This window comes from Hevea brasiliensis, chromosome 9 (genome assembly GCF_030052815.1).
Source record: "Hevea brasiliensis isolate MT/VB/25A 57/8 chromosome 9, ASM3005281v1, whole genome shotgun sequence".
Lineage (NCBI taxonomy): Eukaryota > Viridiplantae > Streptophyta > Magnoliopsida > Malpighiales > Euphorbiaceae > Hevea > Hevea brasiliensis.
The window spans coordinates 23,973,451-24,045,539 of record NC_079501.1 but is presented as its reverse complement, the minus strand read 5'-3'; the positions used below and the strand labels follow the sequence as shown (position 1 = coordinate 24,045,539).

Here is a 72,089-nt window from a genome sequence, read left to right as displayed (position 1 = left end):
TTTACCCACAATATTATCCATAGCTGGTTGCTAAAGTTTAAGAATGTGTATTTGATTTCAATTCATTTTGCTTTGCTCTTACAGACACTAGCATATTTTAGTGTGGTTGATTGTAGAAACTGATTTGGATATTAGATTTTGAAAAAATTACTATTTAGTTTCTGTATTTTAATGAAATTAATTATTTAGTTCTTGTATTTTGAAAATTGCACTACTTAATCTCTATGTTTTGATTTCGTTAAAGTATTTAGTATCTTCGTCAAATTTTTTTGTTATTCATACTATTCAAACTACTATTTAGTTCGTCTATTTGAAGGAAACTAATTACTTAATTCCCGTATTTTAGAAAATACTACTATTTAGTCCCTCAATTTTAGTGACACTAATTAGTTAAGTTTATATAGTGTATAAATATATTTTTGGATAAAAATGAAAATTTTATTATGTAGAGATTAAATATGAATTTATATATATTTTTTAAATTTCTAATTTCTTCGATATCATTTTTTTATTTTCTCTATCGTGAAATAATTTTCTTTAATTACTTAGAAATTTAAGAAACTGATTAACTTTTTTGTATAAACAGTTTGTATATGAGAGGGAGAAGGGTATGAGTGTAGAGGAGAAGAAATATGGAGAGAGAGAAATAAGAGGAAGAAAATTAGGGTAGTTTTAAGTATAAAAAATAATTATGGGATTAAATAATTAATGAAGTCAAATTACATGCGTTAATTTTTTTTCTAAAATATAGAAATTAACTATTTCATTTCATTAAAATAGAAGGATTAAATAATATTTTGATCAGTATTGACTAATAGAAAAATTGATGAATGAGTTAAATAGTGTATTTTTTAAAATATAGAGATTAAATAATTAATTTAATTAAAATACAAGAATTAAATAGTTATTTACCTTTAGATTTTTTAAGGATTGAACGTCTTTTGCAGGTGATTCTTTAATTTGGTCTCATGGTGCACTCAAAAAAATCATTGATACCTGCATGATCTACTACAATTGTTTGACGTGCATCTAGTGGCTTACAGTCCGCCTGTGTCTCTGGTGGCTCCCAATCCAAAGTCCTAAAGATGATGTATGCATGGGATTTGAGGCCATAAATTCCCTCATACAGCTTGCCAAGTGAAAATATGCAACTGAGCTTAGGAAATGAAATTAACGGGCAGAGGACCGCAGATGGTCAGTAACTCATGGTTTTTAATTTGTAAATGTTGATAGAAACTTCTAGTGGCACATTTGGAATAAGTAGGCATACTCTGTTGAGGCCTTATTATACGAGGCCAATTCCTCAAATCGTGGTGACTGTTCATCTTAATTTTTGTATTGAAATTTATGATTTTCCAGCCTTGAGTATGCTTGCCGGATCTCGTTGAAGAAGCAGGAGAATGTCATGCGATGAAATGTTTTTTTTTCTCTGATAAAAATAACATCTCACATGCTTACAAGGAGTATCTTCATTGTTTCATTTTATGTTCTTCACTTCTCATACAATTTAGTTGTTCACATAACAAATTAAAATGTACACAGGAATTTTTTTTTTTTTTGAGGGAAATATACAAATGACTATCAGTAGGCCCTGTCATGAACTTTTCTCCTCTAGAGTAATAGGTAGCTCTAAATTATCACCACCCCTCTGAATCTTCAACACTACTGTATCCCCTACATTATAGTCATCCAACACTTTGTATAGCTCTGCTTTGCTTTTGACCTGATTAAAGAAATTAGCATGAAGTCATCAACAAATATGTTGAGTTTGATCACGCCTTTTCAATAAACAAAATATAGCGAAGTGGAGTCTAGGCCTAGTTAAAAAAGTGAAGTTCATTCGGAGAAAAAGCAAGGGTTCAAATCTAGTGGCTGAAAATCCATTCTCCCCCGGTATCCAAAACAAAATTAAGGAGATACCTCTTTATTCCGCATTTTGATTTTATGCAATGCTATCAATCACCTATTTACGTTTTTAAGTCCAGAATCCGGACAATCTATGCAGGTTTACATGTTTAAAATGGGTCAGAAGGCAGCTTGAACAAGCAAATGATTAATCATGCAGCTCAAAATACGAATAGAATTGACAAAAAGGCAAAAGAGTAGTTTCGGCAAGAGGGAGCTTACAGGTTTGTTATCCACTGCAATAATAATATCCCCAAGTACAATATTTCCAGCAAAGCCCCTTGTAGTAGGGAGTAACCCGGCCTTCGCTGCAAGACTATTCCCTGGAACCTATGACACCATAAAGTAAACTTACGAATTATCAATGATCTGAATGATATCTCATACACCAGCTTGTGAGAAGGATATTACAAAGAGAGAAATTAATAACATATAGATGTATGCAAATCCATTAATGCAATACCTGCAGGATGAGAGCTCCATTTCTAATGTTTAGTTGATTTGAAACCAGATCAGGAGCAATTTCCACAGTCAAACCAGCTCGAACAACCTAACAAAGATGAACCTTAATACTTAGATACTTGCAACGTTATCCTCACCTTTGACTGACAATTTTGATTGAACAAACAAGACTACGGTACTCAAATTGTGAGAATTTAGAAGAATACAAATATGAAGGGTTTAGGACTGTACAAACAATAGCAAATTAACTTACTTTACCAAACTGAATTAACTGAGGTACAATCTTGAGCACTGTTGAGGATGGAATGGCAAACCCTACACCAGCTGATGTCCCTGCAGAACAAAACCAATGGTTAGGTTTTGTGCCAAAAGAACCTGCTTGTTATATGCATATTATTCTCTAATAGAGTAACATCAGCTACTTCGTAGTCATTCTAAATGTGTGGACCATTATTGAGCAAATCAATATGCAAACTCATCCAAGAAGAATATTACTGCATCATTTTTGGTCAAATTATCTTCTACAGATAGTATAATGAAAAAGTATCTCAAAATTTACCTGTCTGAGTAAAAATTGCTGTATTAATTCCAATTAGATTTCCTTTAGAATCCAATAGAGGACCTCCGCTGTCATGGCAAGAAGGAAAAAGTGTTATTACTGCAAAAGTCAAGAAGCACACTTTATTCCACTGATGTATCATACATTTGTACACAATTATAGTATATTAAGAACAACAAAAGGGAATATACTCAGGAGAAATGACAATGAAAAAGAAGGTACTGGGATTGGATGACAGCAACGGGATAGTCTTAGCAGGAAGCCAGGGACAAATCCAAGGGGGGCCTCACCCGTTATTGCAGCCAGGGCTGGCAATTTTGGACACGACATGTTTAGACAAGAGTTAAACAAGCTTGGATTGAGCATAAATGGGTTTGGGTCATAAACAGATTTACATGTTTATGACACAGCAAAAAGTGTCTTAAGTTGGTTGACCAGTCTAACCCACGATGACACGTTTAATTAAGTGGATTAACATGTCACACATAACGCTTGACAAGTTTAAACCCATCAAGACCCATTTAATTTACATTTCAATTACCCTACTATCTTTTAAAAAATAATTATTAGTAAATTAGTTACGAAAACTCCAAATCATGTTTAGTTAACTTTACAATAAAATATTACATTAAATGAAATAATCTAGCTTTAATACTCTCATTTTATAATATTACACGTTATAATAACTTTATATCCCTTATTCCATTAATAAAAAAATTATATGATTTCATTATAGCTAATAAGTTATATGTGAATAAATTATATGAGGTGTTCGTATATAAACTATAAAAGAGATAAATATAATAAGTGTTCTTTTTTAAAAAATAACAAGATTTATACAACACATAGAATTATATACTTGCATATAATCTATACAATTACACTTATATATATATATATATATATATATATATAGAGAGAGAGAGAGAGAGAGAGAGAGAGAGAGAGAGAGAGAGAGAGAGACAGATTTTGAGAGATATTTTTCTTTCATTGTGATTTATCTATGATTAAAGTTTCTAATTAGTACATCATAGTAAGTTTGTGACACGATTCATGTATCTTGTTCAGAATGAGTGTAATTGTGTCATTTGAAATGAGACATGATATGTTTAAACATGACATGACACATAATGCCAACCCCAACTGCTGCCCCGTAACCCAGCCCTGCCCAACAACAAAAACAGAAGCCCATTTTTTCAAAAGAATTTATAAGTGTTGGACTCTAAAAAATTAAAGTTGGATCTTTAGTAACTGTGCTCCATAGTTTTTAGGTATTATCTTTCAATAAGAATGAATCTTAAAACCAACCTGTTCCCTGGATTGATGGCCGCATCTGTCTGGATTCCACCACCAATCGTAACTCCAGTTTGACTAAAAATGTCCCGATTCAATCCACTGATTACCCCTACGGTAAGAGTATGATCAAAGCCAAATGGATTTCCAATTGCAAGACACTGCTGCCCAACTCTCAGAGAAGAAGATTGCCCCACCTTAATTGGCCTCAACAAATCTTTAGATGCTTCTACCTAACATGTCAAAGATATTGAGACCTACATTCATGACAAACAGCTCACTAGAAAGTAGGTGTACAATTAAAAATGATGTTCCAGCCACCCATCACATTGACATAGCAAATACTATTATAATGTCTATATTTGAAAATTTAGTTAATGGAAGACAATAATGCACTAGACGGACTTAGCGTGGAAGAAAATGAAGGCAATTGGCATCACTAAGGCTGCCACATATTTGGGTTTGTAGTACACCTATTAAATTTCATTTTTTTTAATTTGAACTACTTCAACATTTTCCTTTTTGTCAACATCCTAACAGGTATTGGCAGTTGGTCAATATTGAAATATAGGGATAAACTATGTGCTGAAAAGTAGGAACATCATTCTCAGACAACTTGATAGCAACTTCACATAAACCATAATTTTTGTGAGGGGGCAAAGATCCTATGGATCTTAGTCTTTGTCCATGAATGTATGCTGGGTTGTTGAAAACATACATGCACTTGCTCAGCAGCCTCAAGGAGAATCTATGCATGTTTGTAGAATGAACTTAAGTTTGTGTATCACACATAAAATAATAACAATTGGTCATAGGAGGGGCAGTGAATGTACCCATAGGAATTAATTTCCCAGAACAGCAAAGAAATCAAATAACTGAACAGTTACAAAAATCACATAGTAGAAACACCACAAAATCTGCATGATGCCGGGTTATGTTCATGAGTCCAGTGCTAATGACTGGAAGTGCGGCAAAACCATTTCTTATCCACAGTATATCATAAAACTAGGCGATGAGTTATGAAAAATTTCTCACACTTTAGAGTATAATTTTGAAAAATAGATAAAAGCATGTAGGGGAAAAGAAATACCTTCAAGACAGCAAGGTCCTTGGTACGATCAGCACCAATCAATTTACCCTCAAAGTTCTTCTGTACCCTTTTGAAGAAACATAGAAATTGATGGCAAACAGCAATAATCATAAATAGTTTTCCCATATGTGAAAACGATTTTGACCAAGTAATGCAGTTCAGTTTACACAGAAATTATAAGGCTTCGCAAATCTCACCCTTCTGATGTAAGAATATTAACTCGTGCAACAACTTGCCCAGAGCTTGGATGCCTTGAAAGTGCATTGCCTATCACTAGCATTACGAAGAAAGAGCATTAGCGTTGAAATTAAGTCCATCCATTGATCTTAAAAGGAGCCACCAGTCACCAGCATCTAATCAAATCAAAATATTTTGCTTAGCACATGCACTTTATGCCAAAAAGCCTGATTTTCATACCCTAAAGGTGAAGTAATATGAAGAAAAAGAAGAAAAAAGGAAAAGAAAGCAGAAGAAGAAAAAGAAGAAGATAATACAGTAAACCAAGAAAGGATGAAGATTTCTATAGACAGGCAGAAAATATCCAACAATAAAATTGAAAAAACCTGACATTATGTCGTTTTACTTGACAGAATAGATCACAGCAAAAGGTACCTATCTACTGTACCAGGACTTCTAGCAAAATAACTCATATGGCAGTATTTGGTTCTCTAAGCTCCTTACGTAGTTCTTACCATGGTAATTTGTCACAATGTGTCCTTGTGCATCCCAAACTACTCCAGAACCATTTCCTTCAGGAATCTGCAAATGGGTTCCCCAGGAATGAAATAGCATTTAAAAGAACAATCACAAGCACAAAGCATGTCAAAACAATAAAATTTTGTGCTCCACTTAATTTGGCAGAAATTTCATGTCCTTGTCAGACTTCTAGCCTTCTATATGAGTTTGTTTTAAACTCCTGAGAATCAACAGTACAAAGAGAACATTTGATTGTGAAAATACCTCAACTACACCAGTTACATTTAGTTGTGGGCGCAATGTCACATCAAAAATGTTGACAACAGAGTATGTATTCTTTTCAAAGAGTTGGACAGTTCTTTCCTGCCAATAGGCATGTATAAGCATGAACATGTAGGCATGTGAAACTCAATAACAAATCACTTACTGTGAAAAATAAGAAATCAACTCAACTCAACTCAACTCAACTCAACTAAACCTTTATTCCAAGAATTTGGGATCGGTTATATGGATTCTCTTTCTCCATTCTAAACAATTAAAAATAAGAACTAGCTGATATAATTGAAAATTAACCTCAGTAGGGAAGAGTGCTCCAGAAGCAAAAACAGGTGGAGTTACTTCTTCAATTGTCACAGATGGATCCCCAAGTGCTTGGGCTATTTGTCAACAAATTATCACATGTGCAGCAGCAAAGCACTGATAAGTACAAATACAATCACAAAACAATGCAAGGTACATGACAAAATCACCCTGCATTAATTCAAATAACACATTATTCATTCAAATGACAACTATTCTACAAGGAACATAATCCTGAATATGGCATCTGAGTACATGGATGTATGTTTTAAAAAATTTCAGATGCATTTTAATAAATTTCGTCCGACCCTGCTACCAAAGTTCACTTACCAGATAATGTTAATGTCATACCAGCTAATTACTTCATTGTTACAGTCACATTGATTTATTTATTCTTCTTTATTATATATTTTTTTGTGGAACTACATTAATTAACTTCAATTACAAGAAAATTACAGGTCATTATGTGAATAAATTTCAAGCAATGAACAAACAATCTGATATATTGCCTTGTAATTTCATTAAGCCAAGCTACCTTGGAGAAATTGATAACTCAATGTCACAATCAAAATACACAAATTTAAGACCTTAAGCAAATTATAAGCTGCAATATAAAGCTGAATTGTGCGGACCTGATAAGTACCTTGTAGGATAATACCATAGATACATAAACAGACTTGTCAGCAACATTCGCCGTGTTGCAATGGGACTATTTTTGCATATTTCTTCATACACACACTTGGTACCATCTCTAACAGCTCTACAGCATCACAGCAACAATGACAAATATGTTTTTAAAAAAGTGCACGATAAAAGCTCTAGGCAGAATGGGGAAAAGAGAAAAAAGAAGGGTGGGGTGGGGTGGGGTGGGGTTGGGGGGGAGGAGGAGGGGAGGGGAGGGGAGTGGGGTATTAGCTCAGATTGATCTCAATTTATGATCCTCAGCAAGAGAAATAATGAGAGTGTATCTTGTTTTGATATCCTGTTCTGATTAGTGGGCATCTAGAGTTATGCTTGTACGTTAGAAAGGGAGTTTTGGGAAGCATATGAGTAATGAACCACGAAGATGGTTCCCAATGTGCCTTATATTCTCATGTTAAACAATGTCAACTGTCAAGATTGATTCCATTGCCTTGGAATAATACATTGCTATTAAATTTTGCAGCAGAGTTTTTGCTTCCTAAAGATTTTTGAACAGGGGGAAAATGAACTAAAAGCATATATTAGACAATGTCAAGATTAGAACAACTACACGGGGATTAGAAGCCGACCAATTAAGACAAACACAGGCCTGTCTTCATGTCTTGTACCATATGATTATAAAGAAACCTAATGCGGCGCATAATTACAACAAATATATATTACACTGTCTTTTGTTCTCTTAATGAAGCTTAATGACCCAAAAATTATCAGTCAGACATTCACATATTTGAGTACTTCCAAATCCCATTTAAGTATTGAGAAGGTAGTTATGTACATTGTCTAAATTCATTCAAACTAAATAAGAAGCATAAACATTAACACTCTTAAGATAACTTAAACAACTACAAACATAGCAAGTTTCAGCGACAGCAGCAATGGTAACAAAGTGGGGGAATAGTTAAAAAAAAATGGTAATAGGCATTGGATAAACACACAGATGCATACCCAATATATATATATATATATATATATATATATATATATATATATATATATATATATAAAATTTAGTTCAGCGGACGACAACTAAAATCTAAATGGCGAAGAGGAAACAAATTGGAAATGGAGAAAAGAATGCAATGGTGACCTGGAAATGGAGATGGAGTGGGAAGAAACGATGTCGTGGGAGGAATCATCAGAGCAAAGACAGACAGAAGACAAAAGCTGTCGGCGACCCAAGAAAAAGCGTCTTGGGACAATAATGGTTCCATGAGGTAGAGGCTTTTGCAGTGACCAAGAATTGCATGCTAACATTTGCATTGGAAAAAAAAAAAATCAGAGAAATTAATGAAGCGGGTTTTAGCTGCCGGATAAGGGTTTTGAAGCACGAGTGCGAGGCAAGAAGATAAGGATTTTGAAGTAGAACTAGAGTTGGGCCATCCATAACTCATTCATTTGTTTCTCTGTTAATCAATCTCGAATGTTTATAACTTGGCCCATTTATTAAAATTGGCTCCATCCATAGCCATACATAACACAAATTGTCCTAACCAACAAAACGTAATAAAGTTTGCTGATGTGTGTGATAAACAGATTAACCTTCAGAGTGGCCGATCAATATTTTAGATCTTTCATACTTAGCTTTATTATTTAGGAATTTATTGCTTACAATGAACACAAAATATTTGAATCACTAATTTTATTAAAGGAATATGTCATATTACAACCACTAAGATAATACTAAAGGCCGAATAATGAATAATTAAGTAACAAGTAATGTATGACTCGAATCAAGTAGTTATTAGATATTTAGACACTCAGGTAAATAATTAACCCGAATTAAGTAGCTATCAATCACAGACTCCTAATTCTAAACAAAAATCTACATCAAAATTTTATACAAGGGACATCAAGTACGTGCATTAATCAGTTTTACTGATCCTATTACAATCTAGTTCTCATCATTATTTAGACATTGGAGTGGAGGTCTAGTAGATTCAATACTTGAACTTGACATCCATCACCCATAACCCACAGAAAAGGAGAACAATATCAAGAAAAAGATCAAATTTATAAAATAACTATTCCACAAAGAATACACTTACCCAAAATAGTTAATTTATCTAATTTTATATTTTTTATAATTAGTTAAATTTTAATTAAATTTAAATTCAAGATTTTATAATAATTTTATATTTAAAACCCTTTTAAGTGGTTAATTTTTTTTAATATAATAATAGCATTTTGCAATAATGAGAAACCAGATTTTGTATGGAAGGATGGGTGTGAATAAGGAATTTTCGTTGAAGCAACAGAGTGATGGTCACATGGTGTCTGGACTCTTGGCTCTTCTTGCTTTTTTTTTTTAAATTTTTTTTTTATTATCATCATTTCATTACATTAATTTTTATTTTTAGTTTTGTTTGGATTTTACGTTGAGATTAAGATTATGTATTATTTTAGGAGTCAGTAGTTATCTTTCTATTATATTATTAACCGACAAAACAGTATATCTCATCAATAATCTAATATACCTTATGTGGCACAATTAATTTTCACTGTTAAACGTCATAATTCTTTTTTCATAATTTACAGTATCTCAGTCTGTTAAATTAGGATTAATCCTGCTCACACTGAATCAACTCCTTAAAAAGTAAAATGTTCTTAAAGAGTATCATCTTCATTCACAAAAGTTAAACATTCAACCTCACTTAAAGAACTTGAGAGATTGAAAGAGTAAAAACTCAAATCTAAGCATATCATGTATACTTTTTAACTACCGGACTAAATGAATTAGATAGTATATGATTTTAACTGTTACATTTATATTAATATAATTTTTTTTTTTTTAATGTCCCCTTTTCATTATTATGCTAATGATTATATATCAATTGCCCCCTATGATTCCATCAATCTGAGTTACTGATTTTAACTGGTTAATTCTGCCAATCACATTCAGTCAGGTGAAGTAGGCCTTTTAATCATGGGCCATACCCTAAATGGGGCCATAAGTAAACTAGACCACCTAAATAATCTAGATTAAATGTTATTAATTGATAATTAGTTAAATGTGATTGAATTGCCATGTAATTTTGTATTACATGGGATTGTGCATTAAAAAAAATTAATGTTGATTTTGTTTTTGTGTTGTCCTTAGCTCTTTGCTTCCAAGGCTTAAACACTTAATTGGAATCTTAAACTTCACAATCAAAGTGATATTACCCAATTCCAATTATATGGTAGCTAAATACAAATCTTCATACAAATTTTGGATTAAATTTACAACTTTTCCCTAATTTTCAATCACAGAAAGGAAAAAAAAAGACAAATTTAATAGTTTCTTTACTTTTTACAAAAAATTTTGCAAAAATATATTATTGTGGTTAGAATTTAAGATGAATTGCCAACTATGATTGACTCATAACATTATTTATATGCTTAAGATGGCTACATTGAACTCTCTAGTGGTGGCCTTCCATGGCTATTACAAAATGATAAGGTTTGAATGGTAACTTATCATGGAGGCAAATATGGTATTATATTTAAATTATAGGTATAATATATTGAAGGAATTAAGGTTGCTTTCAAGGATATTACCTTCAAGTCTCACTAGCTAGCTAACAAAAGAGTCTAATATATCCCATTCAAAAGGAAAAGGGGAAAAAGGGTAAACCCTAATATTATGATGCCTAAAACTTAATATATATATATATATTCTTATGTTATTGTTTGATAAATGCCAATTAATTGCATTGTGGAACTAATTTAATAAGAGAGTTACTATTGTTGACCCCTACCTTGACAACATGATTTTCTAGTTTTGTCTCTTCTGAATCATGTGCTAGAAGCAGTTGGTATTTTGATTGTTAACTTATTGTGCAAACAAGCTCAAAACTTAAGTTAATTAATCTTCCTAGAGAGACAGAGAAAAAAGAAAAAGAAAAAATTTCATAACCCATGATTTATATATGCTTAGACTTTGTTTCATTAGTTTTGTAAAGTGAAATTATTTCTAGTATTATTGAACTAAATTAAAACTACTTTGCCAAATCATAACTAATTACTTAACAAGTAGGCAGGGAACAATTTGTTTAAACTATTAACAACCAGCTAATTAATAATATTGTAGTAATTTAGTGATTAAATGTTTAATTATTTATTTACATCTCATATTTTAGAGAAATTATTCAATATAACTGTTGTACGTATAAATAATTTTATTATAGCCATTAATTATGGTATCATAATCAACCGTCAAATTCCATCTATAATACCTATAACGCTTATATTTTAAAATTTCACCATAATTTAAGAGGTTAAGGGTTTAATTTTTTATTTTTTTAGACAGCATGTGCATATAAGATATAAGACTAGCATGCTTTAATAAAATTATTATGATTTTGCTAAAGAGTATGTGACTTCCCTATTCCGTGCGTGCATTTATTTTTAACCCATTAAAAAAGTTTAAATTTTGTATTTTTTAAGGATTTTTATAAATAAAAAAAGAAAAATAATGTAATAAATTTTCCTTTTTCCTAGTATGGGCAAAGAAGACGTAAATAGAAGGGAAATACATCTAAATCACCTACACTATCAATGACATTAAAATAATTGAAGAATAAAAAAAAATGTTAAAAGCAGATGGTTGGGTGCTTAATTAGATGATGTTACACAGATTTAAAAGTGCAATGAAATAAAAATAAAAATAAAAATAAAATAGTGGAATTAGGAAGATGATTTCAAAAATTAGCCTGCCACTTCACGGGGTTTATGACTTTGAAGTGGATTTTGTACTTTGGAAACCATGATTATGTTGAGGAAGTCGTGAGGATTATAAATAAAAAAGCTTTGGTTACAAGAGTTTGACCCCTTTTTGAATTTGAATTGGATGCCAACCCTAGGTTAAGTATGCCACACAAGACGAAGGATTTCATAGAAACTTTTTATTTATTTATTTATTTAGAGAAGATAATTGTTAAGATTTGAACTATATATTATTTAGGGGTAAGTAGATTTCGGTTTAAATCGAAAAATCGAACTGAATTGAATCAATTCGATTTTAAAATTCAATCAGTTCAGTTCGGTTTTATATTATAAAAATTTCAGTTATTTCGGTTCGATTTGATTTTTAAAGAAAAAAAATAGGTTAAACCGAACAGAACCGAATAGTAATTTTACATATTCAAATCGAATCAAATTAAACAAAATAGATTTTTAAATTGATTTATTTTTATGGGAAATTTATGAATTATATTTAATTATATATATATATAAATTGTTTAATTTCATTGATTAATGGTTATTAGGTTCAAACCAAAGTCAAAATTAGACAAAATAATTTAAAAATAAAGTCTAAATAAAAAAATAATTAAAATTAAAATCGATCGATTTGAACCGAATTGAACAGAAATACAGTAGTTCGGTTTGATTCGATTTTTCATCCATTTTAATTCGGTTCGGTTTCTAAAATATATAATTCAGTTTTCATAATTTAATTCGATTCAGTTTGGTTCGGTTTAAACTGAATGCTCACCCCTAATATCATTCGTTGTGCATAATGAATAAGCAAATATTAATAAGTGAATTACTAATTAAGATAACAAGTGATTTCTAATAATTAAAGGGTGATGAAGAAAAAAAATCCAGAAAATAAAAGATAATAGAGTAGGCCAAATCCAAAAACCGTGTGATGATCATTACACTATATAAGACGAGTTTCAAAGAAGTTTGTTTCTTACTATTTGTTATTATCATTATTGGTTTCTCAGATACTTCCACATGAATTTCATTATACTAACAGAACTGTCTTTCTTTCCCTTTTCTCAGCAACTTCTCTTTTCATATTAACAAGTCTCCCTCTCTATTTATTATTAGGAGCTGACACTGTATGTAATTTGTATATGATGTAATATGGGCATCACTAGTCAAACCAGCAACACCATTGTAGTTGAGCTGCTCCTTTCTTACAGTTTGGTAACCGGTCCCCATTTACCCTTAATAGTTAGTCCAACGTTTCCTTAAACATCTGATGTAAACAGACATGTAAATCTATGTATACATGCAGATGGAATACTTCATGATTAATTAAAAGGCTATCAAGTGAGATTATAATTTTCTTGCTTGAATGAAGGTTTTTCATTGTTTTCCTTTTCTGTTTTAGTGAAAAAAGAAAATAAGAAAAGGAGGATTGATTTTAGTAAACCTGAGAAAGAAGTGGTGGAAATGGGAATGGTTCTATCAAAGTGTGAAATGTTTAATTAATATTTAATGGTTTTACAATTAGGTTTTAAACATCTGAGGAATCTCCGTAAAGTCCAAAAATAGGCGCTCTGACAGGTCACGTGTTCTTATGTGGTAAAGAGAATGGAATAGAAGCAGAAAAGAATAGAATAGAAAGGGCATTTTTGGATCAAAGGAAACCAAAATTGATATTTTTCTCAGTGGGCGAATTTACAAACAATCTTATTTGTTTTTGTTGGAAATTGGTCCAGACAGCCTCCTCATGTAGTAGTTTACAAAAACAATTCAAGCAAAAGATTATTATATAGGAGAAATAAAACTAGTATGACATTGGAAGCTTAGTTTGTCATCTTGTATTTGATTTGTTTGAAAATAAAAGGAATAGTTTTCCAAGAACAATGAAGCTGGGAAGTGTGAAAACAATTGGGTTCACAAATCTCAAAATACTGCTAATTTTTTAGTCTCTTGAGATCCTTAAATTGGATTTCAACATCTCCATATAAGGTTCACCAAAGCAACAGAGCTTCATTGATAACTGCTATTCCCATGGTGTCCTTGGTTGCAGTTTTTAGCTTAGCTTAGCTCAAGTTTCTCTCCAATTCATCTTGATTATCGCATAAACACACTCTCCATTACAGTTTCCCTGAAACGGCGCCCTAAGCTTCGGGGGCAGACTCCTTCTCAGGAAGCAGATACTTGGATTTGCATTAAGTGAAATTGTACTGTGAACTAATTCTCTTTTAGGTTTCCTGTTTAATACCTGCTTCACAGATGGTGATCTTCTGCTGTTTACATTAAATAGTCTTTGAGATTATCATTGACAGGTCTGGTTTAGTTTCCCGAGCAGTTTCTTGCTTTTACAAGAAACTGTACTTGGAGTTTCAGCATTTCAGGTTTCTGAACACAAGAACGGCTACTTCTAAGTTAGATTTCCAGTGTACCCTTCCCCACTTTGATTCTCTCTAGATTAACATAAGGCTTCAAGGAAAGGGATAGAGAGATCGAAGACGATCATGGAAGAAAAGAATGATGTTGGTAAGATTGATGAAGTGATGTTGCCTGGATTTCGTTTTCATCCAACCGATGAGGAACTTGTTGGTTTTTATCTCAAGAGAAAGATACAACAGCGACCTCTGCCTATTGAGTTGATTAAGCAAGTGGATATCTACAAATATGATCCCTGGGATCTTCCAAGTAAGAGAGTTTTTCTCTGCTGTATGGGTTTCTTCATTTGCTTGCTTTAGTAATACTGGTTTTCATGCATGAAAAAGCTTTTCTTGCCCTCTCTGTATTAGCTCAGTTGGAGCGACACAAGAAATTTCCTTGAAGTTTCATTCTGAATAGATGCTGTGTACGTTAATCATAGTTTAAGGTGTTTACATTTAGTGGTCCTCAATGTCTGGTTGATTCTTTTGTTATGATCAAAGAAGCATACAAAAATTTCAACATCATTCCTGTTCTTGATAACCTTCTGAAGCTCCACTCCATTGTTCAACTGCCTTTTCTGTAAATGTTTCTGTCATTCATAGCATACAGCTCTTCCCTTTCTAATCAATTTCTCATTAGCTGCCTTTTTTTTTTTTTTGGTTGGCGAGAAGGGCTAGCGACTTCAGGGGAAAAAGAATGCTATTTCTACTGTCCAAGAGACCGTAAATACAGGAATAGTGCAAGGCCAAATCGAGTCACAAGAGCTGGGTTTTGGAAGGCAACTGGAACAGACCGTCCTATTTGCTCCTCTGATGGGACCAAGTGCATAGGCTTGAAGAAGTCCCTGGTCTTCTACAGAGGTAGAGCTGCCAAAGGGATTAAGACTGATTGGATGATGCATGAGTTTCGACTACCTTCACCAGCAGAACCATCACCTCCAAAGAAGCTCCTAGAAAAAAGCCTTCCTCCAAATGTATTGTTTCTACATTCCAAGCCCCAATGTCTCCAACTATTGTTCATTTTTGTTGTATGATGTTTAACTAAAATCTTGAATATTTCTTTGCACAACAGGATGCGTGGGCTATTTGTAGGATATTCAAGAAAACCAACTCTATGGCACAAAAAGCTCTTAATTACTCGTGGATTTCCCAATTACCAGATGCTACGGCATCTGATATGCTCAACCAAGGACCTCACTGCACTCAGTTCAGTTCAGAGAACATTTCCTGCACCACAGAAATTGGATCACTTTTCCCAATATGCTCTAATGACTTACAACAAGCCTCTTCTGGGAACTTTTCTGCTTTAGATATATCCTCTTACAAACCTATTACTAATACAGTTGACAAGCCATCTCTATTTCCTGTTTCAAATGGAGACCTTCCCAACAACTTCATGTTTTCACCAATTGAGATGTCAGCTCCCACCAAGTGTACTGTTGATGCTCCTTCTATGCTATTGAATCATGCGTTAATTGGTGATGTTAATAAAGATTCTGAAAGTATAGACTATGAAGGGTCACAGCACCAGTTCACTGGATTCTCAATCTGTTTACCCCAAGTTACACAAGTTAATATGGGTGCAGAAGAAGATGAAGCAGGCTTGAGGAATAATCCCAGCGAAATCCATGATAATAGCCAGTGGGGGACCATGCGATCCATTGGATTCCCCTTCGGTTTGCCCTCAAATCTACCAGATGCATGGAAGTCTAATCTGTCATGGGATTCACCACCCTGTCCTAGTGAGATGTCCTCCAATTATTCCACAAACAAATGCTATACTTAAATCCAATTAACTAGAGAGGAAATGGGATTTAGGTATAGCATTTTGCCTGTATATCCTGCTTTGGGTGAATAATTGGAGATAGACTCTAAATTATATCATGTTTGCTATGTTATTGTACAGTTTTGATATATTCCATTCACACGCACTTTCTTATTTATTCACTTTCTTCTTCATTTTCCTTTAATTCCTTTACTTTGCTGCCTAGCTCTTTCTCCTTCCCTCAATCCTTCATTCAGCAGAGGAGCTTGTCATAAATGCTAGCCAATACAACTTGGTAAATGCTGCAGTACTTAACTCCAATTGAAGAAACTAGAGTACAACTTTCTAAAATTATGTTGAAGATCATGAATGCAGGGCTAGCAACTGTGGGCTCACCCTTTTGGACATAACAACATGCAGAGGTAAAACAGCAGCACCCACAAACTTACCCTTTTAGTAGGTGCACCTCTCAACTCAAGCAAAGATTGAGACATGACCATTTAATTCAAGATGCAGGATAGGAGATTTTTTAACAATTAACAAATGCAACAGAGAATAAATTCATCAAAATTTCAAAATAAGGGTATGTAACTATATATTACCAAGACAAAACAAGGGCACACAGTTTGGTTGAAAAAGAAAACTGTAAACTTCATAGAGCAAGCAATGATTAGAACGTCAAATAAAAGGAATAAAGCTCATCCACAATACCATTTTATGGAAGAATGTTCATCAATGGACTTTAAAGCTAATATTTTCCCTTAGTAATCCATGCCAGAACTCCAAGTGATGATCTCTGGTTTCTGTTTCCATGCTTTTGCACGTCTTTCTCTTCTAGCTCTTTGTAGATACAGTTTAGGTCTTCTTGTGATTTATCATCCAGTCAACTTTTTAAGCCAGTCTAATGATTCAAGCCAGAGCGCTCGATTCTAACAAGGATCCGTCATTCCCCTGTTTCCACCTTGATTTAGTAATAGCCATATTATAATATTTCTGAAGGAAAATCCTTGGCGACAAGGTCAAGATGGCCGAGTTGTTCTAAGGCGCCAGTTTCAGGGGCGTGGGTTCGAATCCCATACTTGACAGAGGCATGTAATTCCCTAATTCATTCATCACTGATACGTCAATGCATATTGGTAGAGAAAACGATTTATTTTCATAAAAGTTTATCCATCTTGGGAAATTGTAATTGCAATACGTCCTTTACCGGTAAATTTCATAGACAAAAACCCCATGAAGCACCAGAACTTGATAGGTAAGATTAAAATCTTTAGTCGAAAGACTCCAGCACTTATCCTGCCTCATTTCAATTTGGCATCTAGAATGCACAAGTTAAGCATCTAGAGGGCACCCATATACATATATTTCAAATCATATCAACAATTTTGGTACTGAAACTTGAGAGGGGCTATTTCTTAGAAAGGCAAAACATACCACGCGTTGTGCAACACCACTTAGGGAGACATGATTTTGTGGATTGCAGACATCTTCGAAGACCTGACTGAAGCACTTACAATTCCAAGTTGAAACATACTCGCATGGTATAAAAGCAAATGAGAGAAACATACAGAATTCAGTAATTATACTAGAATTATCAAAAGACAGGATATTCCAAGTGATCAAAAACACAAACTGTCACATTAAACAACTAATCTCCTGTGAAAGTGCACAAAAAAGTATGCAAATAATCAGGTAGCAAACAAACTAAAATTGAAAATCTCCAAATTCAAATTACAGATCTCATTGACCAAAATTTCTCCCCAGCATATCTTCGAACTCACAAGACTTAGCTTTATCATCCTCTCATCTTAGCTCCTTGAGGCTTGTTTCTCCTTTGCCTTCTGAATCTTCAAGACCTTCTTTACAATCTTTTGTTCTTCCACTAAGAAGGCTCGGATGATCCTACAGAAATGTAGAAAAAATGTTTAAAACATGTGTGTCCCTTGAATAGAAAACAATCCAACAATATTGAGTCAAGTATCTACCTTTCCCTGACAGCACCTCCAGACAATACACCACCATAGGCACGATTGACAGTGCGTCGGTTCCTGGACAATCTAGATCTTTTGTACTCAGCAGGTCTCAAGTGAGGAATCTACAATGATGTTAAAAAAACAAATGGTCAGGCTCTGTAAAGATTTCATAGTGTTTATAAACTCTTTGACTGTACATATAATTGTCTACTCAAAAAGTGGAAGCGGCATAAGAAATCCTAAAACGAACACAAAATAATGAAAATGACATAAATTCCAAAACAATCTAAGGGCACAAAATCAACACTCTGCAGAAACACATTTACTAATAACAAAATTCAACATTATATGAGCAATCAAAAAATGTATAGCAGTGAAAATGATTTATCCGAAAAAGAACAATGCACTTTAGATTAATAGAAGTATAATACAACAGTGTATGGGATAAAACTAACTGCAAGCACAACATAGGACAAAAAGGCTTAGAGAGAAGGCTGTCTAAAGTAGGTAAAGTATGGGTATTGGTTGGAACTCATTCCTTTACATTTTAAAGGATGAAAATAATATCATGGTTCAAGTCCTATATTTCTGTGAGATAAAATCCAAACAGTTGAAATTTTTGAAACTTAGAATTGTACACCCATTCCAAAAGGGTTATAAACTGTTTATTTTGTCCACCATTTCGTCCAATACGTATAACATGACAATCTGCAGTGAGTAATGGATATCTAACAGTTTTAAAAAATTATATATAAAAGAAAAAAGTCAAGTAAAAGCATGTGTATAAGCATTTATTATCATAATTACATCTTCAACAGAATCAACACACTAATAGAAAAGATTTCCACTTCACAAAAGACTAAGCAACAATCCAACTTTTAGGATTTGGAACAAAACAAACATGCACTTGCAAATTTTGAAAACCAAGAAAAGATTAGAACTAGTGGAGTAACAGTTGATTGAAATATAGGTCTTCCTCGATCCATTCCCAAAACAAATTAAGAAAAGGCTTGAATGTGATCAAACGAACTAGACTATCCAAGAGCAGCTGACCACTCAAATCCCCAAAACTAAATTTCACTTTAGATGATTATCTAACTGCCTAAAGCAGCAAGGAACACAATAAGTAACACAAAGAGCCCATAAGAAGCCTCTAGCAAACAACCAAAACAAAAAAGTGAAAATATAACAGCATGCATTCTTCATTATTGGAAGTCACAAGCACTCAATAGTTGCAAGAAAAACAAACCAAATTGATGCAATCAATATTAGATGCTCACGATTCAGGTCGATACAGAAATAACCCACAAACAATAAATGAAAAGAAAAAAATTGAAGCAACTAAGCTTAGATTAGATCATTGAAACACATACCCCTTGAATTCTCTTGCCAGTGACGGGACACTTAGGCCCACTTGCCCTCTTCTTGGTGGTCTGATACACCAATTTCCCGCCTTCATTGCAAAAACAACCACTAACCAAATTACTTACCAACTATAAACAAAACAAATTCTACAGCATTTGAGCAGATAAGTACATATAGTAGAAGAATACCAGGGGTCTTGACGATGCGGTGCTGATTAGATTTGGTGGCGTAACTGTGCCTTCCCCGGTAAGTGAGTCGCTGAACCATTTTTCACCTTTTCGGAGCTCTTCCACAGCCTCTCGTTTGGGTATTGGCAATTTGGCACAAGAAAGAGGCCGAGACTAGAGAAAGTATATAAATGGGGTTCCGTGTACGTCGAACCCTAGATCTGAGGACTGTAATTGAGAGGTGTTCCTGATCTACGGTTAGGATTACACGAAGTGTTTCTTCAGGCCAGGTTTCAGAATTTGTAAATTGGCCTCAAATTTTGCTATAATTCAAAAGTGCATATTTGCTAACCGAGTTGAAAGTTGATCATTAGCACGCATAATTATATAAATATAATATCAAAAAATAAAAATATAAGAATTAAAATGATTCCATCATAAAGTTAACGTTTATAAATAATACATGATAGAAAATTCTACTATAATAAAGTTATAATCATTTAAAACACTTCAAAAATTAATCCCGGGAGGCTGGGGCGGATGCACGGCAATGGTAAGGCCCTGGCCCCAAATTTTTTTTAATTAAATAAATTATAATAATTTTTATTTCAATTAAAATTAAAGGCATATATATGACACTTAGCTCCTCAATTTTTTAAATAATTAAATATAAATAATAATAATAATAATAAATAAATAAATAAATAAATTTATGAAATTCATATTAAAAAATATTTTAAAATTGAATGAAATAATAATAATTAAATATTACAAAATGTAAGTATTTATTTATAATACTCTAAAAATTAAAATAATATATATATATATATAAAGTAAAAAAGTATAATGGGAAATAAAAAAAATAAAGCCTCTGAGTTTTTTATTTCTTATTTTGTATTTTGATGTCTTTATACTAGATTTTTTTATCTAACATTTTAAGTGTTAGGTTGAGTATGGAGTGAATATACTAATTTAGGTGTGGAAGTGCCTTTTTTTTTGTTAAGTTTTTTTATTATTTAAAATTAATGAAATGTATTATGCAAAATAAATTAATGCTGATTATTATTTCGTAAAAGTGCAATATATATAAATTTTTATTAATTATATAATTATTTAAATAATTTTCTAACAAGTGCATGTTATTAAATATATTTATCTGTAACTAATATTGTATTGATAATATAAGAAATTATATTTTCTATTGATATTACACTTTTTGATATTAATAATTTTGTATGTAAAATTCGTAATAAATAAATATATTTACAAATTTTAAAAGGCACAATATTGATTCTTAACGCAATACTTTTTTTCACAAAATGTATAATATTATGTTAATTAGAAAAATCGCTATTTAAATTTTGACCCCTCAATATTTATTTTTGTGTTTGCACTCTCACCAGGTTTATTTAAATTCTCATAAAATTTATAATATTTATACTGATTCATACTGTAGGGGCATATCAACTCATGCATTCCACTATCACCAGAGATGAAGCCAATTAAGAGCATTGATATTTTGCCCCTTGATTTTTAAAATTTTTTAGTAGTATAATGATAATTTCTTTAAAAATAATATTTTTTATTATTACATGTTAGATTTTGAAGGAACACTAGATCCTAAATATTTTTAAAAAATTAAGAATTTATTAGTAATTTTATTAAAAAAATAAAATATTTACTACCTTATTAAAAGAAAGGCACCAACAATAACATCTTAAAAAAAAAAAAAAAAAAAAACTCAAGTTGTCATTGCATTTTGCCTCTTCTTCTCCATTAATTCTATTTTACAATTTTTCTCTTCCAACAACTATACAATCACCAACTTTATATCTTGTGAAATTTAACTTATATGATAAGATCATTGAAGAGAATTCTGGTACATTTCACTCATCAATTTTTTCATTAATTTAATTATCTCATTGTTAGTAATTATTAGAATTTTTATATTGCTATAATTTCTTTATACTTAGACTTCATTTGTTTAGAAAAAAATATATATTTTTTAAATATTTTGAATTTCTGTGTACATTACTAGCTTTCACCACAAAACTCATAAAATATTACACTTAAGTCTCATCATCACGGACATTTTAGAGCTGAGTCATAATTTAGACCTATAAAAAAATGTATTCAAAATTTAAATGACATAATAACACATTGTTCAATTAATCTATATTTCCATGAGTAAATTCCATCCATCTTCCTTGAATATTTTGGTGGTTGCAACAACATACGTCATTGAATTTTAATTTATGAAATAAAACTCCTAATATTAATTGAAATAACAGTAAACTCATTCTTATTTTTAATAGCTAGTTTTCAGGTTTTCACTGATGTTGTAATTCCATCATGGCAATAAATCTTCTCTTTTGTCTCTCCTCCACGTTTATTAATCTCTCCCTAATGTACGTGCACTCCCACATGCAAAATCATTTAGTGAAATATTTTGACTGCATTGTTTCCCTTCCTTTATCGCAAGTAGAAAAAAGAAGAAAAATCTGTAGCTCAACTAGATTCGAAGGGGAATCAGTAATCACCAAAGCGCTTACAGGTCCACAATATGAACATTTAAGATAGAAGGAGGAGGGAACACTATGAAACGTAGTAAGAGATTGGATAGTAATGTTTGACTGGGACGTTAAGGTTTATCAATTTATTTGTTAGGGTGCTTGTGCTTTATTATTATTATTATTTTTTAAATCTTTTTATAAGGTTTGTTTGGTATCAATTGGATTTATTTGTATAATCAAAAGTGAAGTACTCCACAATTCGTTTGAATCTGTCTTATGTTTAATTTAACTATTTAATGTAATTGATAGCTGATTTATGTTAAATATTTGATAAAATTATATATGATTATTGTTGTTGTGTAAAATAATTAATAAGATATTTATCATATAATTTATTTTATTATTTTATTATTAAAATAAATATATAATTATTAATTTTGTATATTATGTTGTTTATTTTATTATTAAAATAAATAAATAAAAATTAAATAATTTAAAAAATATAATTATAAAATAATACAATATTTAAATACACTTATATCCTCACGGCCATCTTATATAATTATAAAATAAAAATTATAAAAATACACTTATATAATTATTAAAGAAATTAATGGACACTAGCATCTTCACGGCCAGCAAGTGCTGGTCGTGTACAAAATCCCTTTTGAACACAAAAAATTAATAAAGGTTATTTTTGTCAAGTAAAAATAAATTACACCATATTTCATAAACAGCTCATATTTTAAGATTTTGTTTAGAAATATTAGCTGTTCTAATAACAATTAGCTGTTTTAATAACCGTCAACTATTTTAATAGTAATTAACTATTTATATAATGATTTAAAGTATAAGTGTTTAGTAAAAATAGTTGTTAATAACTCTTAGAGTAACTATTAAATGTAAAAATTGTTATCTCATCTTGTTAACTTTGATCAAAACGCTCCTCCAATCTTTAAAAGTTAACTTTTCATGAATCACTCTCTCAATCTCTAAATATTAATTTAAATATTATGCCACTGAACAGTATAAATAAGATAGGCAGTATTTTGACTAAAAAGTCAAAAGTCAAAAATACTACTTATCTTATTTATATTGTTCGATGGCATAGTATTTACGTTAAGTCAAAATACTAAATGTTATTTTAATGTTATTGCCGAATAGGTCTAAAGTTGATACAAATTGCATTTGATGTGCACTCTATTAGTTATTTTTCATCTATTAGTTACTTTTTAGCTATTAGCTAAATTTACCAAATACCTTAAGACAATTGTCTAGATGCTTAACAACTATTAGCTGAATTCAACAACTGAACCAAACACCGTTTTAGTATGTTAAGTAGGGTTATATTGTTGAGAAAAATGAAAAACTAAAGTCCTACACCAAGTTCTATACTGAGTGTATCTGAATTATTACTTATGCAGTATTGAAAGGCCTATTGGATAAAAAAAAAAAAAAATTTAGGCTTTTCATGATTATAACTAAAACTTTTTTTTTGTGTATCTTATAGATGAAATTGTCACAATTGTAATTAAAGAGACTAAATTGAATTTGAGAATATAATGATAAATTACAATATGGTTCTTGAAAATTTATTTAATCAACAAAATAGTTCATTGGTCTAAATTTTATATTATATAAAATATATTTATAACATAAAATATATTTTATATTTATTTTTAATTAAAATTTTATACTAAAAAATTAATTTTATTGTTTTATATATATTTTAATATAATAAACAATTTTAAAATCACATAATAATAAAATAATCACATTTTATTTTTTTTTTCAATTATCAATTACGCAAAGTAATTGCATTATAATAAAATAATTGTTAAAGTTATAAATGGAGGAAAGTTAATACAATTAATCATAAAAAGGTCCCCAATTTTGTAAATAAAAATAGCAGTTAATTTTTCTAAAATCATATTAATCGCTCATCAATTTGGAAAAATTATTATACCTGATAATAAACTAATGACTGGAAAAATAATTTGCACAATTGCTAACTGAAAAAAAAAATTTACAGTTTAAATCAATCAACTCTATTATTATATAGAAAATTATTGTTTTATTACAATGTGATTCCTCAATATAATTGACAACCGGTAAAAAAATTTTACAGTGTGATTATTTTGTGATTATATAATTTTAAATTATCTATTACATTAAAATACATTTTAATCAATAAAAGTAACTTTTTAGTATAAAATATCAATTAAAAATGAATACAAAATTTATTTTATATTATAAATAAAAATATTAAATATAAAGTTTAAATCAATGGATTATTTTATTAATCAAATACAACTTTAAGGACTATATTGTAATTTATTATTACTTTTTCAAATTTAATTTAGTCTCTTTGACTATAATTTCAGCTATGCGTGAGAAAAGAAGAATAACATTATAGTATGTGATTCAAACCGCATGTGCATTATTCGATCAAAAGGGAAACAAAATCGATTTTTGCTTCTTTGTTGTGTGACGCTCATGAGGTCATAAGAATCTCAATTTAACATCGTTATGACCTTTTATTGTTTCTAAATGATTTTAATTCAATGTTAGCTATCTTGAATCGTTGTCAATGGGGATGGATGACTTGGTCTACAACGGGACATATCTAGATAGCAATTGCTTAGAAATAGAGAGGTTTGAAAAGAAGGAAAAACTATTTCAGTGACATTTAATCGGATTCACTGGTCGACCGATTACGTGGGGGCTTTTTTTTTTTTAATAACAATTTTCATGAAAGCTTCTATGATTATATCTTGCTCATGCAGATGGTTTCTTTCCAATTGCATAGAGTTTTCCAAGATTGATTATAATTGAATCTGAATTTCAAGCAAGTCTAAATCTGTATATGAATCTTGACAAAAATTATTTAAACTATAATTTAACTAGTAATTTAAATCCCTTATCAACATGCATGATGTACTACTTTTTCTTTTCATTTATAAGTAAATTTATAAGAATACTTTAGCTTAAATTGAAGATTAGATTACTCAGAGTAATATTGAAGATTGGAATCAGAATTTCACAGATAATGAAAAATAGCAGAAACTTAGGCCTAAGTTTCTTGAACTTTATATTAAAGGCTAGCAAGTGATTGCAACAGATATCTATTATAATGTGATATTTTTGTATTATCTATTATATTTCTGATCAGTTTAAAACATGGGGATTCTTACAGCCTAAAAATATTCTAAACCGCCCTCTGAAATGTATATATACATTAAGAACAATTTTACAGTGGCTGCAGGGAGATGCTGCAGATACTGTCAGCAAGGAAAAGCAAAAATGATGGTTCAACATGAATCCTCCTGCTAACAAAATTGATCTTGTCCAATTTGTTGCCACACCATATTATTAGAACTGTCGTTATTTTTGACATGTTGAGCACCCTTGACACAAAATTCATATCCACTTGTGAGAAGAAGTAAAGAACTTGCTCTGAACTGTCTTCTTGATGTTTTGGAACTTCCTCAATATGCAGTTTCCACTCCTCAAAATGTCCTTAAGCTTCTTCTCCTTCTGCATTTCAAGAGAAAACAAAGTAACTGTAATAATCATGTCTAGTACTTGAAGCAACAGATGAAGAAAAATAAAAAAGAGAATGAGAAGCGAATTGACCTTTTGCAGACTTGCTCTGACTTCTGTCAAAAGCTGCAGTTCAGTGGGTTCTAGGGGCTCGATTTGAGTTCCCTTCGACACTTTAGAATCACATTGTGTGCATCTTTATCAGCTCGAATAAATTGCCAGAAAATTCTTATTGATTCTTCCATGATCTCTACTAGTTTATCACTTGTAATTGCATCATCAACCTTCACTTTTCTTCTTGCCATTTTATCCTTCAAACCATCCTCTGCAGAACAATTGAGCTTTTATATTAGTCAATGTCTCTTCTTATTTTTGCTGCTAAATCAAGAAATAAGCATAGGTTTGTTTATTGGTATGCAAGGCCCAATTGGCTAAAAGTGTTGTTCATAGGCAGGCACATAGAGTTGGGAGCTTACAAGTTGTAACCATCAAATAGTATGTCAGCTAAAATGGTTATATCAAATAGTATTGATATCCTCTAGTGTTTCTTACCTCTTACGACTGGAACCTGAAGCAGATTACGCAAATCGCAGCGATTCTTGACATAATTTTGTACCCTCGGACCTTCAAAACGTTCATTCTCTATAAATCTCTGCATAAGCACTTGAAACTGTTGAAATTCACCTGCAACTTCATTGTATTGGCGCATCCCATAAGGGTCAGAATCCCATATCTCCAGTACCTTTTCATACTGCCAATGAAGGATTTCCCATGAGAGGCACATTTGACCAACATAAACCATTTCCAAATCACTATGCAATTCTCTAATGAAACTCATCATTGGATCAGAACTGGACTTTTTTCGCTTTCCTAGCAGGAATTTCTGTGAAACAAGAGATGTCAATGCTGGTCCTGAGGCTTTATGGCTTGAAATTGATTTAAGTGGGTCCTTTGATTGAAGAAAGCCTATAGATTGCCATTAAACGCAAAGGATAAGGCATTTAACAAATGATATTAATTTAAGAGACTTAATTAGCCAGCTAATAGTACTTGACCATAGCTCAAAGGTGATTCACTCATGCACATCAGCTTTTCCGTTAAAAGAAGTTTAATCATAACAGCTTAAGAAAAGCATGATTACGTGGAGCATTGGGAGTTGATTCTCTATACAACCCTCTTAATCCAACCTCTGCTAGCGAGTGTCTCTCAAGTCGGACTTTCGCTTAATAAATCAAATGCGGGGTCCCAGCGAGTGTCTCTCAAGCCATATTTACCCCGAACCAACGAGTGTCTTTCAAGCCGTGTTTACCCGTCCTGTCTATATCCAATACCATACCACATGCACACCACGCATACACACTGCTCCAAATTACCACAAACAACATCCATGGCACTTCAACAATTATGAATGCAATATAAAACGTGCCTAGTGTTTAACTACATAGATACATATTTATAAGTGATGCATGGACATGCTTGAACATATAATAATATCGAAATTATAATTAAAATTAATATTTTATTCACAAACTTGAACTGAGGTCACTGCGGCGGCTGGGCGGAGGAGGAAGGCTGTCCCGGCTCACATGACAATTTCATTGTAATTATTTAATATATTTGACTCAATACAAATTTAGAAAAATGGTTCTAATAATACTTCTAAACTCAACCCATATCTCATCATCATTATATGGCCCCTCCTGAGCCTTCCCCTATACCTATGACCTACCCAACCTGCAAACTGGTTCAAATAACACTTCTAAACTCAACTTATATCTCATCATCATTATACGGCCCCTTCTGAGTCCTCTAAATCAAGCAATAATCACAATATTAGACAACTCAATTACAAGACTTCAAAACTAATATTTTTCAAAAACTATCCAAACTAACTTTAAAAATTCTATAAACCTGCCCCGCGGTCCATAACAATATTATAAGGCTATTGCAATAGGAATCGTAATTTTCTTATCATCCACGAATATTTTATAAATTTTGTTCTAACCCAGTACAAGGCGAAAATTGAGTAATGTAGAGTTCGAGTTTACCTATGCCAAATTTGACAACTGGAACGCGTCTAGAACGTCTGAAAAATGGTGGGGTAGCCTATAATCTTGACCTGGTTCTGAAATAGTTCCAGCAGCTTATCTGCTCAGCCTGAAATTGCAGATTCGGGCGACGATCAAATTTTCACAAAATAAAAGTACATACGCGGAGTCCATAATACTGAGGTTAGAATAAAAAAAAAATATATATATATATATATATACATATATATATATATATATATATATATATATAATTATTTAAAAATTAGGGATGTTACATTCTTCTCCCCTTATAGAAAATTCGTCATCGAATTTTACATAAGGTAGAACAATGACACATAGTTACATATCAAACTTATGAGTACTTGCTGCGCATATCCCGCTCTAACTTCCAAGTGCATTCCTCCATAGATTAACTCTTCCACAGGACTAACCATAGGGATTTGCCTTGACCAAAGTTGTCTCATCTGATAGTCTACTATGGCTACTAGTTGCTCCTCAAAGATCAAATTTTTATTTAACTCCACTGTGTCTGGTCGGCGCACATGAGAATGATCGGGAACATACTTTCTAAGCATGAAAATGTGGAATACTGGGTGGACATGAGAAAGATTTGGTGGTAACTCTAACTGATAGGCAACTGCTCCCACTCTGTCCATGATCTTAAAAAGTCCTATATAACAGAGTGCCAATTTGCCTTTTTTTTTTTTTCCAAATCTCATAACCCCTTTCATAGGAGAAATCTTCAAGAACACGGTCACCCATTGTAAATTTTACATCTTTTCGCCTTGGATCTGCATGGATGGTTAAAATTTTTTATGTCTATCTGCCGCTGTCGTAGTATGCCAGCTACTATCCTCCTTCTGAGTCTAAACCATCACATCTGACTACTCGTTTACCCCTCTCTTTTTTTTTTGTCATCTCTAGTACTCATTATAACTCCACTACTCTCAACTTGATATCTGATAACTTTAATCAACTTTGGTGCTTACCTCAATTTTATTATGCCCTAACGTGTCTCTTGGTGACTTCAGTCCTCATTCTTTTGTTTCAATAATCTCTGTTTCCCAAAAACATGACTTATGTTCCTTACCCTACAGTATCCTATGAAATGCTTTCTTGTAGCACCTATCATATACTTCTCGTTCGAAATCTTTACTTGTCCTATGACCTCAATGGTCAATACCTATAAATCTTCTCACTCCCATGATACTTCAAATTTTCAATCTCTTTTGTGTCATTACTAAGGTCCTTAGACCAGCTCTTGACCATCTTATATAACTAGTTATGTAGAGTTCCCTCCAAGGGCCAAGTGTATCATTTATCAACATTGGAAAGTGAACTGGGTCTCTCCTTCTAAGTGACAAAAGTGTTTGTGTTCCCTGACAACCTAATTAGTGCAACTTTATCGTTTCCCACTCCTTCTCTGGAATGAAAATATCTAGACTTCTTCCTAAAGCTTCTTAGTATGTGGCCTACTTCTGACACATTGGCACTTAGATCGAGGCTCCACTACTCCTTTAGTCTATCATCTCATAATAACTTGTTTCAAACATCTCTTAGTGTGTTCCTAGCATACCTATTCCTTTTTATCCTCATCATTATAACTAGCTCTATCGAGCTTTCTTCCTGTCATTTTGATCTTATCTACTTCCTTTTCCTATTTCTGCTATTGTTGATATATTTTCAACCTGCTGTATTTATTCCTTAATCTTAGTCCTGTCTCACCCTTACACCTTTTCCTTCAAAGATGTCTATCCAATAATCAACTTTAACTTTCTTTTTATTTCTTAGTCTTATCTTGATTACTAGTTCTATTACTTCGAGAATTCTAACCTTACAATTGACTCCTACCAGCACATTCTTCACATTATGTAACACTTGGAATTAGCCATATAAAAATCTTTTTGTATCCCTTTTCCCAACTTTAACTATCAGAACATTATCATTCCCTACCAGCCTTAGTAGGAAATTGCTCATCCAGGATGGATAGGAGCCCCAGAAACTATAAGTTCCATCTAAATTAACATGGCTATAGGAAATGTGTGCCATGCCTTAATTCCAAACAAGATACTTCACGTATTCATTCTCCTTAATATAATCACATATACTACCCATAGCTTCCCAAACTTCAGCCTCAACTTTTCCCATTAGCAACAATTTCATCAATTGAAACTCATTAGCAAATAACACTTCCTCCAGCTTATAGTTCAAAAGGGTTGTAAGCCCTAAAAACTAGCTTGATTTAACTCCCGTCACCTCTCTGATCATTCTTTCGTATTTAACATTAGGTACACCATTATCGTCATTTTCACCTCAAAAGATTGGATATGTGCGAACGCCCGTCAAATTTTCAATTAATTGGGTCACTTTGATATGATCTCTCTTCTTAACATAATCTCCTAGAATCGAAACATGAGCTAATTTGGAAAGAACGAGAAATGTTTTCCCACCATTTATGGTATACCATTATTTGATAAACAAGATTTAGCTCATACCCCTTAGTCTCCCTTTTTAGTTTTATTATTTCTTTGTAATTATTGTGCTTTATTATAAGATATCAGTTGTATCTACCATTTGTTATACTATTGTCCTGCCTGACATATCATCTTAGAATTTACTATTTCCTTTTTACTCTCCATTTATCTTCCATACTTATAATTATTTGTCCAATGCTTTTTATACGTGGTTATATTCTAGAAGATAAAAGCACTCACAGATTCTTTCAGATCTACTCCAATCTTACTAACAATCACTCCTCTAATCCATGTACTTCTCAATATCTTATAATTACACCTATACCTATCTTTATCCTATTCTAATCTTTACTAGTGTTCTGCTACATATTATCACACTATTATTTATTTATTTATTTATTTATTATTACTCATTTTCTTTCTTTTTTTTTTTTACATAATTATCCTATCGATCACACTGAAAATATCTATCTAACTCCAATTTTTGACTCTAGGTCTCACCATTCTAAATTTTAACATCAAGCCTTTGTGACATTATCCCTTATCTTGCATATTTAAATCCCTTATGTTGACTTTTATCCAACTTACTCCTACTAATCTTGCTTCTTTATCTGACAATACAATTCAAGTTACCACAGCACGCTCAACAGCTACTACCTACTTTGGTCGCACACCTCACCTAATTTCCATTATACTGTCAACAACCAAAAGGGTTCTTATATCATTACCCCATTATCCTACCTTGGGGGTAGAAAATAGATAAGGTCTAATCCTGATCCTGTAACTCTAAGCTCTAGGTTCAGGCTCCTAACACTACATTAATTATGACCTACTCTAAGTCCTGTACTTATGGGTTCCATAACTTGATAATGTCCTTCCTAATGCCATCCTTTTCTACGCTCTCTATCCTTACTTTTTTGTTTATCTCGTTTACCCTTCCTAGAACCACATTCACCTCCTCGGTATCTTGGCTCTATTCTTCCTAATCTTATCCTAATTTGTTTTTCCAGTTTATTCTTTAGCCAACTCTTTTTATCTTACCCAAATCCGAACTTTCACTCTTCCATTCTTTAGCTCTATCTTTTTTTTTTTTTAACCTGATTGTCATGTCAGAAACATATACCTTCCACTATCCCTACCACGTCATCTATACCTCAATATTACTTAGAATTGATCCTCTAACTATCTTAGCTAGACTTCTACTGGCATTCAGGCTATCTCTCCTATTGCATTTGAACTGCACTCCATATATATATATATATATATATATATATATTCTATGATTTATCGATGCTAACTTTTATTCTTTTTCTTTTACTTTATTTGGAGTATACTTTTGTCTTAAGCATTAAGAAGCTAAGGATGAACTTAGGGAATAGCAGTCATACTTCTCCTGCGTGATCTCTATTCTTACCCTTTTGGACTACATACTACCCCCTACTACCTTAGGGAGGGGATCTGTAGCAACTCTAATTTTTCATATCTATTTAATTAGCTGAAACTTAAAATACTAGGTATCCAAACCCGTCATTCAATTTAAAGGATTACATACATCTTGATCTTACATCTTATAATTCCTACATGGAACTTGTACCCTCTCTAGAACACTTGAGCTAACAACTCTCTATCTCACGCTACAATCCCATCTGGGACACTACTCCATAAGTCATCATTATCAATAATAACCTTCGATCCCTTTTGAACAGATAGGACTATACCCTAACTTACTGCAATAAAGGTACTACATTTACCACCTTGCCAAAACCATGTCAAATTAATGACTCTTATCATATCATAGCTTTGTAAATCATCAATTCATAGTTCCGACCTTCCCTAGGTAGTAGGGTTATACTTTACGCCTTGCTGATACACCCAAGATATACTATTCTCACTAAGCTCTAAGCAAAACGTCTGTCGTACTGCAAAAATCATCCAAAATTTCATACCGAAAACCAGATGGTCTCACTCTATAGATGTCACCTTTACTTTGCAACTAATTCGCAACCTCTAGTCTGATGGCAACTCTTGATGTAACTCGAGCTCATGCTAGGGTAACCGAGTTACTGACTCTAGTTACCACCCAACTGTGACCTTTCGATATTCTAGCTCTAGATCCCTAACTAGGAGTTTCCAACTCCTCTGCAGATATAAAACTCTGTTTTGCCATAATTGTACCAAAACAGAGGCCATCCGTAAACACCCACATTATGGAGCACCACGGGGATGCACACAGCTCTACACAATAATCTCATATCGGTACTGTAATCTACAGCTTATAGAGCAGACATCGAGAACATTGTATAGTTATTACGATACGTCCTGACAGACTAGGTCTCCTAATCTCTTATCTCTTTTGAATCTACTATTATCATAAACTTACTCTGACTGGGTCATCCATTGACGACTGCCAGCAGTGGTATCCTCACCCTTATCTAGTGCAATTATACTATCAAAACTCACCATTATGTACTCGTGCCTAGCACTAGATAGGCACAACACTTGGACCCATACTGATAGAAATATAGTGTTTATTGGAGAACGTATTTCCATGGCAGACCTCAACATGTCTGCTAACTCTATTTCACATTTCTATGTACTCCACGAAAATCAAGACACTAACTGAGGCACTCTTATATTTCCCGAGATATAACGCAGAATCTAGAAACAAAGAATTACAGAAAGAAGAAATAGAATCCTATACTCCGCATATGACCTCCTAACAAGACTTCTTTTTACACTCCCAATTACATTATTTCCCATGAATCTAAAACCTAAGCTCTGATACCACTTTTGTCACGACCCAACCTATAGGGCGGACCGACACTAGAACCTGGGCCAGCCTAAAGCCCCCGAGGCCCGTAGTAAGCCTAACTATTCCTCAACCCAACTCTAAGGCCCATTTGGATCCAATTTCAAGAATTCAACCGGACAGGGTCCGGCCATAAAATGGACCATTTAACGGGGAGTTTTTGACTAGCCTAACCTATAAACACAATATATAATAAATTGGGGAGCTCAGCTCAACATCCACATAATCAAAATGTCATAACTCAAATGGGAGCTTAGCTCCCTCATCCAATCCCATCATGCATACGGTTAATAATTTTACAGGTCCAACATAACTTTTATAATACAGGCCCAAAATAAAAATAAGTGCTTCTAACACATGCGGAGTCTAAAATTTAACTCAATTGTATAAAATACATTAAATACTATTAATGAACCTGTGAAGAAGAAGAGCATACAGTTAATAATTTTACAGGTTCAACATAACTTTTATAATACAGGCCTAAAATAAAAATAAGTGCTTCTAATACATGCGGAGTCTAAAATTTAACTTAATTGTACAAAATACATTAAATACTATTAATGGACCTGCGAAGAAGAAGAGCAGGTTAGCCACAACAAATAATCCCCCTGTAGCCTGGAAAAATGGATGAACAGGAGTGAGTGTTTGACTCAGAAAGTAAAATATCAATTTTAACCATAATCTCTATAGCTATCTAAAGCTAATGCACCCTGTGGAGTGAAATGCAACATTGTCATAATTTTCATATCATAACAGTAAAAAGGCAATTTGGAGCACTCACACACCCAACACTGTCAAACAATACATATATGGGAGCTGATTCCCTATACAGCCCTATTAATCCAACATCTGCCAGCGAATGTCTCACAAGCCGGACTTTCACTTAATAAACTAAATGCGGGGTCCTAGCGAGTGTCTCTCAAGCCATGTCTACCTCGAAGGACCGAGTCCTAACGAGTGTCTCTCAAGCCGTGTCTACCCGTCATGTCCATATCCAATACCATACCACATGCACGCCGCGCACACACACTGCTCCAAATTATCACAAACAACATCCATGGCACTTCAACAATTATGAATGCCATATAAAACGTGCCTAGTATTTAACTACATAGATACATATTTATAAGTGATGCATGGGCATGCTTAAACATATAATAATATTGAAATTATAATTAAAATTAATATTTTACTCACAAACTTGAATAGAGGTCACTGCGGTGGCTGGGCGGAGGAGGAAGTCTGTCCCGGCTTACCTGACAATTTCATTGCAATTATTTAATATATTTGACCCAATACAAGTTTAAAAAAGACCAAAGACACCCTAAGTTATGCTGAAAATCCGGCAGAGTCTCCCCTATACCTATGACCTACCCAACCTGCAAAATAGTTCAAATAACACTTCTAAACTCAACCCATATCTCATCATCATTATATGGCCCCTCCTGGGCCCTCAAACCAAGCAATAATCACAATATCAGACAATTCAATTATAAGACTTCAAAACTAATATTTTTAAAAAACTATCCAAACTAACTTTAAAAATTCTATAAACCTGCCCCGCGGTCCTTAACATTATTATAAGGCTATTGCAATAGGAATCGTAATTTTTTTATCATCTACGAATATTTTATAAATTTTATTCTAACCCAGTACAAGGCAAAAATTGAGTAATGTAGAGTTCGAGTTTACCTATGCCAAATCTGACAATTGGAACGCTTCCAGAACGTCTGAAAACGGTGGGGTAGCCTATAATCTTGATCCGGTTCTGAAATGGTTCCAACAGCTTATCTGCTCGACCTGAAATTGCAGATTCGGGCGACAATCGAATTTCCACGAAATGAAAGTACATACGCGGAGTCTACAATACTAGAGTTAGAATTATATATATATATATATATATATATATATATATATATATATATATATAATAATTATTTAAAAATTAGGGATGTTACATGTTAATAGCTATTATAGTAGCTATTAAATGTAAAAATTGTTATCTCATCTTATTGACTTTGATCAAAACGCTTGTCCAATCTCTAAAAATTAACTTTTTATAAACCACTCCCTCAACATCTAAAAAGTCAAAACACTGTCTCTCTTATTTATACTATTCGGTGGCATAGTATTTACGTTAAGTTAAAACACTAAATGTTATTTTAATGTTGTTGCCGAACAGGGTCTAAAGTTGATACAAATTGCATTTGATGTGCACTCTATTAGTTATTTTTCATCTATTAGTTACTTTTCAGCTATTAGCTAAATTTATTAAACAACTTAAGACAATTGTTTAGATACTTATCAACTATTAGCTGTATCCAACAACTGAACCAAACACTCTCTTAGTATGTTAAGCAGGGTTATATTGTTGAGATAAATGAAAAATTAAAGTCCTAGACCAAGTTCTATATTGAGTGTATCTGAATTATTACCTATGCAGTATTGAAAGGCCTATTGGATAAAAAAAAAAATTAAATTTTTAGGCTTTTCATGATTATAACTAAAACTTTTTTTTGTGTCTTATAGCTGAAATTGTCACAATTGTAATTAAAGAGACTAAATTGAATTTGAGAATATAACAATAAATTACAATATGGTTCTTGAAATTTTATTTAATTAACAAAATAGTTCATTGGTTTAAATCTTATATTATATAAAATACATTTATAACATAAAATATATTTTATATTTATTTTTAATTAAAATTTTATACTGAAAAATTAATTTTATTGTTATATATATTTTAATATAATAAACAATTCTAAAATTACATAATAATAAAATAATCACACTTTTTTTTTTTCAGGTATCAATTACGCAAAGTAATTGCATTACAATAAAATAATTGTTAAAGTTACAAATTGAGCAAAGTTAATACAATTAATCATAAAAAGGTCTCCAATTTTATAAATAAAAATAGCAGTTAATTTTTCTAAAATCATATTAATCGCTCACCAATTTAGAAAAATTATTATACCTAGCAATAAACTAATGACTGGAAAAATAATTTGCATAATTGCTAACTGAAAAAAAAATTTACAGTTTAAATCAATCAACTCTATTATTATATAGAAAATTATTGTTTTATTACAATGTGATTCCTTTACATAATTGACAACCAGTAAAAAAAATTTTACAGTGTGATTATTTTGTGATTATTTTATTATTATATAATTTTGAATTATCTATTACATTAAAATATATTTTAATCAATAAAAGTAACTTTTTAGTATAAAATATCAATTAAAAATGAATGTAAAATTTATTTTATATTATAAATAAAAATATTAAATATAAAGCTTAAATTAATCAAATACAACTTTTATATTATTATTTTTTATTATTATTTTTTCAAATTTAATTTAATCTCTTTGGCTATAATTTCAGCTATATGTGAGAAAAGAAGAATAACATTATAGTATGTGATTCAAACCGCACGTGCATTATTCGATCAAAAGGGAAACAAAATCGATTTTTGCTTCTTTGTTGTGTGACACTCATGAGGTCATAAGAATCTCAATTTAACATCCTTATGACCTTTTATTGTTTCTAAAAGATTTTAATTCAATGTTAGCTATCTTGAATCGTTGTCAATGGGGATGGATGACTTGGTCTACAACGGGACAAATCTAGATAGCAATTGCTTAGAAATAGAGAGGTTTGAAAAGAAGGAAAAACTATTTCAGTGACATTTAATCGGATTCACTGGTCGACCGATTACGTGGGGGCTTTTTTTTTTTTAATAACAATTTTCATGAAAGCTTCTATGATTATATCTTGCTCATGCAGATGGTTTCTTTCCAATTGCATAGAGTTTTCCAAGATTGATTATAATTGAATCTGAATTTCAAGCAAGTCTAAATCTGTATATGAATCTTGACAAAAATTATTTAAACTATAATTTAACTAGTAATTTAAATCCCTTATCAACATGCATGATGTACTACTTTTTCTTTTCATTTATAAGTAAATTTATAAGAATACTTTAGCTTAAATTGAAGATTAGATTACTCAGAGTAATATTGAAGATTGGAATCAGAATTTCACAGATAATGAAAAATAGCAGAAACTTAGGCCTAAGTTTCTTGAACTTTTATATTAAAGGCTAGCAAGTGATTGCAACAGATATCTATTATAATGTGATATTTTTGTATTATCTATTATATTTCTGATCAGTTTAAAACATGGGGATTCTTACAGCCTAAAAATATTCTAAACCGCTCCTCTGAAATGTATATATACATTAAGAACAATTTTACAGTGGCTGCAGGGAGATGCTGCAGATACTGTCAGCAAGGAAAAAGCAAAAATGATGGTTCTACATGTATCCTCCTGCTAACAAAATTGATCTTGTCCAATTTGTTGCCACACCATATTAGTTGATCTGTCGTTATTTTTGACATGTTGAGCACCCTTGACACTAACTTCATATCCACTTGTGAGAAGAAGTAAAGAACTTGCTCTGAACTGTCTTCTTGATGTTTTTGGAACTTCCTCAATATGCAGTTTCCACTCCTCAAAATGTCCTTAAGCTTCTTCTCCTTCTGCATTTCAAGAGAAAACAAAGTAACTGTAATAATCATGTCTAGTACTTGAAGCAACAGATGAAGAAAAATAAAAAAGAGAATGAGAAGCGAATTGACCTTTTGCAGACTTGCTCTGACTTCTGTCAAAAGCTGCAGTTCAGTGGGTTCTAGGGGCTCGATTTGAGTTCCCCTTCGACACTTTAGAATCACATTGTGTGCATCTTTATCAGCTCGAATAAATTGCCAGAAAATTCTTATTGATTCTTCCATGATCTCTACTAGTTTATCACTTGTAATTGCATCATCAACCTTCACTTTTCTTCTTGCCATTTTATCCTTCAAACCATCCTCTGCAGAACAATTGAGCTTTTATATTAGTCAATGTCTCTTCTTATTTTTGCTGCTAAATCAAGAAATAAGCATAGGTTTGTTTATTGGTATGCAAGGCCCAATTGGCTAAAAGTGTTGTTCATAGGCAGGCACATAGAGTTGGGAGCTTACAAGTTGTAACCATCAAATAGTATGTCAGCTAAAATGGTTATATCAAATAGTATTGATATCCTCTAGTGTTTCTTACCTCTTACGACTGGAACCTGAAGCAGATTACGCAAATCGCAGCGATTCTTGACATAATTTTGTACCCTCGGACCTTCAAAACGTTCATTCTCTATAAATCTCTGCATAAGCACTTGAAACTGTTGAAATTCACCTGCAACTTCATTGTATTGGCGCATCCCATAAGGGTCAGAATCGCATATCTCCAGTACCTTTTCATACTGCCAATGAAGGATTTCCCATGAGAGGCACATTTGACCAACATAAACCATTTCCAAATCACTATGCAATTCTCTAATGAAACTCATCATTGGATCAGAACTGGACTTTTTTCGCTTTCCTAGCAGGAATTTCTGTGAAACAAGAGATGTCAATGCTGGTCCTGAGGCTTTATGGCTTGAAATTGATTTAAGTGGGTCCTTTGATTGAAGAAAGCCTATAGATTGCCATTAAACGCAAAGGATAAGGCATTTAACAAATGATATTAATTTATGAGACTTAATTAGCCAGCTAATAGTACTTGACCATAGCTCAAAGGTGATTCACTCATGCACATCAGCTTTTCCGTTAAAAGAAGTTTAATCATAACAGCTTAAGAAAAGCATGATTACGTGGAGCATTGGAAACAGTGCAAGATTATTTTAGATGCAGAAACTTCAGTAAAGCCATTCCCATAATAAGAAAATACGTTAAATGAAATGATGTACCAAAGTTGAAAATTAAAGTTTGGCAGGATTGAATTAAAGATAATCGATATGCACCTTCAACCAACTTTAAAATTTGGATTTATGCATAAAATAAATTGGGTTAGCTCCACATGCATAATGATTACCATATCTTTTAATTTTGATAGGTGTAAAGTAATCTTATTAGCTTTACAGGGAAAAAGAATACACAATCAGAAGGCACTTTTCAAAGTGCAAAGGAATGGAACTGACAGAAAACTATTTTCCATTGGAGAATACGAGGAAGCACTCGACCACTAAGCCATTAGCCCAAGAGCTTTGTCATATAATGTAATTACATATTTTCTTCCATATGCATGTGCGGATGGTTTGATGCGAACCTGCGTCTAATAGAGTTGAATGGTGAAAAAAATAATAATTATATAGCCTATTCTAACTAGCTTGGGATTAAGGTTTAGTTGTTGCTGTTCGATGCATGTGTGGATGGTAGAAGAAAGTCGGTTAAAATGGTTGAAGACATAAGTTTCCTTCTACCTCCAACTTTTTGTGTAATTATTACTCTCTCTATGCAGGTTCATGCTTCTGTTTAACCAAACTAACTAGATTTAGTGGGTCATTACCTCTAACTTCTAAAAGACTACAAAAGGTAGGTTGTGTTATTGATGTATTTTGACTAGAAGGATTTTATCATAGGAGTTCTATCTGTTCATTTTTATCCATAGAGTTTGAATGAAATTGCCGTGACATGAAAAATAATAATAACAATAATAAAAGAAGAGAATGAATTAGCAAACATATGCAGGAATTTAAATTGGATCAAGAAAAAAGGGTGTCAGAAACAAGAAACTTACCCAATGCATACATCTTCTGGTAATTCAAGATATCGAATTTCCGCATCCGTTCTCTGTAACTCTTGTAGAGTTTGTGAAGCTCCCCCATTCTATCTTCATGCTGGAACTTCTCATCAATCTTCCATGGCTTTAAATCTTCCATTATTTTCGGTGACTCGTCTTCTTCTAAGATGGTAGGCAGACCTGTAGCTCTGACCTTTTTCAGCTCCATTTTGAGCTGTTCTATCAACTCTTGATGTTCCCATAAAGTTTCCAATCCATTTGAATCCTCTGAATTATCTAAACCATCCTCAGGTTCCTTGTCATTGCAACCGAGTTCTGCTTGTTCTTCAACATCCTTTTCCTCAGACAACTTTTCTGGCTCTAGGTTACCTGAATTCTGCATATTGGACACCTCTAGATTTTTAAGCTCTTCCAATATATCACTGTCTTCGTCCTCAAATCCATCAGGTTCATAGCCAGCACTTAAATTCTGCAAATTTATATCCTCCAACTCCAAATCTTCTTCAGCTAATTCTGCCTTCTCCCCTTCAATGTCTCCCAAAATATCAAGTTCAAATGCATCTTCAAAATCTATATCTGACAAGAAGCTTTCGCTGGTTGAAGCTACAAAACGATTTATAATCTCGTGGCTTGAAGTAATCGAATCAGAATCAGAATGAGAATCCGGATCAATGAAGTCCCTCTCTGATAGAAACCGACCATCATCTCTTGAAACGTGTTGATCACTCCAGGCATTGTGCTCTTTCTCTACATCAACTGCTATTCCCTTCCCGGAAATAGACCCTTCAACGTATGCTTCTGCCTCAAGCTTCTGTGTCAACCCTTCTTTACGTGCACTATCTACAGAACTCTCTTTTCTCTCCTCATGAATAGATTCTGCTTCTGATTTCTGTTCCTCAAATTTCTCACTAGGTAAAATCGTTTTCTCGATAATCTCTCTATTGCCAGTAGAACCATCATTAGAATCAGTATATAATTCTTTTACGGTAACATTGAAAGCCTCTGGCTTCTCCATGTAGAGCCTAGAGTCTTTCCCAGACAAGAACTCATACTTATTGGTGCTTGAAGAGGATACAAAACCGGAGACAACTGGCTCATAATCCTCTCTGTAACTCTGAAACTGAAATTTGAAAAAGAACTTCGGTGTCTCTTCTTCCTCTAAATCAGCATTTTCTTTTTTATTTATAAATTCAGTAATATAAACTTCAGGTTCTTTAGCTTCAGATTCCTGCTCCATACAATTCGATTCAAGTCCTGGTCCCTTTGCTTCAGCCTCTTGCTCTACACAATTCGAATTGAGCTCTAAACAATTCGAATTGTTTGTTTGACTACTGTCATTCGCTTTCACCCTGTAAATAAAAATAAAAATATTGAAATTTGTTTTGAAAAGACTACTACAAGAAGTTTTAAAAAGGGGGAAAACAAAAGAAATAGTTTAATACCTGAAAATGGTTCTATTGAAGAAACCAAACAGAGCAAGGAACAGAGCAGAAACAGAGAACCAAAAAGAGTCGGCAAAGAGAATCAATTTTTGATAGAGAAACACATAAACAGAGCCCATGCTTAGGAAAAGAAAATGGGAATTGAGCAAAAAGTTATTATGGGTACCCATCAATTTAACCCATTAACCTACTATTTTCATCTTCAAGCAAAGCGGACGAAAGAGACAGAGCAGTCATGGAAACTCTGATATCTAGTTTGAAATCCACGAAGAAGAATGGACTTTTCACCAGTATAGAAATAAGAGCGAACGTCAAAATCAGGGTATATACATGTAAATCAGATTCAGAGAAGTTGAAATCTGACCTAAAATAGGAGATTAAAGTGGGGGATTGTTATTGTTAGGCAAGAGTTAAGGAGAGAAAAGAACATATCAGCGACTAGGGTTTTAGAGCTTGCTTAGAACCTCGGAATTCTCGAGACCGTTATGTGACTCGGATTTAGAGAAAGATTTCCTTCAGTTGGAAGGGTCTGTTTTGCCTAGTGTTTTGTATGCAAGTTCTAGGTGTGTGTGTGTGTTAGAGAGAGAGAGAAAGAGGGAAGAGAATTGGGTTAAATTGAAAGTTTACGCCTCCAATTTACAGAAATTTTGGGTTTTATTTTGTATAGCTCGAGGAGGTTGAAATTTTAGGTCGGTTGAAGACCATTGGGTGGAACAATTTTCCAACATGGTGCTGTTTTGCAATGGGACGAAGCTCTTACTTTGTGTGATCCAATAAGTCGGTGGGAAATTTTGCTGAACAGATGCGTGAAATTTGTGGCCAATTGCTTTGTGATATGGTTAGGGGCCTACAGAAGTTAGACTGAAACTTACATCTATCAGATAATATTTTATAAAGCGATGCATTCTTTATTGAAATTATGTTAATTTTATTAAAATTCATTAATTTTTATAAATCATATATATATATAATTAATATAAAATTTTAAAATATTAATCTCGAATAAATAAATTCGTCTCAGATTTTTCTCTTTAACATATTAACACACACATATAAATATTTTAAATTTATAATAAATAAAAATAGCGACAATAATTTTTGTGCAATACACTCTTGTTTTTTCCCTTCTTCATAATTGAGCCTTTCCGTGTTATATGTATACGTGTAAAAAAGACTCGTTCATTGTGGGACCAGTTTTAGTACTTGCTTTCCGATTTTTCTCTATAATTTTTTTTTTATTTTTCTAATTGGACAATTAGCTGATTGTTCATGACTTTAGGGGAATCAATGCATGAATCTATATCTCGTGACGTAACAAAATTATCTAATTTCGATAAAAAAATTATTTATTTAAATTAAAAAATTTTAGTGAGTAACATTTTTTATTGGAATAATTTCTTAAAATAGAAATTAACATCAAATTATCAATTAAAAATAGTTCATATTTAAATAATAATTATTTTATTAGATGAATTTATCTAACTATTAGGATAAAATAACTATCTTCAGAAAGATCTCTTTTTCTTTATTTTTATGATTATTTTTTATTTAATAATGGTAATACCATGAATTTAGTTAATATAAAATTAGATTAAAAATGGATTTGATTTTTATATATTTAGTTATATAAATAATTAATTAAATATAAAATATATATTTTTTATAATAATATTTTTAAATTTTTCTATAGTTTATTTTATATAAAATTAAATGAATTTGAGTATTTTTTTAGATAATAATAATCAGATTCGAATAATTGAGAATAAATTTTAATTGAATATACAATTGATTCAGATTTTAAAAATATTAATTAAATTCCACTAGAGTATTTTTCGCCAATATCCTAATCTTTTTCATCTCATCCATCCTCCTCTCTTATTTTTTTTCGTTGACTTTCTTATAGACGGTAATCTCAATTTTTCAATTTTTTAAAATTATTTTAGTTTATTTAATTGTATGCTAATAATAATTAAATCTACTTTATCTATAATATATTTGCATTTATGATTTTAATTTTTTAAAAGATTTATGCCCTATTTATTGAGATTTTGTGTAATTTATTGTTTTGTCATTTAGTTAATATATAGTGCATAAAAATTAATAAATGTTTTTTAAAGTATTATTTTATTTTAGTAATTATTATTTATTATATCCGAGTAGTTGAAAGAAAATGGAATCGAGTATTGCTAAAAATTATCACTAAATATATCCCACTGTTTGCAATTATTTAAGATGTACATTAGTTAAATATGTATTTTTTAAATCAAGATAATTTTTTAGATTTTTAATTTTTATTATTTATTTAATAAAAATTTAATAATACAATTTTTTTTTTACTTTGATTTTTGTAATTTTTTTTTCAAAAAAAGTTTTTTTTTCAAAGTATTAGTTGGCCTAAAATATAAACAATATATGCGTAAAAGTATTTAACTATAAAATTCACCAATAAAAAATTTAACGCTTTCACAATTAGTTATATTTTAAAAAAATTATATATGAAAAATAAAATAATATAAAATATTTTTAAGTATATATGTATAAGATTTATTTATATTGTTATGTTATAATGCTGGTATTCAAAATGATGTAAAAAAAAAAAACAAAAGAAAATGATTAAACTCTAAAATTTTTGCTTAGGTCGGTCTCTCATAAAAAAAGTAAGCTCTCTCTATAATATAAAAAATAGATCCCATATGATTGTGAGAGATGGTATATATATATCAGGTGTCCCTAATAATTTTTCTCATCTAACACCCAAATAATAAATATTCTACATATGCCTATAAATTAAATTTTATTAAAAAAAGTTTAGTGATACTTCTAATTTTAAAAAAACTTATTTTATTTTTAAATTTTTATAATTCAATAAATTTTAAAAAATCAAATACATAAATTAACTTCTGATTTTTATAAAAAAAAGTCTAATAACACTTTTAGGTAGTCTATTTTTTCAATTTTAATGTTGATTAAAATCATAAGGTTCATTTAATTTATTTTTTAAAGGTTAAAGTGCTAAATGAGACGCTTTTAATTGTCAAAGTGCTACTAAATTTTTTGATGAATGTTGGGTTTTAAAATATGCTTTTGGTTATTATAGTTATTTAATGCATCCTATTTAATTTTAGAGTGAATAAATATTATTTTTAATCAAATTTATAAATTAAGAATCTCGTTTAATTGTTTTAAAAATATATGTAATCACCAATTAAAATTAATTAAGTAATAATTGGATCTATTCTTATAATAAAGTAATTTGTAAATAGATACAACATCCTTTGTAAGTGCACTCTTCAATTCCACACATAATGTTAGTTTGGGAAAAATAAAATATTAGTCTTTCATAAAGATTATTCATTATTTAAAAAAAAAATAATAAAAATACATGTTCATTTTCATGAGTCAAAAAATTTTATTTATTTTTCATTTTACCCTTCATTAATTATATAATAAATATAAAATTAATTATAATGTTATATATTTTTATATAAGACAAATAATTGTAAAGAAAAAGAAATATGTAAAATTTTCTTAAAAAATATACTATTAATTAGCTTTCTTAAAATATCGTCAAAAAATAAAAATAAACCAAATACTTGCATTATATATGTAACTAATAATTTCACATCAAAATTACGTAGGATGCTAAATGTGATTAAAAAGATGCAAATAATTGTGTGTTGAAATTAAATATGGACTTGGCCATCGACATTGCTCTACCCAATAAATGTTTCCAAGATTAGGTGATCTAGCTAGCAAGCTAATCCCTCTCAAATTTGCAAGGGAATACCAATTCAAACTATCGTAAAGTTGGATAGCTAGCTAGGCAACAAGCTTTTTTTGCAATTAATGCCAGTCCTTCATTGCCGTAGAATAGAAGAATTTAAATTAATGGGTAAAAGAGATATGCTCATCTACCTTACTGCAATTGAGAGTTCTACATATGCAAGTAATTAAGGGAGATTAATTAATTTTAAATTGTTTAAGATTTTTTTTTTAAAGAGAAGATTAATTAATGGATGTAAAACTTTTGAAATATTTACATTTCATTCTTTAATCCTTAAATTGGGGTAAGAGAGAGGTGATCGTTTAAGGTTAATAGATGTAAATATTTAACGTTCGTTAACTTTTATTTACATCCTAAAATAACTCACAAATAAGGTTAAGGGGTTAACATCTTTTTATAATATTCCACACTTAACGTCCTCTAATTAACTACCATGCAATAATACATTAATCTTGTTTGGTATATTTTGTTGTTTGGTAAAAAATAAAAATTAATGGAATAAAATGACAATTACATATAAAATAATGTAATCATTGCATATAAAAATAGATATAATTATAATTATTTTTTTTATTTATTGTCAACACTATCACTATCATTATTTGATTACCACTGCTACTACCACCACCATTCCTATCTTGCTGCCATCACCACCACCTTCTTATTACTAACACTACCACTTGACTACTATTACCATTACTTAGTTATTACTACAACTACCACCATATCTATATCATTACCTCGCCACCTTTGCTATCGTCACCATCACCACTACCGCTACTACTATTACTACCATTTAGTTATAGCTAAAACTTGATCACCAATTATTATAATAATTACCACTTATTATTAACACCTCAAGTAAATTAAATATTAAAACATAAATTATCATCACATTATATTATTTATATTTTTATTTTGTAATTAAATATAGTAATGTAATAATATTGTAATTTTGATTTTATTACATGATTGATTACATTGTATTATATTACGTTCTACTAAACATATATAGAATAATAAAAGCGAAGTTAATGAAGTGATCGAATGAGATAAAAAGATAGGTTTCTAATTAACATTTTTTTGAATTTAAATTTTTGCTTATTAAATATTGATAAAATTACATTAGCTAGAAAGAAAAAAAAGGATGAACACTATTGAATTGTAGCTCAGTGACTGAATGTTTTTGTCTTAACGCATGAAGTCAAATATTTATATACTGGTAATAACTATTCATTTTAAAACTTTCAAATTATAAAAAGAAAGAAAGAAAAAAATTTAGTCAGATTAACTTTCCAAGCACATTCAGAGGCACATTGCAATTTTTTGCCAGTTTAACCTTTGATGCCTAGATATCATCATATTGATTTTGGAGTTCTAAGCTTTTGAGGGAACTGAAAGGTTGCTTTATTATTTTATATTGTTGTGTGTGATGCCTTATTTGATTCTATCTGAAAATTGGTAGTTTTTTTAAAAATGTTTCCCATTAAAGGAGTGTTTGGTATAAGGTTAGTAAGAGTAATTATTACTCTTATAATTTTTAATCACTCATTAATATTGTTTGAATTCTTAAAAAAATTAGGTTAATTTTTCACTTCATCAATATTCATACTTTTTTGGTTGGTTAAATGTTAATATTAGAGAACTTAAGTTAATAATTATCCTCTTTAAAAATTAAAACTTGTAAAGATAACATTTAATTCTTGATTTTTTAACCTCCTACTAAATACATTCGAATACTTAATAATTAGATATAAAAAACTTATTATGGCTAAATTGATATTAAATTCTGGTAAATTGGTTCAATTTAACACAAATTTGAAAATTGAGACACACTTTACATAGAAGCAAGTGAGGGTGATAAATTAAAATGATAAATTACATTTTAGTCCTTCATATTTTATAAAACTAATAATTTAAGTCTTTATTTTTTAAAGAATTTAAAAAAAATATTTTTTTGAAGAATATTTAGAATATTTGTGGTATTGAAAATTGTTGAACATTCATTGAATTTATTGATTTTAATTTTCAATTTTGCAGTGAAATTGAGAGATTAAAAAATGAATTGATGATATTTTAATTTTAATTTTTAATTCATTTTTTTTTTGTGTTTAATTTTTTTAGGGAAACATAGAAATGGATAAGGAAAATGAGAACAATTTTTGGAAGATAAAAAGCATAAAGAGAAAGACTAAATTTTAGCTTTTATATAAGCTTGGGACCAAATTGTAAAATAACAAATTTCGTCTGTGCGTGTGTAACACACATTTCATTTAACGTAAAATAATAATAATTATAATAATAATAATTTCTTTGAGAAGATTACCACTTTGGCCTAGCAATTACTAAACAGTAATTTTGTGGCAGATTTGGGTTGGGAAGCCAACATAGCAAGTTATGTACGAAAGAATTGTTTTTATAAATTTACAATAAATTTCCAAATATAAATTTGATGAATTAATGTTAATTTCTCTATTATTAATCCGTTTCTTATTCAATTTTTCTTACGCAGGAAAACTAGGATATTATTAATTCTAGTTTAGGATATTATGTTTTTCTTCCTGTTTGGTGATTGCCTGGTGCTTTAAAGAAGCATTGTTTCGATTTTCTTGAGTCGATCACTCTTGGCCAAGAAAAATACTTCCTCTTTCTTTAGCTTTTTTCTTTCTACGTTTGATACAGAATCATTTGTTTGATCATGGCTATTGATGTTGGGGCAGAAAGGTCAAGATTCTCAAGAAAATATCAGAATCAAAAAATGAATCAGCCATCAAAAGTTATTGGAAATCAAAATTCGAAACCCAAACCAATTAATGACCAAAGTTTCATCGATGGCAAGTGTGATGATCACCGAGAGAGAGCAACTGAAGAAGCTGCCACCTTAAGCAATGTTGAGTCCAATAGGGCTAATGTGCAGCAGAATCCAACGGTAGAGATTGTTTCCAAGTTGAATCCCATGGCTCAAGGGTTTGTGCCTGCTCGTATAAGAAAGACAAACAGCAACAGCTACTATGACCAAGGAAAGCAAAGAAGGAACACAAGGAGGACAAAAATGGCTCAAAGAGAGGAGAAAATCAGGGGGACTGCGTATGTTTCAGAGATTGACATCAGATCACTGATGAGCAGCCTGCAGATCTCTTTGTTCATGTTGGAAACGTTGTGGATTGTCGCATATGTAGTGATCCTAATATCTCCGGTCACCACTTTGCCTTCGTGGAGTTTTCTGACGAAGAAGCGGCGAACGCTGCTGTGAACCTGTCAAGGAAAATACATGGCTCTTACCATCTAAGAGTAGTGCCTTCAAGAGCTGGAATTGTGCCTGTCAACCCAACATTCTTGCCAAGGTCTGAAGATGAATACGATATGTGTATGAGGACAGTTTATTGTGCAAACATTGACAAGCAGGTTAATGAGGCGAATGTGAGATTGTTCTTTGAAACTTGTTGTGGAGAGGTTTAACGCATGAGGGTCCTCCGAGACTATCATCTTTGAACTAGTATTGCTTTCGTCGAGTTCACAGAGGCTGAGAGTGCAATTGCTGCTCTAAAGTTCAGTGGTACAGTTTTGGGATCTTTGGGAATAAGGGTGACCCATTAAGGACACCTCTTCGGCCTCTCATTGCTTAATTAATTTTTCTCCCATTACCTTAACTAATTTTAATTTGTTAATTAAACAGAAGCCAAAGAGATCAAGTTCAATTCCTAATGCATTTTCGATTTTTCCCCCTGGGAGATTCCTGAAATATCAATAAAAATATATATTTGCTTTTTGACTCAAAGTTGATAGAATTCATGCAATGCTTGAAACTTTCAAAGTATTAAAAATCAAAAAAAGATTGTCATTTTCAATCAAAACTTTTCTTTAAAAAAAATGGGAAAAAAATTAATTGGACTGATTAAACATAATATTATTAAACTTATTATAGAAGATTTTGAACTCGAATTTTATCATTTATTTGCAGCGATAAAACAGGAAAAAGAGATTAAAGAAAGAAATCATTTAGATTATGATAAAGACATTGGATTTGAAAACCTTAATTATAGCTCAAGAAATCATGTTATATTTTTCTTTGTCCATACCATCATTTCCATTTGAAAACATGGAAGGCACTCTACAACCAGACAATTTGATAATGACACAAAGAAAAATCAATTTGCAGGCTAACTAAGATCCAATATATTTAAGTAATCATCTAAATTTCCAAAATATCTTATAATAAAGAGTCATTTTAATTAGGATGAATGGCAAAAAAAAATTCAAAATTTTCATATTATATTAATGAAGCTTAAAGCACCATGATTTGAATACCTTGAAAAGCAATACAGCATCTTACAGCCGCAGAAACTACACCATGTCAATTTTTTTTTTTTTTTTTTATAAGATAGCAGCTGAAGTGAAACGTCTTCAATTCATGTGTATTATTTTCTTTTAAACACTTGTCTGGATCATGTTCATACCACGAAATTGAGCGCCCAATAGCCACTTTCTGGCGTAGCCCGGTGTAACTTGGTGGCATAAGGCACTCCTTGAAACCTGGCCAGGACAGGTTTGAGGCTCCCCCTCCCTCTTTTCCCTGTACCTTGATGACAAAAAAAAAAAAAGCTACTTTCTGAAACGCGTCTGCTCAAGTGCCTTTTAAAAAAAAAAAAAAAAAATAACATCATAAATGGAATATTTAATCATGAAATTATTAGATTGATTGTGCTTAAATTTGTTTTATAGAAAGAAAACTGGCAGTCACCAAAATTCTAGGTAAACCCTTGAACTAATCTAACCCTACAGAATAAAAAGAAAGAAAGATTATAATGGATATCGAATAATCACAAAGCTTTTGGCTCCGTTTGATAACGGTTTTTAAGATATAATTTAGTGTTTTCACTCTAGTTAAAACACTATATTTTTTATTTATATTATTTGGTGACAGAGGTTGAGAGAGTGATTTATAAAAAGTTATTTCTCCTAAATGAGATTAAAGAAGCATTTTAACTAGGTCAATCATATTATTATTTTTATATTTAATTACTAATATAATAATTTCTTTTACCGATTACTTTTACTTTAAATTATTATATAAATATAACCATTAATATTACTGAATAGGATTTTTGTCTCATTGAAGATGAGCATCCTTATCCGGCTTGGGCATCAGAGGAGAGCTGTTCCAGCTGGCAATTATTGAAATATACATTATTTTTTAGTTAGAAATACTGATTACAATAATTTAAGCTAATATACTAATTTTGTTAATTAAATTAATAAAAAAAATCTCTCTTAAGAAGTCATGTGTTCTCACCAGAGACTCTGAGAGTCTGTGTGTGTGTATATATATATATATATATATATATATATATATATATATATATATAATTGCCTGAGATTGCGAGGGCGTAACACGTTAATTAGGCAATAGCCACTTTATGGTTAAGTTTTTCAGTGGAAGAAGGGGAAATCTGGTTGACCCACCAACCCATCAATTGTGACCTTCGCAGAAACAGAACAAACCGCCTCAATTCTTGTACATTTCTACAAAAATAAGTAAGAATGACTCAGCTTTTGAGCAAAAGTTTATGAAAAGAAAACCCCACTTCAATATCTTCCATGCTCAGTTGACTTGGACTTTAGACCTTTTTGTGCTTGCTTTGCAGGATAACATATACGCCACTTCCCTCTAATCATTGTTCTTAAACTTAAATGAATAAAGTAGTTTTTCGTTTTTGAATCATGAGTATCAGTTAGAATTATGGTTTAATTTATTTACTAATTAATTTGTCATTTTAGGTTTAATTTTCACCAGTTTCTTGATGAAATACATATGAAAAAAACCTTAAAATTATACGTCTCGCACGCTTCTACAAATAAATTAATTAAATTGCTGTAAAATTAATCTAAACATCAGCTAATTATAAATATTTAAATATTTTACTTAAAATTAAGTAAAGATTGTTTTATGTTATATTTCATGATGCTGGCCCATTGTCAAATAATCAAGGCTCCAGCAGATTGAAAATGGTTCTGAAATAGTATTAGCTTCCGGGTCTCTCAGGCAATTAACTGTTAATAATCCATCATTTATATAATAATTTAAAATAGAAGTGTCCATAAAAATACTTATTATATTAGCTATTAAATATAAAAAAAAGTAATATTATCTTTTGATCATAATCTAAATATTTTCGTAATTTTCAAACACTAATATAAATATTTATGCCATCAAATAATATAAATAAGAAAAATAGTATTTTGATTATGATAAAAACGCTAGACGCTAACTTTATTACTGAGGAGGATTTCCATATAGGTCATATTCGGTAATAGTAGCAATTCTAGTAGTTATTAGTTATATTAGTAATTATCAGCTATTTCACTGGTTGTTAGTTATTAATAGTTAGTTATTTATATAGTGATTTAAAGCAGAAGTATTTGATAAAAATAATTATTTGATTAGTTATTAAATATAAAAATAGTGATATCATCTAGTTGACATTAGTCAAAACGTTGTCTTAATCTCCAAAATTTAGGAAGCTAACTTTTTATGAACCATTCACTCAATCTTTAAATGTTAGTATAAATATTATGCTATTGTAGACCTTTATTTTGTGATGCGTATGTGCATTGAGGCTGTGGAAAACCCGATGATGAAAAATTATATGACTATAAGATGTAATTGGAGGCATGGAGCTAAATTATTAATTCCGTGGCATGATCTTAAAAAAAAAAAAAATATATATATATATATTTTATTTTTGGGAAATGAATTTAATTAAATTTAAATAAAATTTTATTTTATTTAAATTTAATCTGGGTAGTTTTTAAATGTACTCAATTAAACTTAATTGGGCCTAATGGGCTTAAGAAAGTCTAGTTAGTAATTTTAAATAGGACCGATTTAATTTATTTTTTAAAAATTAAAATAAGAAAATATCTTTTTTTCTATCCCTCTCCTATACAAACTCCCTCTCCCCCTTTGGCTCCACTCTCTTATTCACTCCCTATTGGTGTCACCCCCTTTTTCTCTCTTCCTATTAACTGGAATATGTCACCCGTATCCCAGTCTCACCCAAATTCCTCAATCCCAGTTGTTTAAGTTATCTGAATCTTATTACACTAGGACTTCAAATCCTACCACACCTCTTCCTCACTCCCTATTGGTGCCTTCCCTTTTCCCTCTCTTCCTATTAGTTGAAACACCTCATCCATATCTCAGCCTTACTCAAATTCTGTAACCCTAGTTGTTTAAGTTATCTGAACTTTATCACTTTATAACTCCAAACATTGTCACATCTCTCTCCCAAAACCCTATAAATATCCTACTGGAGAAAGGAAAAAAAAAAAAGAGGAGAAGACAAAAAAAAGAAAAAGAAAAAAAAAGAAAGAAAAAAAAATTATTTTAGTTCTTCTTTCTTGCAATATTTCTTGAAGGTTAGTTCTTTTATTTTTTTTTCAAGATCTATGCTATGTAATGTTTAATTCTATGTTTCTTGTTTTTAATTTATTTTGTATGTTCATATAGATCATGTAATCATGTTTAATTTGAAGGGATACACAACTCTGCACTGTCTCTCATATTTTTATTATTTTTCATTATTTTTTGAATCTGTAAAAATTTGAAAAAATTATATTCATATTCTACACGAAATTCTATTAATTTTAAGCTCAATAATCACTAAAAAAGCTTCAATATTTTGTAAATTATGGTTGTTTGAAGTTAGAGTTCCTGTAAAATCTAATTTGCAGGATACCTGATTTATGAAGCCCATATCTCCTTTGTTTGTTAATATTTTTGTGTGAATCTAGTGTCTAAAATTAAATTTATTTTTTATTTTACTCTTCATTAATTATATAACAAATATAAAATTAATTATAATGTTATATATTTTTATATAAGACAAATATTTGTAAATAAAAAGAAATATGTAAATTTTTCTTAAAAAAATATAATATTAATTATGTTTTCTTAAAATATCGTCAAAAAATAAAAATAAAAATAAACCAAATACTTGCATTATATTTGTAACTAATAATTTCACATTAAAATTACAAGGATGCTAAATGTGATTAATAAGATGAAAATAATTGTGTTGAAATTAAACATGGACTTGGCCATCGACATTGCTCTACCCAATAAATGTTTCCAAGATTAGGTGATCTAGCTAGCAAGCTAATCCCTCTCAAATTTGCAAGGGAATACCAATTCAAAGTACTGTAAAGTTGGATAGCTAGCTGGGCAACAAGCTTTTTTTGCAATTAATACCATTACCTCATTGACCTAGAATGGAAGAATTTAAATTAATGGGTAAAAGAGATATGCTCATCTACCGTAATGCAATTGAGAGTTCTACATATGCAAGTAATGAAAGGGTATGGAGTGGAATATAAAGGGAGATTAAATAATTTTAAATTGTTTAAGATTTTTTTTTTAAAGAGAAGATTAATTAATGGATGTAAAACTTTTGAAATATTTATTTCATTCTGTAATCCTTAAATTGGGGTAAGAGAGAGGTGATCATCTAAGGTTAATAGATGTAAATACTTAACGTTCGTTAACTTTTATTTACATCCTAAAATAACTCACAAATAAGGTTAAGGGGTTAACATCTTTTTATAATATTCCACACTTAACGTCCTCTAATTAACTACCATGCAATAATACATTAATCATGTTTGGTATATTTTGTTGTTTGGTAAAAAATAAAAATTAATGGAATGAAATGACAATTACATATAAAATAATGTAATCATTGCATACAAAAATAGATATTATTATAATTATTTATTTTATTTTTTTTATTTATTGTCAACACTATCACCATCATTACCTGATTACCACTACTACTACCACCACTATCCCCATCTTGCTGCCATCACCATTACCTTCTTATCATTATCACCACTACTTGACCACTGCTAGCATTACTTAGTTACTACAGCCACTACCGCCACTTGCCTATTACCATCATATCTATATCGTTACCTTGCCACCATTGCTATCGTCGCCGTCACCACTACCACTACTACTATTACTACCATTTAGTTATCACTAAAACTTGACCACCAATTATCATTACAATTACCACTTATTATTAACACCGCAAGTGAATTAAATATTAAAACATAAATTATTTTTATTTTGTAATTAAGTATAGTAATGTAATAATATTGTAATTTTGATTTTATTACATGATTGATTACATTGTATTATATTACGTTTTACTAAACATATACAGAGCAATAAAAGCGAAGTTAATGAAGTGATGGAATGTGATACATGCATTTAGCATAGTTATTTAAGTTAAATTTCATGGCCATTTCATTCACTTGTTAGTCACTTTTAGCCAATTTTATTAGTTATTTAGATAATTTTTTATAATTGTTAATTTTTGGGCTAATTTGTAATTTTGCTTTGTTTTGTAGGAAAAATAATATTTTTGAGGGACTAAAAAGAAATCTTGCCAATGAGGAGTGATTCCTACAGCCAAAGATATCAAAAACAAATCTTGAAAGTTGAAAAATGCAAGGTGGCCGAAATGTGCATAACCTGTTGCATAAGTTGTGCAGTTCTGCACAAGAAGAAGAAGCAAACTTCTAAACCCGCCTAAATTTGCATAACTACCTTGCATAAGTACCCTGCATGACTTATGCAAGTTCACGTCCTGCTTATGCAGCTTCATGGAAAACTGCATAACTTATGCAGTCTCGCACTCTGCTTATGCAGCTTCACGCAGAGAGCCCAAAACCTGCCGAAAACTGCATAAGGGCCTGCATAACTTATGCAATCCACTTATGCAGTTTCATAGAAGGCTCCAAAGCTTGAAAAAACTGTACAACCAACCTGCATAGCTTATGTAACATCACGGGAAACACATGGAATCACCAATTTTGCATGGAATCTGTATAAGAAACTTGTACAACTTGTGCAACTTGTGCAACTCTTCATAATGAGCTGGCAGAAGATTTTCCTCACGTTAACTTCACCTCAAACACACCATTTTAGGGCTACTTGTTAGAAAGATATAAAGATGTCCTTATCTCATTTCAGAAAGGAAGGGAGAAAAAGAAGAAAAGAGCAGCAGCAGGGGAAGAGTCAGAAAAATAGAGCAAAAACGTCAACTCTATTTCTGAACCAGATTTGGAGTTTTTTTCCTTTCTTCCCCATTTCCTACCTTTCTTGTATTGGGTTTCTTAGTTCTTAGCTTAGATTTAAGATATATTTTCATATTTACTTATAATTTCTTATAAATATTATGGATAGTGAGTAGTTTTCATTAGATTCTGAAGTTGAGATGTAATATTTGAGATATTTTGTGGATTTTGATTGGGTAATCTATATTTTGCGGTTTTAATGATGTTTTATCCATTTCTTGTGTACTCAATGACATGCTTAGTGTAGGATCCCATTAAGTATTGTTTTTAATCCATGGTTGAAGCACCGAAAGGAGAAAACCTTGTGATAGATAATCAAGAAATTGGACTTAATTAACTTGAATCTAGAAATAGACTAGGGATTAAGAGAATTTACAGATTAATTAAGGAACTTAATGGGTCTTGATTAATTTTAACTCGACAAAAGTAGGATTAGATTGATTAAGGCACTCTTTGTCTCACTCAAAAGAGTATTCAAAGGATTTAAGGATTAATCTACTCTAAACCCCATAATTTCCATAAGATTGGATAACCAATTTAAAAATCCCAAAATAACTTGAATATGAACTCCCAAACTCTGGAATCGCCCCTTTTATCATTGTTAATTTCTAATCAAATTTAATTGCTTACCATTTCAAATCTTACCATATTTCAATTTGATTATTTTAAAATTTGCCGCAAATTTAGTTGAATCTTTACATTATTGATTAGATTATTAATTTTGCATATATAGATTTCATACTTCAATATCTATTAATATATTGCTTTAATTTAAAAAATAGTTCAAATTAGTCAATATTTATATAAAAAATTTAATCATTAACACAACTCCTCGTAAGAATGATATATTTTCTATATTACTTGTATGACCCGTGCACTTGCAGTTGGGCTACATCAAGTTTTTAGCGCCGTCGCCAGGGAGTTATTTGTTTAAGATTGAATTCTTGATTATTTTAGTTGTTTATAGTTTTTATCTTTATTATCTTTTCATTTTGTGTTTGTTTGTTCTTTTTAGGTACTCTTAATCTTTTATGAGAAGAGCTAGAAGCACAAGTGACACATCCTTATTGTTTAATCATGAAATTGAGAAATTTTGTAGAGCTAACAAGAAAGAAACCAGAAAAAGGAAAGAAGCCTTGAGAGCAACTGAAATTGAGGCAGAAATGGTTGAAGAAAGAATTAGAATTGGTGGTGGTAATGCTGGAAATGATCGAAATAATGAAAATGCAGCTTATGGTGAAGAGGTTGTAAATGTTATTGTGCCTAGGGGAAGTATGATGGATCATGCATTCCCTCATTTTGATGATTTGAGAGAGAGTATAGCAAGATCAAGAATTGATGCAAATAGCTACAAGATGGATTTTGGAGTACTTCAAATAATTCAAAATTCCCAATTTGGGGGACATCCTTTAGAAAATTCACACACACATCTAAAGAAGTTTGCTATGATTTGTGATATGCAAAAACAACCTGGAGTATCTGATGATGCAGCAAGATTGAAGTTATTCCCATTCTCTTTGAAGGATAGAGCATTGGATTAGCTTGATTCTTTACCTCACAACTCTATTACAAATTGGGAGCAACTCACTGATGCATTTCTTGCATAATATTTTTCGCCTAAAAAAACTCAAGAATTGAGGAATCAAATGATAGCTTTCAGACCAAAAGAAGATGAAACTCTCTATGAATCATGGATGAGATGGAAGGAATTAGAGAGAATGTCCACATCATGCCATTCCAAAATGGATGATAAACCAGAATTTTTACACCAGTGTTACTTCTGCAATTAGAGGGATTATTGATGCTCAAACAGGAGGAGAATTTATTATGAAGTAAGAAGATGAAGCTTATGAGCTGTTGGAGAAAATTGCAAAGAATATATCTTTGGAGTAGTCCAAGAGGACCAGCTCCAACTCAAAAGAGGCAAGCTGCTGGAATGTATGATCTTGATCCATTCAACATGATTAATGCAAAGTTTGATGCACTTACAAATGTTTTGGCAAAGAAGTTGGAAGATTGAAGTATGTTGGTTAGCTCATCATCATCATCTGGAAGTTCACAACAAGTTGCTTATGCAGAAGGAACTACCAGTTGTGGAGTAGACTATAGAGAGTAAGCTGCATATGTTGGTAATTATAGAAACAAACAGATGGAGAATCCTTACTCTCAAACTTATAATCCAGCTTGGAGGAATCATCCCAACTTTTCATGGGGAAATCAGCAAAATCAAGTCCCAAATCAGAATCTTCAACCACAACAGCAACAAAGAATTCCATATCAGTAAAATAGGCAACTATTGCCTAATTTTTCAGCAGAGAAACATGAATCCTCCACCAAAATAGCAAGAACAAAGTTCTAACACAGAAGCTTTATTACAAGAGATCCTTGCTAACCAAACCAAGCATGATGAAGAGATGAGAGAGATGAAAGCAAGGCTAGAACAGATGCAAACACATAACAGAATGTTGGAAAACCAGATTGCACAATAAACATCTTCCTCAGGTACCAAATCTTTTGGAAAACTTCCAAGTTAGCTGAAAAACCCAAGAGAGCAGTGTCAAGCCATCACTTTAAGAAGTGGGAAGGTTGTAAACAATGAGAAGAGTGAAAAAAGTGAGAAGAGAGAAAATGAGAAAGCAATTGATGTGAGTGGAAAACAAGAAAGTGAGAAAGAAAGTGCAGAAAAAGGTAAAGAGAAAGATGAAGAGAAGGAATAAAAGTATATACCTCCAGAGCCTTATAAGCCACAACTTCCCTTTCCACAAAGATTTCAAAAAGCTAAACTTGATAAGCAATTTGGAAAGTTCTTAGAGGTTTTGAAAAAGCTATACATAAATGTGCCTTTCATTGATGCTCTTTCACAAATGCCCTCTTATGAAAAATTCTTAAAAGAAATTCTCTCAAACAAGAGGAGACTTGAAGACCATGAAATTGTAGCTTTAATAGAAAAATATATTGCCATACTCCAGAAGAAACTCCTCCTAAGCTCAAAGACCCCAGAAGTTTTTTGATTCCATGTCATATTGGAGAGTCATGTTCTACAAAAGCTTTATGTGATTTAGGGGCTAGTGTTAGCCTTATGCCCCTCTCCATTTATGAGAAGCTCAATATGGGAGATCTTAAGCCAACCCATATTTCTCTTCAGTCAGCTGACAGATCAATTAAGTATCCGGAAGGGATTTTGGAGAATGTGCCTTTGAAGGTTAGGAAGTTCTACATACCTGTTGACTTTATCATCTTGGACATGGAAGAGGATTCTAATATCCCAATTATCTTGGGAAGGCCCTTTCTAGCTACATCAGGAGCATTGATTGATGTTAATGGAGAAAAATTGACTCTTAGAGTTGGTGAAGATCAATTGATTTTCAATATTAGTAACTCCATGAAGAAGCATCATTCTCAAGCTGATACTTGTTTGAGAATTGATATCATTGATGAGCTTATTAAAGAAAACTTCAGAAAGAGATATCCGGAAGATCCACTTGAAAATTGCTTGGTTCATGGAGGAAGCATAGACAATGACAACCCTCATGTGACTGCATATGCTCAACATTTAGAGGGTAGTCCACCATTCATTTCTGCTCCAGTTTTTCAACTCACACAGAAGGAAAAAGTTGAAACTAAGCAACCATCATTCAAGGAAGAAGATGCACCTAAGGTAGAACTTAAGCAACTTCCTTCTCAGCTCAGGTATGAATTTCTTAGCCCTAATGACACTTATCCAGTAATTGTAAATGCAAATTTAAGCACTTTAGAGGTTGATAAGTTATTAAGAGTGTTGAGGCAATTTAGGAAAGTTTTAGGATACACCATAGATGATATTTGATGCATACATTTTGCATAGTCATTTAGGTCTAATTTCATAGCTATTTTATTTTATTATTAGTCATTTTTAGCTAATTTCATTAGTTATTTAGTTAGTTTTTCATAATTGTCAATTTTGGATTAATTTGTAATTTTTACTTTGTTTTATAGGAAAAATGGTGTTTTTGAAGGACTGAAGAGAAATTTTGCCATTGAGGAGTGACTTCTACAGCCAAAGATGTCAAAAACAAGTTTTCAAGCTGAAATATGCATTGACCAGCATAACTTGCCGCATAAGCTATGCAGATCTGCATAAGGAGGAAAATCACTGTTCCAATACCTGCCGAATGGTGTATAAGGAGAGTGCATGGCTTATGCAGATTCACGCCTCCCTTATGCAATCTCACGGAATTGTGCATAACCTATGCACCAAGTCATGCAGTTTCGCATAAGTGAACCAGAACCAGCCGAAAACTGCATAAGGGACTGCATAACTTATGCAGTCTACTTATGCAGTCCCACAAAGGTTTCATTAATGAGCTGGCAGAAGATTCCCTCAGAAAATTCCTCCTAAAACACACCATTTTAGGGCTCCATGTCAGAAAATGCTATAAATAGCCTCATTTCCCATTTTAGAGGGGGGGAGCAGAAAAAGGAAAGGAGGAGGAGCAAAAGGGCAGCTGAAGAGTCACAAATCTCTCCCACACCATTTCCAATCAGATTTGGAGATTTCTTTCCTTTCTTACATTTTTTCTACATTTCTAGTGTTTAGTTTCTTATTTCCTAGCTTAGATTAAAGCTTTATTTCCATACAAACTAAGGATATCTTGTAAACATTATGGGTAGTGAGTAGTTTTATTTTGATTCTGGAGTAAGGGATGTAATATTTGACATATTTTGTGGATATTGATTGGGTAATCCATATTTTGTGGTCTTAATGAGTTTTATTCATTTCTTGTGTACTTAATGACATGCTTAATGTAGGATCCCATTAAGTGATGTTCTTAATCCATGGTTGAGGCACCGAAAGGAGAAGGCCTTGTGATAGATAATCAAGGAATTGGACTTAATTAACTTAGATCTAGAAATAGACTAAGGATTAAGAGGATTTATAGATTAATTAAGGAACTTAATGGGTCTTAATTAACTCTAACTCCACGAAAGTAGGATTAGATTGATTAAGGCACTCTTTGTCTCACTCGAAAGGGTATTCAAAGGATTTAAGAATTAATCTCCTTAAAACCCGTAAGTTCCACAAGATTGGATAATCAATTTAAAATCCCAAAATAGCTCGAATATGAAATCCCGAACTCCGGAATCGCCTTTTTATAATTGTTAATTTCTAATCAAATTTAATTGCTTGCCATTTTAAATATTGCCATATTTGAACTTGCTTATTTCAAATTGATGCAATTTTAGTTTAATTAATACATTGATGGATAGATTATTAATTTTGCACATATAGATTTCATACTCAAATACCCATCAATTTGTTACTTTAATTTCAAAGATAGTTCAATTTAGTCAACTTTTTATATCAAAAATTCAATCATTAACACAACTCCTCGTGGGAACGATATCTTTTTCTATACTACTTGTATGACCCGTGCACTTGCGGTTGGGCTACATCAAGTTTTTGGCGCCGTTGCCGGGGAGTTGTTTGTTTAAGATTGAATTCTTGATTATTTTAGTTGTTTTTAATTTTATCTTTGTTATCTTTTCATTTTGTATTTGTTTGTTCTTTTTCAGGTATTTTTAATCTTTTATGAGAAGAGCTAGAAGCATAAGTGACACATCCTTATTGTTCAATCCTGAAATTGAGAAATTTTGTAAAGCCAACAAGAAAGAAACCAGAAGAAGAAAAGAAGCTTTGAGAGAAACTGAATTAGAAGTAAACATGGCTGATGAAAGAATTAGAATTGGTGGAGGTAATGTTGGAAATGATCGAAATAATGAAAATGCAGCCCAAGGTGAAGAGATTATAAATGCTAATGTGCCTAGGGGAAGTATGATGGATCATGCTTTTCCTCGTTTTGATGACTTGAGAGAGAGCATAGCAAGACCAAGAATTGATGCAAATAGTTACAAGATGGATTTTGGAGTTCTTCAAATGATTCAAAATTCTCAATTCGGAGGACATCCTTCTGAAAATCCACACACACATCTGAAGAAGTTTGCTATGATTTGTGATATGCAAAAACAACCTGGAGTATCTGATGATGCAGCAAGATTGAAGCTATTCCCATTCTCTTTGAAAGATAGAGCATTGGATTGGCTTGATTCTTTACCTCACAACTCCATCACAAATTGGGAGCAGCTCACTGATGCATTTCTTGCACAATATTTTCCACCTGGAAAAACTCAAGAATTGAGGAACCAAATGACAGCTTTTAGACCAAGAGAAGATGAAACTCTCTATGAGTCATGGATGAGATGGAAGGAATTAGAGAGACAATGCCCACATCATGCCATTCCGAAATGGATGATAAATCAAAATTTTTACACAAATGTTACTCCTGCGATCAGAGGGATTATTGATGCTCAAACAGGAGGAGAATTTATTATGAAGCATGAAGATGAAGCTTATGAGCTATTGGAGAAAATTGCAAAGAATACTCATCTTTGGAGTAGTCCAAGAGGACCAGCTCCAACTCAAAAAAGGCAAGCTGCTGGAATGTATGATCTTGACCCATTCAACATGATTAATGCAAAGTTTGATGCACTTACAAATGTCTTGGCTAAGAAGATGGAAGATTTAAGTATGTTGGTTAGTTCATCATCATCATCTGGAAGTTCACAACAAGTTGCTTATGCAGAGGGAACTACCAGCTCTGGAGTAGACTATGGAGAGCAAGCAGCATATGTTGGTAATTATGGAAACAAGCAAATGGGGAATCCTTACTCTCAAACTTATAATCCAACTTGGAGGAATCATCCCAACTTTTCATGGGGAAATCAGCAAAGTCAAGTTTCAAATCAGAATTTTCAGCCACAACAGCAACAAGGAATTCCATATCAGCAAAATAGGCAACCATTGCCTAATTTTCAGCAGAAAAATATGAATCCTCCACCAAAACAGCAAGAACAAAGTTCTACCACAGAAGCTTTATTACAACAGATTCTTGCTAACCAAAATAAGCATGATGAGGAGATGAGAGAGATGAAAGCAAGGCTAGAACAGATGCAAACACATAACAGAATGTTGGAAAATCAGATTGCACAACAAGCATCTTTCTCAAGTACCAAGTCTTTTGGAAAGCTTCCAAGTCAACCAGAAAACCCAAGAGAGCAGTGTCAAGCTATTACTTTAAGAAGTGGGAAAGTTGTAAATAATGAGAAGAGTGAAAAAAATGAGAAAAGTGAAAATGGTGAGAGGAGAGAAAATGAGAAAGATGTCGAGGGAGATGAAAAACAAGAGAGTGCAGAAAAAGGTAAGGAGGAGGTTGAAGAGAAAGAAGAGAAATACATACCTCCAAAGCCTTACAAGCCACAGCTTTCCTTTCCACAGAGATTTCAAAAAGCCAAGCTTGATAAGCAATTTGGGAAGTTCTTAGAGGTTTTGAAGAAGCTATACATAAATGTGCCTTTTATTGATGCTCTTTCACAAATGCCCTCTTATGCAAAATTCTTAAAAGAAATTCTCTCAAATAAGAGGAGACTTGAAGACCATGAAACTGTAGCTTTGACAGAAGAATGTAGTGCTATCCTCCAAAGGAAACTTCCTCCAAAGCTCAAGGATCCAGGGAGTTTTTCAATTCCATGCCACATTGGGGAATCATGTTCTATAAAAGCTTTATGTGATTTAGGGGCTAGTGTAAGCCTTATGCCCCTCTCCATCTATGAGAAGCTCAACATGGGAGATCTTAAGCCAACCCACATTTCTCTTCAGTTAGCTGATAGATCAATTAAGTATCCTGAAGGGATTTTAGAGAATGTGCCTCCGAAGGTTGGGAAATTCTATATAACTGTTGACTTTGTCATCTTGGACATGGAAGAGGATTCTAATATCCCAATCATTTTGGGGAGGCCTTTCCTAGCTACAGCTGGTGCTTTGATTGACGTGAAAGGTGAAAAGCTTACTCTCAGAGTCGGAGAGGATCATTTAGTCTTCAACATTGGCAATGATAAGAAAAAGCAACATGAAGATGTAGACTCTTGTTTGAGAATTGATATAGTTGATGAGTTAGTAAAAGAGCACTTTAGAAAGAGCTATCCGAAGGCTTCTCTTGAAAGTTGTCTTATCCATGAAGGGAGTATCAATGATGAAAATCCAAAAGAGGCTGCATTTGCACAACATTTGAATGGTAATCCACCTTGTCCTATGGCATCAATCTTTCAAGTTGAGCAAGTAGAGAAAAGTGAGGTCAAGAAATCATCTCTCAAAGAAAAAGATGCACCAAAGGTTGTCAAGAAAGAAATGGTCGGATTTTTAGACAAAGCAACAAGGATCTTCTCATGTGATGGAAAGAAAATGAAGTATAGATTCATTGAAGCACCTATTGGAAATAGAGACAATAAATTCCAATTCTAGCCACCATGAAGCATGAAAAGGGTCAAGCTAAGGACCATAAATTAGCGCTCTTAGGAGGCACCCCAAGTTCTTTTATTTTGCTTTTGTTAATTTACTTTTATTTGCATTACTTTTGTTTTTATCTTAAATCTCCCCAAATTCAATTTTTGACATTGTTGAATCTTGTCCTTTGTAGATGTATTTCAATGGAGGAAGGTTGGTGAACTGCTGGGGAGTGTTAACTGATATTTTGTCCTTTAAACTCTCCCAAAATTGATTGATTTTTACTGCATAACCTGTGCAGGTTTGCTACCTGGTTTATGTAGAGAAAAAAAATGAAATTTTGCAGCAAAAGAAGGGTCTGAAGTAGATGATTTATGTTCTTGGTGAGGTTGGGTGTGTAACTTTTTAATATTTGTGCTTATAAGGTTAATATGGTGGTAAGTTGGTCATCTTTGTAGTTTTGAGCTTATTTGGGTTGTGGAATTCAAGGTGGACATATTGCATTTTCTTGGCATAACTTGGAGAGTTCATTTCATCATTTGTGGATAGATGCAACTTTATGCAGGTTTTATTGAGTTTTCATTGTGCTAAAAGTTGATTTGCAGAATTTGAGTCAAAATGGCATGGCTCACAAAGGCCTTTATGCAGGATCCATTTCTACAAGCTTGTGTGATGAAATTTTGATGGACTTTGTATATATTGATGTGTTTTTGGTGAAAATTTCTCATGGTTTATGCTTCATAGAATTATATTTCTTCATTCTAGGGTATTTTTCATACTTGCAAATCATTTTCAGTTGTAATCTCATTCTTGTTGAATTGTGCATAAGTAACTGCATAGCTTATGCAGCTTTTAGATCACAAAATTTGCCATTTTCTCACCCTGCTAAAAACTGCATAAGAATGTGCATAGCTTATGCAATCCTGCATAACCACAATTCTTGCCATTTTTCATCTCTATTGCAAAGTGCATAAGAAGAGTGCATAGCTTATGCAATTCTGCATAGCCTCATTTTGTCAAATTTCATATCTGTCAAAACTTGCATAAGTGAGTGCATGACTTATGCACGTTTGCATGATTTCAAATTCTGCATTTTCTCTCTCTGCCGAGACCTGCATAAGGGGAGTGCATAACTTATGCACTACCGCATGACCGAACTCTCCAAAAATCAAAACCTGCCGAGAGGTGCATAAGCAAGGTGCATAACTTATGCACTTCTGCATGACTTCGAATCTTGCATTTTTTCTCTCCACCGAAATCTGCATAAGGGGAGTGCATAGCTTATGCACATCCGCATGACCAAAAACTCTAAATTCCAAAACTTGCCGAGAGGTGCATAAGCAGAGTGCATAGCCTATGCACTTCTGCATGACCGAGCTTATCAAAAACCAAAACTGCCGAGAGCTACATAAGCAGAGTGCATAGCCTATGCACTTCTGCATGACCTCACATTCTGAACTCCAAAACTTGTCGAGAGGTGCATAAGCAGAGTGCATGACTTATGCACTTCTGCATGACCACAAACTCTGAATCCCAAAACTTGCCGAGAGCTGCATAAGCAGAGTGCATAGCCTATGCACTTCTGCATGACCTCACATTCTGAACTCCAAAAACTTGCCGAGAGGTGCATAAGCAAGGTGCATAAGCTATGCACATTCACTTTCCCCTTATGCAGTTTTATATAAGTCCAGTTTAAAACTTCTTTTCGGCAATATTTTTTTCCCACCTACACCTCCCGATATCCCTGCTCACTCCTTTTCCCCCCACGACCTTAATTCTGGCATACCCCTTCTTCTCCACTCGTATTTTCGCCGGATAAACTCTAATTTCTCCCTGCATTTTCATTTCCACCCTCATCTCCTCCATCCTCACTATCGGAAACCAATGGAGTCGCCTCCCCATTCCCCTCCTACATCTCCTCTCCAGGTTTCGCCATTGTCAATGCGGCCTCCCAACCCCGATTCCCCTCTACAAGAGAAACCTCCACCACCTCCCAAAGCCACCTACAAGCGGAAAATTAGGTCAAAATCTATGAGACCCATTGCTTCTGCACCACCTCTCTCAAAGCGTAAAGAACCACCCACCCCATTTTCAGAACCACCACCCAAAAACCCCAAAACTTCAGCCTCCACACAAGCCAAATCACCCTCTTCCAGCAAAAAGCAAACGTCAGCAGCCTCACTGGTATCAAAACTACCTTGGCCTCTTCCTGATGCAGTTCAAAAGGCAGCCCTTAAGCCACTTAAGGAAAGGAGGGTGCAACCCACTAGGTATATTTCTGCAGACTCTCTCCAATCACTTGGTTTATTTGACAATGTGGTTGCCTATCTTGATGGTATGGGTTGGATGGAATTTGTGCACAAGCAAGAAATTGTTTATCCAGCTTTAGTTTTGGAATTTATTTCCTCATTCTCTGCCACCCTGAAATTGCATGATGTAGATTTTAAGCCAACTATGAAATTTAGATGTTTGAGGCAAAATAGAGAGTTATCATTGGACCAATTTCATAGCATTTTTGGTTTTGCAATTGATGGGCTATTTAGAGTACCATATACAGGGGTAGAGGTAGCAAAAAAAGGCATTTGGAATGCTGCTCAGTTTTGGAGAATTATCACAAACCAACCTCAGACTTTTTTTGCTGGCAGATCCAAAACCTCTCAAATACTAGACCCTGCACTTAGGTTTATCCATAAGCTTATTGCTAGCACTATTTTGGGCAGAGGGACTAGTTCTGGTGCTGTTGGGAAATCTGAATTATTCATGTTATGGTGTGCCTTTCACAAGGTCAAGGTTTCCCCTGGTTACTTCTTTTGTGAGCATGTGTTGCATATTGCCACCAAATCCATAAGTGACATTGTCTTGGGTGGGCTCATAACTGTAATAGCCAAGCATTTTGGTTTTAATCCTTAAGAGCACCCAATACCAGCACTTGTAGACACCTTATATTTTGATGCTACACACCTATCCAAAACAGGATTCAACCTCCCACATTCTGACATTGCACAACCAACAACAGAAACTGAACACATTGCACAACCAGAAGCCCAACCTGTCCCATCACCCCACAAAGACTTCATCGAACCTACCCCATCCCCACCGCACAGACACCCCAAAGAGCCTTCTGATAGCCCACACCCTCTGCAGCTGAACCCTCTTCATCCACAGCCCCTCCTGCATTCAACACTAAAACCTTATTCACCTACCTTGAAAGGGTTAGTGATGATATATACTTTGTGGATAGGAAGCTTGACACTGGTCTTGATACCCTCAAGGATCGTCATGATCACCTATTTGACCTTGTCATGGAAACCAGAGATAAGCAGAAAGAATTGAAGGAAATGATGAAGCAGCTCATGATCTTTCTGGGAATGCCACCTCCACCTCCATCACCTCCTCCAGCACCATCATTTCGACAGCAACCAGCAGCCACCAGCCCCTTAGCCACATCTATGGACAAAGGCAAAACAATAGAACTAGATTAGTTTCTGTTTTACTTTTGTTTAAACTTGTAGGAGTTTTTTTTTTTTTTTTTTTTTTGTAAATATGTTGAAACAATTTTAGTTTGTTTTGAATTCTGTTTTTCTTGAAGTTTTATTGGCTAGCTATTACATTAGTTTTTCTTTGATTTTCATTGCCTTTACTGCCCTTTTGTGCATATTTGTCCATACTCTGTATATATTTGGATGCTTCTACTGGTGGTTGCACATTTTTCCCTTGCTCATCATCATGCAGCAGCTTTTAAATATACTGCATAGGCTATGAATACCCTCATGCAAATATTTTGCATAGCCTGTACAGTCCTTATTGCCACTTATGCAGAACCGCACAGCTTATGCACCTTCCTTATGCACCTGTTCTGGACAGCACTTTACTCTGCATAACCTGTGTAGCTTCTTATCCATCCCCATTATATCTTAAATTCTCATCTGCTCTATACCAGGTAACTCCTTCTTTTTGCTCTTAAATATCACAATTCCTGATAATTCCTGTTTACTTTGAGTTTTGATAATGCACTACTTGAGACATTGAGGACAATGTCTAATTTTGAGTTTGGGGGTGCACATTTTGATTTTTGCTTCATTTTTCACATTTTGAGTATAGGAGCATCTCATCCCATTCCATTTACACATATTGTAAATATTTTACGTATACATCCATACATACATATACATTACACATTTACACACACATTATACATCACTTAGAGATTGTACACATTGCACACAAATAGACTTCCTCCATTTAGTTAATGCATTACTCATTTTTAGGAATCATGCATCATGCATCATGCATTAAAATTTTTTGCCAAATCCCTTGAGTATTGAAAAGTTGCCTATGAGAGTGATTTGACTTACCTTTAGTTGGGTTTGTGGATTGAAAGTTTCCTAAGAGATGCAAGGTTTTGAAGTATCTATCCCTTGCCTATATCTTCTTAGCCAAAAAGCCACCCAACTAGTCCTTTAGAGATTGGAATGTTTAGAGGGAGTTATTGGACAGAAGGTAGCCAAATGATGTCTCACCAATCCTAGAACAAATTTTCTAAACCTTTCAAGGTGAAATACCAGCTTGTACTTGAAAAGAGAGATGATTAGGCATTCTTTGATTTAAACCTTCTCATTTTAAACCTTTGGCCCTTTTCCTAATTAAAATTGACCCTTGCAAACCCCTTTGAGCCTTTTTATCCCTAATTTTTCTTGAAATCCTTATTATTACCTAGCCAATGAACCAAACACTCCAACCCTTTTCATGAGAATAATTATTTACAACATTAGGTACATATAAAAAAAAAAGAGAAAAAAAAAGAAAAGAAAAAAATACAATAAAAGGGAGAAGAAATGCTTGTCATCTTGTAAAAGTGCTAGTATATGTGCTTTTCACTATTGTCATACAAATTGAAAGAAATCCACCCAAAGTATTAAAAGAAATGAGTTTGGGGGTGGCAATTTTAGGGAAAATCATCAAAAGAAAATGTAAGATACAAGTTTAAAGTATCAAAATGTCCCTCCATTTTTATGTGTTTTGTAAACTATGCTAGCACTTGACAATCCTCATTGTGTATTTCTCTCTCCCATATAAATATAAAAAAAAAGAAAAAAATAATAAAATAAGAAGTGTACCTTATGTTGTCAAAATTGAAAATATTCTCATGCTTTGAACCCTTTTTACCCATTTTTCTTCTTAGCCTCATTTTGAACCCCATGGCCCCATTACATCCCTAAAAAGACCTTTGATCTTTTGATAGTACTTGCTACATTAGTGGAGATAGGAGTAGGGAATTTGCCTATGGGATTGGAAAACTATTCATTCATTCATTCAATTCCATCATTCTATATAGAGACACTTTGACTATTGATTGTTCTAGAATTCCTTTTGAGCATGACTCTCTTTTTTTTGATTGGTTGGTTTGGGGATTTTGAATGATAATTGACTTGATGGCTAAGCGGTGAAAGCTTGGATAAGCATTAAATTCTTTGCATTTTGAAGGATGGGTATATGGATTGCTGGTATGGCTAAAGGTGTGTTAAGTTACTTTAATAGGTGATTTTCATAGCTCTTTGGATAAGGCACCCCTAAAAATTTTTGCATCATATTTTAAAGTTTGCTTGAGGACAAGCAAAAGCTTGAGTTTGGGGGTATTTGATGCATACATTTTGCATAGTCATTTAGGTCTGATTTCATAGCTATTTTATTTTATTATTTGTCATTTTTAGCTAATTTCATTAGTTATTTAGTTAGTTTTTCATAATTGTCAATTTTGGATTAATTTGTAATTTTTACTTTGTTTTGTAGGAAAAATGGTGTTTTTGAAGGACTGAAGAGAAATTTTGCCATTGAGGAGTGACTTCTACAGCCAAAGATGTCAAAAACAAGTTTTCAAGCTGAAATATGCATTGACCAAATTGTGCATAACTTGCCGCATAAGCTATGCAGATCTGCATAAGGAGGAAAATCACTATTCCAATACCTGCCGAATGGTGTATAAAGAGAGTGCATGGCTTATGCAGATTCACGCCTCCCTTATGCAATCTCACAGAATTATGCATAACCTATGCACCAAGTCATGCAGTTTCGCATAAGTGAACCAGAACCAGCCGAAAACTGCATAAGGGACTGCATAACTTATGCAGTCCCACAAAGGTTTCATTAATGAGCTGGCAGAAGATTCCCTCAGAAAATTCCTCCTAAAACACACCATTTTAGGGCTCCATGTCAGAAAATGCTATAAATAGCCTCATTTCCCATTTTAGAGGGGGGAGCAGAAAAAGGAAAGGAGGAGGAGCAAAAGGGCAGCTGAAGAGTCACAAATCTCTCCCATACCATTTCCAATCAGATTTAGAGATTTCTTTCCTTTCTTACATTTTTCCTACATTTCTAGTGTTTAGTTTCTTGTTTCCTAGCTTAGATTAAAGCTTTATTTCCATACAAACTAAGGATATCTTGTAAACATTATGGGTAGTGAGTAGTTTTATTTTGATTCTGGAGTAAGGGATGTAATATTTGACATATTTTGTGGATATTGATTGGGTAATCCATATTTTGTGGTCTTAATGAGTTTTATTCATTTCTTGTGTACTTAATGACATGCTTAATGTAGGATCCCATTAAGTGATGTTCTTAATCCATGGTTGAGGCACCGAAAGGAGAAGGCCTTGTGATAGATAATCAAGGAATTGGACTTAATTAACTTAGATCAAGAAATAGACTAAGGATTAAGAGGATTTATAGATTAATTAAGGAACTTAATGGGTCTTAATTAACTCTAACTCCACGAAAGTAGGATTAGATTGATTAAGACACTCTTTGTCTCACTCGAAAGGGTATTCAAAGGATTTAAGAATTAATCTCCTTAAAACCCGTAAGTTCCACAAGATTGGATAATCAATTTAAAATCCCAAAATAGCTCGAATATAAAATCCCGAACTCCGGAATCGCCTTTTTATAATTGTTAATTTCTAATCAAATTTAATTGCTTGCCATTTTAAATATTGCCATATTTGAACTTGCTTATTTCAAATTGATGCAATTTTAGTTTAATTAATATATTGATGGATAGATTATTAATTTTGCACATATAGATTTCATACTCAAATACCCATTAATTTGTTACTTTAATTTCAAAGATAGTTCAATTTAGTTAACTTTTTATATCAAAAATTCAATCATTAACACAACTCCTCATGGGAACGATATCTTTTTCTATACTACTTGTATGACCCGTGCACTTGCGGTTGGGCTACATCAATATTAAGGGAATAAGTCCACACTTTTGCATGCACAGAATTATTTTGGAACAAAATTGTAAGCCATCTATTGAACATCAGAGGAGGTTGAACCCAAATATGAAAGAAGTTGTTAAAAAGGAAATTTTGAAGTTGCTTGATGTAGGGATCATATATCCTATCTCAGACAGTACTTGGGTGAGTCCAGTACATGTTGTCCCTAAAAAAAGGTGGAATGACAGTGGTGAAAAATGAAAATAACGAATTAATTCCCACCAGAATAGTGACTACTTAGCAAATGTGCATAGATTACAGAAAATTAAATATTGCCACTAGAAAAGATTATTTTCCATTTCCCTTCATTGATCAAATGTTAGAAAGACTGGCTAGGCATTCTTATTTTTGCTATTTAGATGGGTATTCGGGATTTTTCCAAATCCCTATCCATCCAAATGATCAAGAGAAAACCACTTTTACTTGTCCATATGGAACCTTTGCTTATAGGAGGATGCCATTTGGGTTGTTTAATGCACCAGCCACTTTTCAAAGGTGCATGATGGCAATCTTCTCAGATTTCATTGAAGATATAATGGAGGTTTTTATGGATGACTTTTCTGTTTATGGATCTTCATTTGACATTTGTTTGGCTAATCTTTCTAAAGTTTTGCAGTGATGTGTAGACACTGACCTTGTGTTAAACTGGAAAAAGTGTCATTTTATGGTTCAGGAAGGGATAGTGCTGGAACATTTGGTGTTTAACAGAGGAATAGAGGTTGATAAAGCCAAGGTTGAAGTGATAGAAAAGATGGCCCCTCTTACCAATGTCCAAGGAATTCGAAGTTTTTTAGGGTATGCCGGGTTCTATAAACGCTTTATTAAGGATTTTTCTAAAATAGATAAACCTTTGTCTGATTTGTTAAGTCATGACACATCATTTGTATTTGACCAAGAGTGTTTGGATGCCTTTTGCAGGTTGAAGCAAGCTCTTATTACTGCACCAATCATGTAACCACTTGATTGGAGTGTACCTTTTGAAATTATGTGTGATGCTAGCAACTATGCAATTGGAGCTATTCTTGGTCAAAGAAAAGACAAAAGGGCTTATGCTATTTATTATGCTAGTAGAACGCTGGATGAGGCTTAAACAAATTATATAAAATTGAAAAGGAATTCTTAGCAATTGTCTTTGCATTAGAAAAGTTTAGACCTTACATTATTGACTCAAAGGTGGTTATATTTTCAGATCATGCTGCTATTAGGTATTTGCTCCGTAAAAAGGAGGCTAAACCTAGGCTCATTAGGTGGATTTTGATGCTATAAGAGTTTGATTTAGAAATCAGAGATAAGAAGGGAGCTGAAAATGTAGTTGCAGATAATCTTAGTAGGTTGAAATTGGATGATGAAGAAATGGATGCAATCCCTATTGATGAGTTTTTCTTGGATGAACAATTTTTCTCTCTTATTGCTAAATTACCTTGGTATGCAGACTTGGTGAATTATCTATCTTATG

The 72,089-nt window shown here is 32.3% G+C and overlaps 5 protein-coding genes, 2 non-coding genes and 2 pseudogenes across 13 annotated transcripts in view; 3 read left to right on the top strand and 6 right to left on the bottom strand.

Moving 5' to 3' along the window:
* The window catches only part of LOC110659516 (DExH-box ATP-dependent RNA helicase DExH18, mitochondrial), a 5,663-nt gene extending 4,305 nt beyond the window's left edge, over positions 1–1,358 (top strand). For both annotated transcript variants that reach the window (XR_002495756.2, XR_002495755.2), the window contains one exon: positions 948–1,358. The gene's annotated coding sequence lies outside the window, so the exon portion shown is untranslated. The remainder of the gene's footprint in view (positions 1–947) is intronic.
* Positions 1,359–1,401: 43 nt separating this feature from the next.
* LOC110659517 (protease Do-like 8, chloroplastic) lies at positions 1,402–8,660 on the bottom strand. 4 transcript variants are annotated; one of them, XM_021817476.2, is made up of 13 exons: positions 8,374–8,660; positions 7,217–7,344; positions 6,579–6,661; positions 6,270–6,368; positions 6,002–6,068; positions 5,507–5,582; positions 5,310–5,376; positions 4,235–4,452; positions 2,927–2,994; positions 2,621–2,700; positions 2,369–2,455; positions 2,128–2,235; positions 1,402–1,723 (listed from the first exon to the last, which is right to left on the bottom strand). In XM_021817476.2, the coding sequence occupies exons 1-13, from the start codon at positions 8,544–8,546 to the stop codon at positions 1,595–1,597; spliced, it is 1,383 nt and encodes a 460-aa protein (XP_021673168.2). In that variant the 5' UTR covers positions 8,547–8,660; the 3' UTR covers positions 1,402–1,594. The 4 variants fall into 4 exon arrangements, with proteins under 4 accessions (XP_021673168.2, XP_021673169.2, XP_021673170.2 ...); XM_021817477.2 differs by lacking the exon at positions 6,270–6,368; XM_021817478.2 differs by lacking the exon at positions 7,217–7,344 and having other exon boundaries at positions 8,374–8,632.
* Positions 8,661–13,804: 5,144 nt separating this feature from the next.
* Positions 13,805–16,335, top strand: LOC110659518 (protein FEZ). The gene is made up of 3 exons (XM_021817480.2): positions 13,805–14,660; positions 15,065–15,366; positions 15,465–16,335. The coding sequence occupies exons 1-3, from the start codon at positions 14,480–14,482 to the stop codon at positions 16,176–16,178; spliced, it is 1,197 nt and encodes a 398-aa protein (XP_021673172.2). The 5' UTR covers positions 13,805–14,479; the 3' UTR covers positions 16,179–16,335.
* Positions 16,336–17,722: 1,387 nt separating this feature from the next.
* Positions 17,723–20,023, bottom strand: LOC110659519 (60S ribosomal protein L34). Its single transcript, XM_021817481.2, has 4 exons — positions 19,684–20,023; positions 19,504–19,583; positions 18,143–18,252; positions 17,723–18,059 (listed from the first exon to the last, which is right to left on the bottom strand). The coding sequence occupies exons 1-4, from the start codon at positions 19,760–19,762 to the stop codon at positions 17,966–17,968; spliced, it is 363 nt and encodes a 120-aa protein (XP_021673173.1). The 5' UTR covers positions 19,763–20,023; the 3' UTR covers positions 17,723–17,965.
* A 5,402-nt stretch (positions 20,024–25,425) lies between these two features.
* LOC131182845 (uncharacterized) lies at positions 25,426–26,720 on the bottom strand (annotated as a pseudogene).
* A 10,448-nt stretch (positions 26,721–37,168) lies between these two features.
* Positions 37,169–41,895, bottom strand: LOC110659520 (uncharacterized). Of its 3 annotated transcripts, XM_021817483.2 has the most exons (5): positions 41,119–41,890; positions 39,674–41,025; positions 38,159–38,572; positions 37,699–37,931; positions 37,169–37,599 (listed from the first exon to the last, which is right to left on the bottom strand). In XM_021817483.2, the coding sequence occupies exons 1-5, from the start codon at positions 41,286–41,288 to the stop codon at positions 37,345–37,347; spliced, it is 2,424 nt and encodes an 807-aa protein (XP_021673175.2). In that variant the 5' UTR covers positions 41,289–41,890; the 3' UTR covers positions 37,169–37,344. The 3 variants fall into 3 exon arrangements, with proteins under 3 accessions (XP_021673175.2, XP_021673174.2, XP_021673176.2); XM_021817482.2 differs by having other exon boundaries at positions 37,169–37,931; positions 41,119–41,895; XM_021817484.2 differs by lacking the exon at positions 38,159–38,572 and having other exon boundaries at positions 41,119–41,892.
* Positions 41,896–47,479: 5,584 nt separating this feature from the next.
* On the top strand, positions 47,480–48,528 carry LOC110659536 (polyadenylate-binding protein-interacting protein 11-like; annotated as a pseudogene).
* An 8,145-nt stretch (positions 48,529–56,673) lies between these two features.
* On the bottom strand, positions 56,674–56,778 carry LOC131183648 (small nucleolar RNA R71). Its single transcript, XR_009151688.1, has one exon. It is a non-coding gene; the product is annotated as a small nucleolar RNA R71 (small nucleolar RNA).
* A 4,433-nt stretch (positions 56,779–61,211) lies between these two features.
* On the bottom strand, positions 61,212–61,318 carry LOC131183539 (small nucleolar RNA R71). The gene has a single exon (XR_009151588.1). It is a non-coding gene; the product is annotated as a small nucleolar RNA R71 (small nucleolar RNA).
* Between the last annotated feature and the right edge of the window lie 10,771 nt (positions 61,319–72,089).

Excerpts from the sequence above, each read along its gene's own strand:
- LOC110659518 (XM_021817480.2), top strand. The coding sequence starts at position 14,480 with ATGGAAGAAAAGAATGATGTTGGTAAGATTGATGAAGTGATGTTGCCT. Across the intron at positions 14,661-15,064 it reads TGATCCCTGGGATCTTCCAA|GGCTAGCGACTTCAGGGGAA; the intron begins GTAAGAGAGTTT and ends GTTGGCGAGAAG. Across the intron at positions 15,367-15,464 it reads AAAAAAGCCTTCCTCCAAAT|GATGCGTGGGCTATTTGTAG; the intron begins GTATTGTTTCTA and ends TTTGCACAACAG.
- LOC110659519 (XM_021817481.2), bottom strand. The coding sequence starts at position 19,762 with ATGGTTCAGCGACTCACTTACCGGGGAAGGCACAGTTACGCCACCAAA. Across the intron at positions 19,584-19,683 it reads CCGCATCGTCAAGACCCCTG|GCGGGAAATTGGTGTATCAG; the intron begins GTATTCTTCTAC and ends TTTGCAATGAAG. Across the intron at positions 18,253-19,503 it reads CTGGCAAGAGAATTCAAGGG|ATTCCTCACTTGAGACCTGC; the intron begins GTATGTGTTTCA and ends ACATCATTGTAG.
- LOC110659520 (XM_021817482.2), bottom strand. The coding sequence starts at position 41,288 with ATGGGTACCCATAATAACTTTTTGCTCAATTCCCATTTTCTTTTCCTA. Across the intron at positions 41,026-41,118 it reads TTCAATAGAACCATTTTCAG|GGTGAAAGCGAATGACAGTA; the intron begins GTATTAAACTAT and ends TTTTATTTACAG. Across the intron at positions 38,573-39,673 it reads CCAGAAGATGTATGCATTGG|GCTTTCTTCAATCAAAGGAC; the intron begins GTAAGTTTCTTG and ends GGCAATCTATAG.
- LOC110659517 (XM_021817476.2), bottom strand. The coding sequence starts at position 8,546 with ATGCAAATGTTAGCATGCAATTCTTGGTCACTGCAAAAGCCTCTACCT. Across the intron at positions 2,701-2,926 it reads AGCAATTTTTACTCAGACAG|GGACATCAGCTGGTGTAGGG; the intron begins GTAAATTTTGAG and ends TTTGTTCTGCAG. Across the intron at positions 2,456-2,620 it reads AGTTAATTCAGTTTGGTAAA|GTTGTTCGAGCTGGTTTGAC; the intron begins GTAAGTTAATTT and ends CATCTTTGTTAG.